Source organism: Hoplias malabaricus, chromosome 3 (genome assembly GCF_029633855.1).
Source record: "Hoplias malabaricus isolate fHopMal1 chromosome 3, fHopMal1.hap1, whole genome shotgun sequence".
NCBI lineage: Eukaryota > Metazoa > Chordata > Actinopteri > Characiformes > Erythrinidae > Hoplias > Hoplias malabaricus.
Window position 1 is genome coordinate 2,554,642 of NC_089802.1, and position 54,787 is coordinate 2,609,428.

The 54,787-nt window shown below is 44.8% G+C and overlaps 2 protein-coding genes across 3 annotated transcripts; one reads left to right on the plus strand and one right to left on the minus strand.

The window, feature by feature from the left end:
• Window positions 1-592: 592 nt before the first annotated feature.
• LOC136690663 (leucine-rich repeat, immunoglobulin-like domain and transmembrane domain-containing protein 2) lies at window positions 593-5,670 on the plus strand. Its single transcript, XM_066662604.1, has 3 exons — window positions 593-723; window positions 1,541-2,319; window positions 4,883-5,670. The coding sequence occupies exons 1-3, from the start codon at window positions 593-595 to the stop codon at window positions 5,668-5,670; spliced, it is 1,698 nt and encodes a 565-aa protein (XP_066518701.1).
• Window positions 5,671-11,845: 6,175 nt separating this feature from the next.
• On the minus strand, window positions 11,846-49,244 carry LOC136692907 (cadherin-related family member 1). Of its 2 annotated transcripts, none has more exons than XM_066666636.1 (17): window positions 49,117-49,244; window positions 44,483-44,578; window positions 41,106-41,251; window positions 40,936-40,986; window positions 39,117-39,206; window positions 38,811-38,897; window positions 37,520-37,636; window positions 35,413-35,556; window positions 34,182-34,260; window positions 33,431-33,531; window positions 31,343-31,546; window positions 29,584-29,736; window positions 28,709-28,873; window positions 27,777-27,844; window positions 23,508-23,736; window positions 22,210-22,464; window positions 11,846-12,495 (listed from the first exon to the last, which is right to left on the minus strand). In XM_066666636.1, exons 1-17 carry the CDS (start codon window positions 49,175-49,177, stop codon window positions 11,896-11,898), a joined length of 2,646 nt encoding a protein of 881 aa, XP_066522733.1. In that variant the 5' UTR covers window positions 49,178-49,244; the 3' UTR covers window positions 11,846-11,895. The 2 variants fall into 2 exon arrangements, with proteins under 2 accessions (XP_066522733.1, XP_066522734.1); XM_066666637.1 differs by having other exon boundaries at window positions 49,123-49,177.
• Window positions 49,245-54,787: the final 5,543 nt, after the last annotated feature.

A 54,787-nucleotide genomic window follows, 5' to 3' on the forward strand; every position in this document is an offset into this window, starting at 1 on the left:
TTTATTAAATGAAAAAGGACAAGGAAGTTATTCTGCAGAAATAGTTATACTGGGTTTAACTGCTTTGTTTTCTGGAGTGATTCTGACCACAGGTCTGCTATCGCTACCACAGACCCAGCTCCCCGTGCCCCAAAGAACTGTGAATCTTGGAAGGCATCAAAATGCCCAAAGGCACAGCCACATTGGTCCCCGTCTGGAGTTTCCTCACCAGAAAATTACTGTTCCCTCCCATGTTTCAGAGTTCCCTAGGATCTGTGGTATCGCTAACAGATCACCAGTTTCCAAAGACAGTTTGTAAAGTGTTGCATAACTATTTGATGCAAAACCATTTCCCTCCCTCACCATTCGATCAGATCAGGTATGTTTCTAATATTGAAGTATATGTAATATTACTAAATGTAATCATTTGCTGCTATTATTAACTTTTATTTAATTCATAACCCAAGCCATACGACTCAAAACCATCAGTTTTATTATGTACAGATCTGAGAGTGTTTTCTCTAATTATCCCTTGCCTCCTCAGGAGTTGCGTCAGGTTGGATTAAGTACAATAAGCTTAACTCCACCAGCTCCAGTAAACTAGCCGCTCCTCATGCAGTCCTTGAAAACCACAATGGCCACGTTCTGCTTAGCTCTCGCCTTGCTGTTAGCACTGAGCGGTGTTCCTTCTGCCTTGTGTTTCTGCGCGACGGGATGCTCGTGTACAGAGGACACGTTTGGGAGGTAAGTTTTCTGGGAATCTCGAGGAAAGAGCTAATGGCTTTGCGGAGTCAGTGGGTTAAAGTGTGTGTGTGTTCACCAGAGGAGGATCTGCAGGTAATTTGAACACTGCTCTGCCGTCATTCACAAAAAACATCTTCTTATGCTTCTTACTTCTTTTTGATCGCACACAGAGAAAGATGTCACACAAACTCTGCTTGACTCTTCACTTCCTAAAATTCCTGAAATCTGTTGAGGAGAGAGTACAGATACAGGTGGAGTCTACTTACAGCTGGTGTTTTTGCAGAACGTGTTCAGTAACTGGGCACCCAAACACCTCCAGTGCTGAACGACTTTTGTTAAATCATTTTTGTTGTTTTTTTGTTGTTAAATCAATTTGTTTTGTGGCTGTGAAGAACAGAAACTGAGACCTGTTCAAGAGCAAAAGCATCACAGAGGAATGTAACTCTTTAATTAATTAAGAATACAAATGCAGTGAAGCTTTTAGTACAGCAGCCCTATTCTGCTCTTTGTGCCCAATCTAAAGCTGAAACTTTACCAAACATGATTCCAATGGCATTGTGCATCTTTTTAAAGTACATTGTTAGCGTTAAAAATATTTCCCTGTTTATTGTGTATTAAAACTGGAATAGATTATACCCCTAATGAAACCTGTCAATCAAAGATTGTTATACTTCATTCAGTAAGTGTCACTGGTGTGGCCCCCTCCACAAATCTGTGTTTTTTAGGTGGGGCAAATGCACCAGAGTTGTATTAAATACATTATGTTGGTCTATAGCGATGCTCCTCTAAGGAAATGCTCTTCTCCTTCACTGTCTAGGTCTTTATTATGTATGGAAACCGCCTTGGGATCGATACCCGAGAACATTCCAGGAGACTTCCTGAAGATAAGGATCGAGAACTCTCGCCTGACTGAAATACCCCAAAGGGCTTTCTCTGCGGTCAGGGCCTTGGAGTCGCTGTGGCTGAACTTTAACGACATAGCCCTGATGAACATTAAGAGCCTGGAGGGTCTCTCCAATCTGACCGAACTGCGACTGCAGGGCAACAAGCTGAGATCGGTTCCCTGGACAGCCTTTCAGGATACTCCCAACCTCCTGATCCTGGACCTGAAGCACAACCGTCTCGACGTACTGCCGGAACACGCCCTGCGCCACCTGCCTGCTCTGACCTACTTAGACTTATCCTTCAATCAGCTTACAGTCATATCCCGGGAAGTCTTCCTCAACTGGCCACGTTACCGCCCACAGACGCAGGGCAGAAGGGATGAGAATGAGGCCAATGTTGTGTTAGCGCTACACGACAACCACTGGCTCTGTGACTGCCGCCTCAAAGGCTTTGTGGAGTTTGTCAAGTCCGTCAGCCCTCCCCTCATTCTGATGAACCCTTATCTGACTTGTTCAGGCCCTGGTTCCAGAGCTGGGAAGTTCTTCCATGAACTGGAGCTAAAAACCTGCCTAAAGCCAGAAACCTCAGCTTCAGAAACCAACCTCTCACTTCCTCTGGGAGCAAATACAACACTGAGGTGCTTTGTCAAGGCAAGGCCCGATCCAGTCGTTCAGTGGAGCTACAGCCTAAAGTCCATCAGAGGATTTACAGGTACAGACCCTGGCCCCCTTCTGTACTAACAGGATTCACTGCAGAAAAACACAATGAGCTTAAAGACAGAGGCTCGTCCGTGGCCCACATGCATTACTGAGAAAATATCTGAGTGAAACTGGGTTGAGGGAAAGCGCATCTTAAAGATGAGCCTAATGAAAAACTAGCTTTCAAATTCAATATCTTTCTAAATTATTAGCAAGATAAAACCTATGTTTTAAAAACATTAGCAGCTGCTTTGTGTAGGTCTAGATTAGTGCAGACGGCTGCTTTGTATCACATACATTTATCTGTTTAAGGATTTAAACACATCCATTAGACTGCATTAGAATTCTACTCAAAATAGTATAATATCTAAGGAAGAAACAAGTTACATTTTCTCTACTCTGTTCACAGAACAGTACATTTTTCCCTCTTAGATTGAGCTGAAATATTTTCAATTTGAGAAGAAAAGCACATAAACACTGCTCTTAAACATCAGCGCCACTGCTTTTCCCTTTACAATGTTGTCACAGGCAGAAAGTTTGAGGTGTCAGCTCTGGTATTTTGCTGAATCCACTCCACCATATGAACAAAGCCTTATACTGATGCAAAACAGCTACCTGAGCTGATGTAGACCTACACAAAGCAGCTGCCTGTGCTAACACAGACCTACACAATGTTCAAGTTCAAGTTTATTTATCACACACGACAACATACACAGTATAACATGGAGCGAAATGCTTACAGAATTCTGTTGCCAAGGAATAAAACACAAGGGAAAAAAATATCCCAGACATATATTGGTCCACTGACATAAAAAGCATGGCACACCACTGACTGTAGCCCACTGCTGGTTCACCATCTGACCCCTCAGATTACTGTCCTGTACCGGATAGAACTCATTTATAATCTCCTCAAACAGATTTTACACTCACAGAGACTTTTATTCTGGAAAACACACTAATACAAATATTACCAACAACTCTGAGAGATATAATAATGAGTATGAGCCTGATATAAAATTATTAAATGATAAAAATGTTGACACTCTGCTGATTTAAATTATTTACTGATCTTATTTATAAACAATAACAAAAATAACCTAATGAAGGAAAAAAATGTAAATTGGACTGTGAATGGAAAAGTGCTAAAATGTGGCATTTTGTCTAAAATTATGTTTAATCAGCAGTGGTCCACCCAGAAAATGCTATGTAAAACACTAGTGAACCTCCAAATTTGTCCTCAGTGGAACAACAGTGGACTAACACAGACCTGTACTAACATAGACCTACACAAAGCAGCTACCTGCGCTAATGTAGACCTAGAGCAGCTGCCTGCGCTAACACAGACCTACACAAAGCAGTTACCTGCGCTAATGTAGGCCTAGAGCAGCTGCCTGTACTAACACAGACGTACACAAAGCAGCTACCTGCGCTAATGTAGACCTAGAGCAGCTGCCTGCACTAACACAGGCCTACACAAAGCAGCTACCTGCGCTAATGTTGACCTAGAGCAGCTGCCTGTGTTATCACAGACCTACACAAAGCAGCTACCTGCGGTAATGTAGACCTAGAGCAGCTGCCTGCGCTACCACAGACCTACACAAAGCAGATACCTGCGCTAATGTAGACCTAGAGCAGCTGCCTGCACTATCACAGACCTACACAAAGCAGCTACCTGTGCTAATGTAGACATAGAGCAGCTGCCTGCACTAACACAGACCTACACAAAGCAGCTATCTGCGCTAATGTAGACCTAGAGCAGCTGCCTGCACTAACACAGACTTACACAAAGCAGCTACTTGCGCTAATGTAGACCTAGAGCAGCTGCCTGCACTAACACAGACCTACACAAAGCAGCTACCTGCGCTAATGTAGACCTAGAGCAGCTGCCTGCACTAACACAGGCCTACACAAAGCAGCTACCTGCGCTAATGTAGACCTAGAGCAGCTGCCTGCACTAACACAGACCTACACAAAGCAGCTACCTGCGCTAAAATAGACCTAGAGCAGCTGCCTGCACTAACACAGACCTACACAAAGCAGCTACCTGCGCTAATGTAGACCTAGAGCAGCTGCCTGCACTAACACAGACCTACACAAAGCAGCTACCTGCGCTAAAATAGACCTAGAGCAGCTGCCTGCACTAACACAGACCTACACAAAGCAGCTACCTGCGCTAATGTAGACCTAGAGCAGCTGCCTGCACTAACACAGGCCTACACAAAGCAGCTACCTGCGCTAATGTAGACCTAGAGCAGCTGCCTGTGCTATCACAGACCTACACAAAGCAGCTACCTGCGCTAATGTAGACCTAGAGCAGCTGCCTGCGCTATCACAGACCTACACAAAGCAGCTACCGGCGCTAATGTAGACCTAGAGCAGCTGCCTGCACTAACACAGACCTACACAAAGCAGCTACCTACGCTAATGTAGACCTAGAGCAGCTGCCTGCACTATCACAGACCTACACAAAGCAGCTACCTACGCTAATGTAGACCTAGAGCAGAGCTGATCGTTCTATAGCAGCATGTGCTCAGTTTTAAAACGCTGCATCATTTTTCTCTCTATTTCTCTTGCAGTATCTCAGTCTCAGGTGGGTGAGGACACAATCAGTTCTGCTCTGATAATCCCCTCAGTTCACCTTGCTGACCGGGGTCTCTACACCTGCACTGCAAACAACTTCATTGGCAACTCCTCTGTGGTCATCCAGCTGAACGTCCAGCCTGGAGACGCCCCTTTCCCCATGTCCCCTGCCTTCCCTATGGCCTCGGCTGATGAGAACGTGTACATTGACATAAGGATTTCCAAGCAGACAGTATACGGCATCACTCTGGAGTGGTACGCTGCCACAGAGAATCCTGCTGAGACATGGTTCACCGTTCACTTCGGACGCTACGATTCTCCCAAGAAAGAGATGCTCTACGTGGGCCCAGGGATCAACAGCTACACGGTGAACGATCTGCTTCCGGTCACCAAGTACGAGGTGTGTGTTTCTCTGAAGAACCAGCCACCTCGGCCCGAGCAGTGCATCGTCTTTGTGACGGGAAGTGCCACAAATGAGCTGGAACAGCGCGAGAGACTCATCCACATCATCGTGATCGTCTGTGCCATGGTGCTGGCTGTCCCTGCAGGAATGTACGCCTGCACCACGGACGTGCGGTTTGGCTGCTTCGACCGTTGCTCTGAACTGTGTAAAAGACGCAGAAAAGAAGAAAGAGTTCTAAAGCACGGTGACAGACAGGGAACATTCGATAGTCTGCAGGCCGCCAGCGACGAAGGACTCTGCAGAGACTCTGGAGAGGAGAAGAAAACGAGGAGACGATCTGAAGATAAAACACAGAAAGGCAACAGTGCTGCACTTTACTGACCAGACGAATTACTGAACACGGACAATGAATTGTTGTTGTTGTTGTTGTTTTTATCTCTAGAGCAACTTTGGGTTTCACTGAAACTGAATAGTTCTCTATAACTCTCAGAAACCTTGTCCCTAGGGAGGTCTGCTGCAAGTCACATTGGGAACATTACTGTATTTTATTTTAATTAAGTTTTTTAAGTTGAATTTTATTTAATATTCCTATTGTTAGACAACGAATAGTCACATATATGCACCTTATCCCTATGGAAGTCCATTTGTTAAACCTTAAGGCCATTGTGGTATCTTTGAAGCTACATTTACATTTGTACTTCGTTGTTGTTTGTACCTCAATCATCTGTATTTTAAATATTATTATAATTAAAGACTAAAACATGCTGCAGAGGACTGCTTCGTGACCAGGGCTGGGAAAAAACAGATTTATAAGAAGAGAAACATTAAAGAAAGGCTTTGTGGTTTGGTGTGAGTTTATTTTAGAGAAGACTCTAAATTCAGATCTCTTTACAGCGGTGGTGATAAGAAACAGTTACTGGTTCTGTTTGTCCTATGTTCACCTCCTTCACAGTTATACCCAGTAAACATTTAGCCGTTAATTCAACGTTGAAATAACGTAATGACTGCCGTCTAATCAACGTTCTCTTAAGGTTGAAAATGAAAGACGTCCAAACACAGACATTGAAAAGACGACTATTAGACGTATTTTGGACGTCCATTGACGTTATTAATTGGTCCCAAAATAAATTACTTGTATAAAACGCGTTTTGGACGTCCACTGACGTTATCGATTGGTCACCACTTAACTAACTTATTAAGATGGATTTTGGACGTCCATTGACGTTTAAAACATGTCCTTGATGGACAGACTACGTTTAGACCTATTTTGAACGTTCAGGGACGTTCCTTGTTTACTGGGATCCGAAATACTTTAGGCCAAAATCACCTCAAACCTGCTGTAAAACAAAGTCTGAGACAGCAGGGATCTTAATCACGTTTTCAGGATACAGTTGTTAGAGTTATTAAAGGGAAGACTCGTGTAGGGTGATTGTGATGATGTACAGTACCTGTGACACATCACCAAGAGAAGTACTTACTCACCTGCAGATGGGTCATGTGAGAGAGAAAAGAGTACTATCTCTTGATGCTGAGTTTTACTTAACTGGTTGAATCCATTCTCCACAGAGGGAAGGGAGAATTAACATCTAGAAGAGGGAAAATATATTAACTAATAAATTTTGATATTATTAATAAATATAAAACATGCCATGGCCGTAATTGAATCTTGGTAAAGTTGTTAGTTCATTGTTATTTTTATTGTTTATGAAACTTGTGTATCCAAGATACAATAACTTTTACCTCTTAAGGGAATGGTATATTCTAGGGGGCGGGGCTACTTATATATATACCCCACAAGGGTAAAAGAGGAACACTCTGCTAGACCGTAGCGAGAGAAACATATTCTAAGTGTATATAATAAGACTCAATTGACTTTGTTGTCATTATCCTTTTTTGTGTCTGCCTATAGAGAGTTTTTATTTTGTTAATTCCTGTACTCAAGGAGCGCGCGTGTATATATTGTAAATAGTGATGTAAAGTCTGGTGTGTAAATAAAGGTGGAAGGGAACCAAAAATCGAACCCCTCTTTGTTATTTCGAGTCGACCTTACATCATCTCAGGCCTCTCGCCCGACTCTACCCTTAGAGAACACCTCCCACCATTCCACTTTGCGATGGTGAAGGGGTGAGCTTTATCACAGTGATTTATAGACACCGCAGACAGGTTTTATTTAAATTCTTCCAGTTTCGATTTTTTTTATTTTTCTGTTCACAAACCTTTTTTATAACGATAACCATGAATGACTCTGATGATACAAACGGAACCGGCTACAGTTTCCTAAAAACATTATGTTTAAAGTCAGGAAGCAAAAAGAAAACAATGACTTGGTTTACTCCAGCGTTTCTCAAATTGTGTGTCGTGTAGGTGTTGCAGGTGGGGCGCAAGGAAATGGAAGAAATTAGTAATTTTATTCCTATAAAGTTTACTCAATAGAAAAGCACCCACTCACAATGGATTCATTAATAGCCCTTAAACTAAAAGAACATTAAATAGAGACCTGAAAAATGAAGCTTGCATGGGACCAGAACTTGCTGTTTTTTCGCAAACTTTTATTTTGAAAATGCACCACTGAGATTACTGCGTTTTTCTCTAAATCTGAGCAATTTACATCAGACCGCTCTAAACGACTAGGATTTGAATTTGCAGAAATTTGCCAAAATTTCTCATCTATTTTTAAACTTCAATTTAAGCTACAGTGGCCTGTGCAGTAGTGTTACCACAGTCTGGCTTCATCATGGTCTCCTTATTTTACCCTTTTGTGAAACTGCAAACTTGTCATAAATAAATCAGGTTCTGTTATCTCTTGTATTAAAAAGTCCAATACCACTGCTGTGTCTGATCCACTCAAACCAGTGCAATACACATTAACAGGGTGAAAGGACACAAACAAAGTCTGCAGAGCAACAGATACAAACACTACAGTCTGTAAATGTAGAACTGTACAGTGAGTGGAGCTGAGAAAATGGACACTGTGTAGAAATTAGGTCATTGTATATGAAGTAATGAATTCTGGCGAGGCTCAGGGATCATGTATTAAACTGTAGATTTAGGCCCTTTAAAATACTGCATAAACTACAATATTAACTCTCACTCAATACAACTATTCGTTAGTGATTTGTAAAGTTTTATTCAAAATAATACAAAGACAATAAAAAGACACAAACAGTGACATATATATATTTTCCGGTCAATTTCGGAGGAACATGGATACATTGAACCAAGCAAGAAATATTATATTGACTCAGTCAATTTAAAACATATACCATGCAGAAAACAAAAAGACAACCTGCTCAAACACTAAACACCACAAATAAACCTGGTTGGATTATCCGAGTTGTTCCAATATTCCCATTTCTTATTTATAATTAAATTTAAAAATTGAGTGAATTTTGAGTGATTTTATAACATCATTCATTTCTGTAAGATTTTGGGTTGATATTAGAACTGGACCCAAGAGATCAACAGTATCCTGTTCTGAAAAAAAAAAAAAAAGATCTCCAAAGCGAGTACATATACGACTAAAATGAGCAGCGCAGATATTTCCAACATTGTTGCATTCTGACTGGTTATGATTCATAGATATTTTACAATCACTGTATGAGCTTCTGTCCACCGGTGGCGCTATTTCACTAAATACTCAAAAACTCTTATACAGTCAAAGAAGTCTCACCAAAACTGTGCTGTAAACTGTTGTGGGAGAAAGTTACACAGGAGACAATCTTGCAGCTCCTGACCTTAGGGTTAGGGTTAAGTGCTATGCTTAGGGGGAGGGTATAGGACATTTAGCCTGATTACCCTTCAGAAATTCATGGGTACATCTGCTAAGAGCTAACTATATTGTATGCACATTTTATGCATACCGGGAGTGGACTTTTATGCCGCTTTTCCACTGCATCTGGTACCTTCTCGCCTCTGCTTTCTTGTTTTTCCATTAGGTAAATCTGGTACCTTCATTAGTTCCTGCTCGCGCCTGGTTCCAATTGAGCTAAACGTGACGGCTAAACGTCTACACCAGGGGTGTCAAACCAAATCCACGGAGGGCCGTGTGGGTGCAGGTGTTCTTTTCAACCACGCAAAAGCCCCACACTACTGAAAGTCAAGATCTATTGATTATATCCAATGATTAAAAACAGGTGGAATGAGGTGTGGCTTCTGCATAGTTGGAAAGAAAACCTGCACCCACACGGCCCTCCGTGGATTTGGTTTGACACCCCTGGTCTACACGGTGAGTCCCGACTGACTGTCAATGTGATTTATCCAGTTTATATTTCTCTTAAACATTATCTAATGCATAATACACTGTACAGATTAGCGTACTGAAACAGCTAGGGGTGAAATGGCCAAAGCAAAACTCTTCCAATCCTCCTCCTCTTGATCATGCAGTAAGTAAAACAAGATTTAAAGCTGCAACCTGTCATTTTTACCACCAAAACAGCACAGCCAATGTTCATGAAAGTGAATATTTATTATTTTAATGTGTTTTCTAACAGGTGAAACTCATGGGAGGAAGAATCAGACTGCACTGTAGTCCCAGAAGGTGCCAGTTTATGCACCATAGAGTGGGTCCCACACATGGGGGCAGACAGGTTGAACGTAGATTTAGTACACAATCTCTGACGCCTCCAAGCCACTAGATGTCCGTATGACGTCTGTTTCGTAACATGAAGGTGAGTCACTGGAGAAAATAACTGATTACATCTTTAAAGCTAGTCTACGCTGTATTGGAGGCATGCTACAGCTACTTGTTTTGAGCAAAATTAAGTAGATATTAATTAAACATGCATCCATCCACTGTACAGTGCCTGTCAAAAGTTTGGATACACGAATAAAGGGATATTCCTGCATTTTTAAAGCACTTACTTTAATGTTGAATAATAGTGAATTCTTCAAATAAATGAAATAACACCGACATAATCACACATTGACCAAACATGTCCCGACGTGTCTGCAATTAGCTAGTGTAGCTACAGATAGCTACACTATGGCCAAACGTTTGTCTGGTGTAAGGTGCAGTCATTGTAAACACATACAACAACACTGTAGAATGGCATTCTCTGGAGTGAAAAAGCTCCATCCAATACTTTTGGGATGAGTTGGAACGGTGTGTCTGATCAGGAACTAGTGCTCCTACACCTGCACCTTTAGCAGGCTTTAATACTGCAACCAAATTCTCACAGAAATGTTTGAAAAGTGTCTGTTCAAATCTGTTAATAAATAAACCCACAACATTTCTGCCCATGTTTTCTAGGTCACTGGTTATAGTCAGCGGTTTCTTTTCTCTACTCAGTATACAGTAAACATGAGTGACTACAGCCCTGGGCTGTACACCTTCACCCGAAGATGGCAGCACAGACTTAAGCTACTTGATATTGAGAGCACTCTTCTTAAGCTGCCTAAGTAAGTTTTGAAATGCTGCACTGGAAGCTGATTGAAAGCACTGAAGCACACACTGTACAGGAGGAAACAATACAGACACTGTTTTCAATCCACATCAAGATTCATAATGTCTTTGTCCTTGCTTCTCCATAATAATTACATCCTTTCTTCCACTGTAGGGTCTTCTAAAATGTTTCCAGCCTGTGTTATTCTATAAATGTATATTGTGTGTAGCATGTCATGCATAACTCATGAAGCTTTATAACGCCTTCATATTTCAACCCAAAGAGTCACACTCAAAAAGACCCAGCTGTTGTCAAGCAATTCTGAGATGCTTTTGTAAAAGAGGACATGTGCCCCACCTGGATCCTTCCAATGAAATGGGGCACTCCTAAGCAGCTGCGCATGAACCTTAGGAACGATATTATTTGGCGTGACAGAGCTCAATCCACTATCACTGGGAAGACTCTGACTGGTCCTACTGCATCTACACTAAAGCTCACTGGTCTCAGATGTCAGCATCTACACCGGAAAAACAACTATACACTTTTCTTCACTAAATGTACAGTGTTTATCCTCCTTCAAAAGGTACAACCGTACCTTTTTTTGACAAAAAAAAAAATTGTCATTTTAATTTTTTTGCAGTCAAACCATGGACCGTGAAACTACGCGCTTAACCAGGTCAGTATCTACGCTTAAACCTCAACATCTCTTCAAAATCAGTGATTTGCGAATTCAGGACCCACGCTAAACGCAGCGTCTTGAGAAGTCAGTAGAGTACAAATGTTTCTGAATTCTGTAATTATGCTAGGGTTAGGTTCTTTTGAAGTAAGAACTGATGCTAAACCCTTTGGCTTCAGAAGTCAGTAGCAATGTTAAACCCAGAGGCTCCAAGAAGTTAGAGCTGATGCTAAAACACAGTGGCTACAGTAATCAGGACCGATGTTATACCCAGAAGTTTCAGAAGTCAGCACCTATGCTAAACCCAGTGGCTTTAGAAACTCGTCATCTATTCTAAACTCACTGACTTCAGAATTCAAGACTGACTCTAAACCCAGTAGCTTCAGAAGTCAGGACTTACACTATACCTATTGGCTTCAGAAGTCAGGATCTACGCTAAACCCAGTGGCTACAGAAGTCAGGACCGATGTTAAAGCCAGTGGCTACAGAATTCAGTAGATATGCTAAGCCCAGTGGCTGTAGAGGTTAGCGGGCCAAAGCCCACTGATCTCAGTAGTAGTAATATCCCTGGTTGGCCTCGATGATCTTCTGCTCCAGTTTCTTCTTGAGCTCGGAGACCAGGGCTGAGCTAACATTTCCCTCTTTGCTGTGACTGGGTCGGTCTTCTGGTTCTTTGCTAGCGAGGGACTTTTGGCTGGAGGTCCGGCTGCAACTCTTGGAGGTTAGGGAACCGGAGACAGTGGGTACTGCCTTGTACTGACGCTCGCTGACCCTGGGGTTGAGCAGCTGTGGAGCTGGGGGTAGGACCGGGGCGCTGGGAGGAGAAGGCTTGGGTCTGGAGATGTTGTTCTTGTTGCGATTAGCTCTGTTATTTTCTACGTCATCACCCCCGAACCTCTCGGGATCATCCTGGGTCCCAGTGAATGGCGTTTTGAAGTTCCATTGTTGTAGCTGCTGCTCCCGGCGCCGGCGGCGTATGACCCGGCGCTCTGGTGCAACCCTGTTGGTGTTGCGTAGGTACATCGCCGTGGAGATCATCACCGTCACTATCACCATCAGACTAATGACCCCCGCCACCACGCCCAGAGCTTTCAGAGGATTGTCCCTGCTCTGCATCAGAAACGCAGCCATGGGACCTGAGAGAGAGTTCTGTGAGACAAGAGCACAACATAAAACAACAACATTGTAAATATGGCCCATTAGAACCACAGCTAATAAATAAATAAATAAACAAACAAATGGCACATATGTGTCCCATCAATTAAAGCCCCTTTCACACATGAATTCCAGAGAAACTGTAGAGAAACCCTGGAGTATGAGGTCTGGGGATGGCTTGGAGTGCTTCCTTCACACATGTAGTGCACAGCGGGAGATTTTCTGTGTCAGACATGTACTCGCTGCTGGAATTGTTCCATGTGTTTGGGGCAGTGCCTGTGCAGCATGTGATTCTCTGGAACCCTGGCAGCCCTCTTCTCACACGTCTGACACTGAGTCTCTAGGCACTAGGAAAATAAAGTCAGGGTAAAGTCCGAGAGAAATGTTGTGGGTGTTTGTGTTCACACATACAGCTCCTCTGGATAAAGCCTAGAATATTTCTGTGTTACGGTCCTTGTGTGAAAGGGGCTTAAGAAGCACAACACTACTGTACACATCAATGTATTAGTTGTATAAATACATTTTAAAACAATTCAAAATGCAAACATTCTCCTGCTCTGTTGTCATTTTACGGCGACTGTGTGTCATATTAAAAATGCAAATTATCATTTTATTTGATAAAAAACCTAAAATGCAGTAGTGTGAAAAGTGAAGGGTTTATTGGGCGTTGCATTCGTTATGAGCTCCATCAGGAAACAGCTGCAGAAGATTGTGATGGATTTGTTCTGCTCTTGAGCATAGTATTGCATCCAACAGTATGAGTGAGTTTGTGTTTAAATGATTTAAAGATGGTTTTGATCTTAGTGATCAGGAACCTAACGTTAGTTCATTCATTGTCTGTAACCCTTATCCAGTTCAGGGTCGCGGTGGGTCCAGAGCCTACCTGGAATCATTGGGTGCAAGGCAGGAATACACCCTGGAGGGGGCGCCAGTCCTTCACAGGGCAACACACACACACACACACACACACACTCACACCTACGAACACTTTTGAGTCTCCAATCCACCTACGAACATGTGTTTTTGGAGCATGGGAGGAAACCGGAGCACACAGAGGAAACCCACACACACTACTCACAGACAGTCACCCGGATGAAACCCACACAGACACAGGGAGAACACACCACACTCCTCACAGACAGTCACCCGGAGGAAACCCACGCAGACACAGAGAGAACACACCACACTCCTCACAGACAGTCACCCGGAGGAAACCCACGCTATACCCCAATACTATACGCTATACAAAAGCCTTTTAAAACTATCACACCTAATAATCATGCTGTGTGCCCCTATCACAATAAACTGACCACAATGATCCTCCCTCCAGCCCCAACCTCTCTAAGTGCTTGAAAAATGCATGTTAAGTAACATTGACACAGTGAGGCTAAGGAAGGATCATAAGTGTTAGCCGTTAGCCATCACTCTACGTACTCTACTGGATTCTACTCTCTGTTTGGTCCTTGGTCACCCGCCCAGCCCCCACCCCATTGAAAAGTATCAGGTGTCGTCTCAAATCCCCGCCTCTAAGAGGAACAAAAGGCTTTGGAGACCACAACAACGGCGGCGGTAACGTTAAGCGGTGTTTACTCATGGTGTATCGGCGTGTTGTTGTTGTTTGGGACTGAACACAGCTCCATCATCAGTTCAGACAGATCAGTAGAGTTTGTTCCTTCCTTGTTGCAGCGTCCAGCTCTCGCTGGATTCTTTCGTCAGCCACCGATCCAAGGAGCGTTTGAACCTCTTCGAAAGACCACGGTGTCATTTTATGAGCTGCCCTGGATATTTTACAAAAAGGCTAATCTCTCTCTGGACAATTAGCGTTCTGCAAGGTTTACAGGTCACAGTTTAGCTCCTACTCGGCTCACTCAGAACCACGAGAGAGCAACGACTATAAAAGAACCCGGTTCCAGGACCAGGACAAAATTTACCTGATGGAAAAGCAGAAAAGTCATGTAGATACCAAGCAGGGAAAAACTGCCAGTAGTTGCCTGTGTCTCCAAACCATGCTTCTATACGTATTCAGTACTATCCAAAGTAATTATTTATAAACAGGTGATAGGTTAAAGTAAAAATGATGAGTAAACGAGGCCTTATTGCTCTCAATTTTTTATCAGAATGAAAAGGAATCTATGGTATGAATGGTATAAACTTATAAAAATATCTCATCTCATTTGCTTGATCCATTTCAGGGTCATGGTGCCAAAAGCACAAGCAAAGAAGCCCAGGCTCCCCAGGCATTCCCAGGCCAGCTGAGGAATACAATCCTCCATGAGTGGCACCAACTTGTGTTGGAATTTTAGGCTAACCATGAGTGAGTGAGTGAGTGAGTAGGTGAATGAGTGAATGAGTCCATGGCACCGACTTGTGGAGAATTTCAGGCTAACCATGAGTGAGTGAGTGAGTGAGTGAGTAGGTGAGTGAGTGAATGAGTCCATGGCCCCGACTTGTGGAGAGTTTCAGGCTAACCCTGAGTGAATGAGTGAGTGAGTAGGTGAATGAGTGAATGAGTCCATGGCACCGACTTGTGGAGAATTTCAGGCTAACCATGAGTGAGTGAGTGAGTGAGTGAGTAGGTGAGTGAGTGAATGAGTCCATGGCACCAGCTTGTGGAGAGTTTCAGGCTAACCATGAGTGAGTGAGTGAGTGAATGAGTAAATGAGTCCATGGCACTAACATTTGGAGAGTTTCAGGCTAATCATGAGTGAATGAGTGAGTGAGTGAGTGAGTAAATAACGATGTAAATGAGTGAAGGTGAGTATGAGAGTCACAAGTCAGTTCCATGAGATGCTCAGCATCTTACACGTGATGATCAGAGGAGACCACATTCACAGTGTTCACCAAAAGACGTGAGACTTCATTGTAGACATCAGATATAATATATTTCTTAAAATTAAAAAATAAATAAATAAATTTAAACTAAAAACAAAACATAGAAATGAATAAATGTATAAAGAACAACAATTAAAATGATTAAAAGACAAAACTATAGGCTACAGTACAAAATTAAATAAATATAAAACAAAACTGAAATAAAACTATTTAAAAATAAAATTAAATACAGTTTTATGGGAAAATTATATTGTATTTTAGTTATAAAACTGCTCAGATGTAAACTACACAAACGTAAAACATATATAAATGATTTCCTGATGTGAATTTATTTATTCACTGTGTTCCTGTACAGAAAACAAATTAAACATCCACTAAAACTGAGCCGACCCCCACCTCTCTCAGAAAAGTTCAGTGACCCTGGGGTGAGGTGGTTAAGAGTTACGCTTTGGGCCTTCGGATTATTTTTCGGAAGCTAGCCCCGGGATTGACCCGAGCTCGTCTCACTGCCGTCCAGTAAAGGATGGATGAAATGAAGACCGTTAGTGAAACAGCGAAGGTGACAACGCTCAAACAAATTCCAAAAATGGTCAACGGACGTGTCCTCAGGCCCAAGACGTACGTAATTACTCGCTCTTTGATCTGAAAGCACAATACAACACACACAAAACAAAGCGTAATGGGTGTATAATGTCCATGCACAACTCCGTAATTGTGTTTTAAAGGAGTGATTTATTATGATGTGATTTTAGGAGCTATTCACGACTCGTCAGGGTTGGAGACAACGAACACGATATTTCCAAAAGTTTGTTGAAACTGAGATATAATTCAATTGTGGCAGCTATTCTCTGGCTGAATGTGGTAGAGCTTTTCCTCACTCGGGGACTGGATATTACTCAAGTAAATGTTCCCCTTAGATTTACCAACATTTGGAGGTTTTAAAAATTGTTGGTTCTGGATTTCCCCCAAGAACTGATGGCCAGCTTAGAGGTGCTCTTCCTCACTTAAGTTGCAGAGAATCTCTAGATTCAAGAATAATCTTTATTTGAATCTTGTTTTTAATCTTTCTCGTAATCGTAACTATACACACAAAAGCCTTTTTAAAGTCCCAGGTCTCAGACATGCTTTCTAATCTTCTATAAAAATTATTTGATTGCACTCATTTCATTCTTATTCTTAATGAATGGCTTTTAGTAAATGGCCTTTTTCTTTGTGTAGTACTTGGGCCCGAGATCACCACGCCCATGGATGCCCAATGCTAAGTGTTGGCCAGTGGGGTATAGAGCCCCCTAGTTTTGGAACTGTGATTTCTGGTGGATACCTTTGAGAAGAGTTTTAGTGGTGTTTGTGATCTGGAACTAACCATCCAACATCAGTTCCTGACCTGACAGAGTGCCATCAAATCCTCACAGCACTGAGCCGACATCCAGTGTAAAGCCTTCCCAGAAGAAGGGAATTAAAGGGACATTATGCCCTTAATTTCAGCAGAAATGCAGAAATGTTGCTTGGGTGCTTGCAAACTTTTGGACATATGGCGGGTAAATTACGTCCAGTGGACATCATCATGGCTGTAGTTTAAGACTGAAATAAAAATCAACCTCTACCCTGAACAGGAGCACAATCACAACACAACAACATGACACAAAGAAAACTACAGGAGCACAGCAGCACACCTAATCACCTTACCAGCATGCTCAGTGGAGGATCATGGGTAATTTCAGAGAAGACCACCATCACCAACAGACTGAAGATCCAAAATCATTAATGTTCTCAGTGCAACCAAATCTTCGCTGCAATGTTCCAGTATCTAGCCTTCCCCAAAGAGAAGAGCCTGTTACTGCTGTAAAAACGACACATGGTCCCTGTTCATACCACTTCTCTTGGGCTTTTGGCCACATCCTGTGTCCTTTAAACCCAGACTAATTCATTCATCTTCTTTAAGCATTTCATCCTGATCGGGGTTGTGGTGGGTCCTGAATCACTGGGCACAAGGACCGCACTCTGGACAGAACACATCCACCCAGTAATTTACACAGTCACCCAGTCACACACACACACACACACACAGTCATTTACACACTCACCTAGTCACTCAGTCATTTACACAGTCACCCAGTCACTCACACACACCCAGTCACACCCAGTCATTTACACACTCACCCAGTCAGACACACACACACACACACAGTCATTTAAACACTCACCCAGTCACTCACACACACACAGTCATTTACACACTCACCCAGTCACTCACACACATAGTTATTTACACACTCACCCAGTCACTCACACACCCAGTCATTTATACACTCACCCAGTCAGACACACACACACACACAGTCATTTAAACACTCACCCAGTCATTCACACACACCCAGTCATTTACACACTCACCCAGTCACTCACACACACACAGTCATTTACACACTCACCCAGTCATTCACACACACAGTCATTTACACACTCACCCAGTCACTCACACACCCAGTCACTCACAGTCATTTACACACTCACCCAGTCAATCACACACACACACACAGTCATTTACACACTCACCCAGTCAATCACACACATCCAGTCACTCACAGTCATTTACACACTTACCCAGTCACTCAGTCATTTACAGACTCACCCAGTCACTCACAGTCATTTACACACTCACCCAGTCACTCACAGTCATTTACACACTTACCCAGTCACTCACAGTCATTTACACACTCACCCAGTCACTCACAGTCATTTACACACTCACCCAGTCACTCACAGTCATTTACACACTCACCCAGTCAATCACACACATCCAGTCACTCAGTCATTTACACACTCACCCAGTCAGTCACACACACACACAGTCATTTAGACACTCACCCAGTCAATCACACACATCCAGTCACTCACAGTCATTTACACACTCACCCAGTCACTCAGTCATTTACACACTCACCCAGTCACAGTCATTTACACACTTACCCAGTCGCTCAGTCATTTACACACTCACCCAGTCGCTCAATCATTTACACACTCACCCAGTCACTCTCACACACACACCCAGTCACTCACAGTCATTTACACACTCACCCAGTCACTCACACAAACACCCAGTCATTTACACACTCTTCCAGTCACTCACACACTCACCCAGTCACTCACAGTCATTTACACACTCACCCAGTCACTCACACACACAGTCATTTACACACTTACCCAGTCACTCACAGTCATTTACACACTCACCCAATTACTCACACACACCCAGTCATTTACACACTTACCCAGTCATTTACACACTCACCCAGTCGATCGCAATAATTTACACACTCACCCAGTCACACACACACCCAGTCGATCAGTCATTTACACACTCACCCAGTCACTCACAGTCATTTACACACTCACCCAGTCACTCACACACACACCCAGTCATTTACACACTCACCCAGTCACTCACACACACACACACCCAGTCATTTACACACTCACCCAGTCACTCACAGTCATTTACACACCCCCAGTCATTTACACACTCACCCAGTCACTCACATCTGTGGACAGTTTCACACACACACTCACTCCTGCTGTCTCTCAGGTTTTATTAGTTATAATTAGCAGTTGTACAAGGCCCAGGTGAAAAATGCTAATTCTTCATTCACTCCTCGCTCCTGAAAATGGAGGTGTCAGTCTTTTAGAGAATGATATTTATAAATAAGAAGGTGTTTGAATAAGTTTTTAAAAATTGAAAGACCCTCCACAGAATGTGAAAGATCTGGAAACCCATTTAGGAACTTTTATTTTGAAGCATGTCCTTCTTTTTTTAATGAACGTTGGGTTTTTCCCCGCAGTGTTTACTGAGTGGCACCGCAGTCTCTCAGAGGTGTTTCATGCAGAATCATTCAGCAACCGCTTTATCATTCGCTCTGACAACTCAAGCATTAAAGGCTCAGTTCAGTCCCCTGTGCTGCATTTCTAGTGTTCTTATAATGGACATATTCCCCCTCGTCTCCACAGTGAAACACAGTTCTGTTTCTGAGTGAAACGTCTGTGACCTGCTTTGGTCCAAACCCCACGAGCCCCACAGCAGTGTTCTCCCCCTGTGTAAACAGCCCCTGTTCAGAACGCCCGCTTTCAGCACCTGTTCCTTTAAATGATAATGAGCCGCTCGCTGTTCACCCCGACCCCGAGCGCACAGCAGTGAGGAGCGAGGAGCAGAAGCTCTGGATTTTAGCTGTTTTCGCTCGGTTCTCTTTCTTCTTCATTCTTGTTTTCTCTTATTACTCCGCGCTTGTTGAGTCTGTTTTGCTGAGTTTAACCTCATCTTTGCGCTCTCACATAAACGCGGGTCTAGCGCTGTGATTGGACAGACTCAGACGAAGGGGCGGGGCCTTTCTAAAGTCTCTGCACTTGACGTCAGAAGCAGAGCAGAATCTGAACACCTCATTTTTATCATGTGTTTTCTAACTTAGGCTGCACACAGTAAACTGACTGGGGGATCTTGTTTTAGAGTGTGTGTGTTGGTGAACTCTAGATTCACCCATTAATATTAACACTGAACACAGGAGGTGTTCATAATATGCCCTTTTCAACTCTTTCAGTTGTCTTTGCCTTCTTTAGTTTATAATGTACATTTATAGGAAATGTAGTTTTAAATGTTTTTCCCAATGACTCTTACAGCTTTAGTATACTGTGCTCACTCAGACGGAGTAATGAACCTTGTTGCGCTGTGTTCTGTCGGTTGGTAAAGTGCAGTGAGTAACACCACTAGGGTTCAGTTCCCTGCTTCAGCAAGAGCATTCGGATACACCATTACATCAAGCTGAAATTAAAATGGAGCTGGTTTATAGTGGGTAGTGTCACAGTCACACAGCTCCAGGGGCCTGGAGGTTGTGGGTTCGATTCCCGCTCCGGGTGACTGTCTGTGAGGAGTGTGGTGTGTTCTCCCTGTGTCTGTGTGGGTTTCCTCCAGGTGACTGTCTGTGAGGAGTGTGGTGTGTTCTCTCTGTGTCTGTGTGGGTTTCCTCTGGGTGACTGTCTATGAGGAGTGTGGTGTGTTCTCCCTGTGTCTGTGTGGGTTTCCTCCGGGTGACTGTCTGTGAGGAGTGTGGTGTGTTCTCTCTGTGTCTGCGTGGGTTTCCTCTGGGTGACTGTGTGTGAGGAGTGTGGTGTGTTCTCTCTGTGTCTGCGTGGGTTTCCTCCGGGTGACTGTGTGTGAGGAGTGTGGTGTGTTCTCTCTGTGTCTGTGTGGGTTTCCTCCGGGTGACTGTCTGTGAGGAGTGTGGTGTGTTCTCTCTGTGTCTGCGTGGGTTTCCTCTGGGTGACTGTCTGTGAGGAGTGTGGTGTGTTCTCTCTGTGTCTGCGTGGGTTTCCTCTGGGTGACTGTCTGTGAGGAGTGTGGTGTGTTCTTTCTGTGTCTGCGTGGGTTTCCTCCGGGTGACTGTCTGTGAGGAGTGTGGTGTGTTCTTTCTGTGTCTGCGTGGGTTTCCTCCGGGTGACTGTCTGTGAGGAGTGTGGTGTGTTCTCCCTGTGTCTGCGTGCGTTTCCTCCGGGTGCTTCGGTTTCCTCCCACAGTCCAAAAACACACGTTGGTAGGTGGATAGGTGACTCAAAAGTGTCCGTAGGTGTGAGTGAATGTGTGTGTGTGTGTTGCCCTGTGAAGGACTGGCGCCCCCTCCAGGGTGTACTCCCGCCTTGTGTCCAATGATTCCAGGTAGGCTCTGGACCCACCGCGGCCCTGAACTGGATAAGGGTTACAGGCAATGAATGAATGAATGGTTTATTGTCTGGCTTCATGTTGTGATTCATATTAAGCAGAATTCATTTTGCTGAATAAAAAAAAAAAAAAAATAAAAAAATAAAAAAAAAAACTTGATTTGTCTTGGTCGTTACATAAAAGTGAATTTTCTTTCCTGTAAAACGTTTTTGACATGTGATGACATACAAACACGTCTCCTGATGTGGAAAACGTACATTTTGCTGAGTCTACTGCCACCTCAACTAATCAGCAACAACTGCACTAGCTTGCGGTTACTACACAGAGCGATTCCGCAGTCGACCCCTCGCCACAAAGTCAGTAACACAGGCAAGATATGTGTTTGGATCCCTACCAATAATCACACCACCTTTACTTAAAACACCACTGCTATAAGACAGAGGCTCCAAGTTTTACATTGTGAAGAGAGAGGGATAATGGTCAATACGCTGGTATAGGTGATTTAACATGAAACGGGTTTCACTCAAACACTGTGACTGATCTACACAGCGGTCCCTGAGTGCGGACGGCTGGACCACTCTGGACTGAAGAGGAGAGGGTGGTGAGGGCTGATGTCCTGTTCACATTACTCACTCGGGTATATGCTGTAAGAGGGAAAGAACGTGTGTTGTGATGTCCATTCCTTCTTGACTTTAAGAATCCCTGGACAAGACTCCTAAAAGGTCCTTAGATTATATCTAGAACAGGACTGATGTGTATGGCGTCAAAATAGGGCCAAACCATTTAAGAACCAAACAGCAGAATCCATAACAGAGAATTTAAATTAAGAAAAGGAGGAGACTGTTGATAAAAAGAATATTTCCGTATTTACTCATTTATTTTGTATTTTTACTGTGTTTTTTCTCAATTACACTTCTCTGAGTCTTGCTTTCAGTTCCAAACCCTACTTGTTTTTGAGTTCCTCGGTCTCACTTTCTCTTTGAAAAGCTTCTCACTTCTGAGCTTTTGGCCCAACTTTGATGCTATAACTCTGGATCCAAACATAAACAACATAAAGAGCCAAATGCAGTGAAAGGAGATGTTCCTTGTCTTTCCTGAGGGGCCGCCACTGAGCATGTTCCAAGGGTCCACACTGTGACAACAACAACACTGTGACAGACTTTTTCACTTACTGCTTCTGTGATGTCGATCTTGACCACGGCGGTGGTGGTGAAGGACGGAGAGCCGCGGTCTCGGGCCTGGACCACCACAGACCACTTGCAGTCCTTCTGCCTGGTGATGTTCTGCACGATCTCCATGGACTTGATGAACGGTTTGAGCTTGATCTCTCCGGTGCTTGTGTTGATGTCGAACACATTCTCAGGGTCCGCCTTCATGATGGAGTACTCAATGACGTTATTGGGTTCTTCAGCATCATCATCCACCGCCTGAAGAAGAAAAATGATAAAGAAGTGCACCCATGGGGAAATTCAGACTCTACATTTAACCTATCCATGGCAGTGAATACACACACACACACACACACACACACACACACACAACCAGGGTGGTGGGCAACCAACCTACCACTCGGAGAGTAGTTACAGTTTAGCTGACTGGCTCAGAGCACTTCAGCCGTGGATGTTTAGGGAGGAGACCGCACTGTTCCTTCATACCCTTCCCCCATTTTTTCCATCTAGTCCTAGACATCCAATCTAAAGCCCACCACACTCACCATTTGGCCACACCTGCCCCCTTTACTTGCATTTTTTTTAAACCCAAAACACGTTTCAGAGTTCTGCAGAGATATTTTTGCACACCTCTGAAGTTCCACTGCCCAAAAGCCCAATGCTGGGAGCTTTACACACCTCTAGCCAAGGCCTAATAAATTAAAGCAGTAGGTGTTTGATAAGTGTAGTGCCCTAAGAGACTGAGAGATTTAAAATATATGATAAGGTTCAGGTTCCAGGTCACACTGAAGTGAGAAATTTATCAACAACCCAGCAGGTCATGTGCTATTCTTCACTCTGTACAAACGCCTGGACCCTGGAGATGCCACAGCCACCCGTAATCAGGAATCATATCTGCCCTCACCCTTGGGGTGGGTAGGATGGCCGTCCCTCTCCCCATCACTCAGCATGATGCTGGCCATAACAGAACCATGCCCGGATTTCCAAACACATCTTTAGTGTTAAGATCATCTTAACAGGGAGAGAGAGTGTTCAATGTGATGCTCATCCTACCACTTAAGAATCTCCCTTGCTGTAAGATGCTTTTGGGAAACGTAGCCCTGGGAATTAGGGCCCTCCTGCAAGTGTGTTGAGCTCTAAATGCAATTTAATGTAAAAGAAGCAGCGGAGCTTTGTGTGTGTCAGAGGAAAGTGTAAGGACTGAAGCTGGAGCGAATACTGGGTGATCACCGCCCAAACCAAAACAAACAATAAATAAATGACTGACTGACTGAATGAATTAATGAAATTAAGTCACACACCTGTACTTTCACAGGAGCTCCGATGATCATGGTCCTCTCCTGGAAATTCTCGTTGAACTCCGGAGGATGATCGTTCAGATCCAAAACGGTGACGAAGACCTCAGCCAAGCTGTACTTGCCCTCGGTGTCTTCAGCCTTCACGTAGAAGTTGTACTTGGACTTGACCTCGGCGTCCAGAGTGGCCCACGGCTGGGTGTAGATGATTCCTGAATGCGGGTGGATGAGGAACCTGGGACACCCACAGTCCAAATAAGTTTTACCTTCAGTACATATGTCTCTCGTCTAATGAGCAATTTCTTTACTTATTTTAATGCTGACTGTTCATCTGTACAGAGTTCATACAATCTCCATAGAAAAGCAATGACTTACAAAATGCAATGCTCTGGAGCAGCTGCAGCCCCCAGCATTGGGAATTGGAGCTTGTTTTGGAGTGATGGAGCTCCATCCATTGAGTACTACTGGGATGATTTGGAGTGGGTGTTGTGATCCAGAACTAATCACCCAACACCAGCACCAGACCTTTATCAGAACTGTGGCTCTGCTTTAATTAACATAATCACGTCCTTGTCATGAGTTGTTACCATGGAGACTGAGGCTGTCCCATAATGCTCTTATTGATACATGCAGTCATTCTGACAGATTGCAGTACACTACAGGAAGCTTAGGGGGCGATGTACAGTATGTTATGATAAATAATCCAATGTTGAAGTGTGTTTATTAGCTCTAACGTTGGTACGTCCAAGGGTGGAATTGGGCAGGTTGTACTGGGTGCCACAACATAACTGCTGCACCATTTTAAAGTCGATTTGAAGAGCCTCACTGTGGTTTAAAGAAGGTTGGAGCATTAACGCACTGTTTTTTAACACTATATTAAACACAGAACTGATTTCAGAACTGAGCCGGCACTTCCACTAACAAACATTTCCCATTTCACCGCAACAACCAAAGAGACTGAGGGGGTCCTGGTGTAAACCTCTGCTTATTGGCTGAATGGACTGTTGCTAAATAAAGGTGGATTTAACAGACTCTTAATTTCACACTCACTTTAAAACAGAGGAAAGTGACTTCTCTCAACTTCCCACTGAAAATAATGCTATTGCATTTCTGAGATCTGAGACACAACCCTGTCTCCTGTTGATTCTTACTTTCAGAAACACTTTCCAACACCTTCCAGCTCATTTCCACACCTGGCCATGTGTGAATTAAGTGGTTTTTCCAATTCACCACTTAATTCACCACTATTGCTGTTTCAGATATTGTTTTGTGATGTGTTTATCGCAATAGAGCACCACTGCTGCTCCATTAAACTTTCACAGCAAGTGTTCCAACATCTTTTGTAAAACATTCCTATAAGAGTAGAGGCTGTTACTGCAGAACGAGTGTGGGTGGAGGCAAACGACCTTTCAACACAGATTAATTCAGAAAAAAAGCTTTAGATGACCACGAGTCCACTCTTGGTCACAGGGTGTATTATTCAAAAAGCTACAAGCCATTCTGCTAACCACTGGATCCATTTTAAAGGCTAAACACCAGCTCTATGAAAGTGTCAAACAAATAAATACAGTGTAATTTGAGTTCCTAACTTGTGACTTGTGACACCAACGAAAGGTGTTCAAGAGCTTCTGTAACATGGAGGTAAACAGGTTAAGGACACTCACTTCGCCTGTTTTAGTTGGCGTTAGTTCACGTTAGCTTGACTCGCTAAACTCGGTGGCTCAGATTATACTCGGCTACGTAGCTGCATTACGGAGGTTTATAGTGTCGGATGAATTCGAGTTCGACTTCGATCACATTTACAAGAATAACGGTACCTCTACATTTGAGTTTAGCTTATTGCTAGGCTATTGTCATGAATAATGTTGGTTATTTAGCTAGATACTGTCATAACAGTCAGTCATAACGGTGTTTTACCACGGCACGGTTCAGCTGTTGTCCACCAGTGACGTCACGGTTGCGTTCAAGAATTTCCGTAGCGAGCTTGAGTTTTTCCCTCAATTTAATAAAATTGTCAGTTTTAAAGCAAATTAAGCAGCTATTTTCATTTTAATTCATACTTATATATGTCAGTAACTACAATAATGTGGAATATTCATGGAGGTCCATTAAGTGGTGCTTACCCTTTAAGTACCATGTGCCATTAAAACAACTCTTCACTCATTGTTAAGTGTAGAGAAATAAACAAAGTTTTAAGCAAAGTTAAGCAGTTTATTGGTGTCTAATAGCTCTAAAATTACTCTCTGCACTGCAAAGGTGGGTCCCATCGCATAATGATTGACAGTGGCATCGCCATGGCAACATAAAACACACAGTGTCAGTAGCAGAGTGCTAGTGCTAACATGAATCCCACAGAAAAACCCTTGATGCTAGCCCGGTTAGCCTGGGTTTGGACGCCCCTGCAGGGCTTTAAAAGCTGACTGCGCTGAAGGTAGGGTCTTTATCAAGTGGAGGGATGTAAATGTATCGATAACCCTGACATACACCAGATTTCGCCCGCCCATATTCTGCCCCACACGTAGGCGCAAAGGTCATAAGACAAGTGTGAAAATGAGTGGACAGTGGCTTTAAAGCTCTGACTTGTTTCTGGGCCTCACTGACGAACAGCGATGAGGTCTGAGCCTCAGTCTTGTGTTGTAGCGTCAGCGCTCAGCTGCTGAGAACTAACACACTGCTCTAAAGTTGAGAGTTTTCACACGTTTGCGGCACACCTTCTGCGCCAGCGCCAAGGTGAGAGCGAGAAAGAGCGAGAACGAGGCATACATTAACAGCTTTTTTACTTTCCCCGAGCTCCAGCTCTCGTCAGCAGAGCCGTCTTCCTCCTTCCAGCTGTCACATCACATGCTAATTGGGCTCTGACTCACACAAGGAGCCTGGAGAGGCTATTTTTACTGCTCCAATCCAATTACACGATTAGCTGGCATCTTTGTCTTTGCTCCGGTCTCTAAGCAGCTACAGACTCTTCTCGGTTTAAAGAGGCCAGCCTGGCCCCGCCCACCGAGACACAGCCCATCAGCCTCTTAGCCAACCGTGTTTCAGCTCCAAACATCAACAAGTACACAGTGGTCTGGGACTGTGATGGCAGGCCATTCCCCTCTTGGTGGCCTCCTGTGTGGTCAATTACTGGTCAGTTAGTGTTTTTGGGTTTTTTTTGTTTTGTTTTGTTTTTTAAATAAAATATATATTGGAACAATGGCTTCATTCATTCAGTCATTCATGCATTCATTCATTCATTTACAGCATTGTTAAAAAGTCAAGATTATTTGTCTTCCTTCCTTTGTGAGGTTTTTGTTTTGAAGATAAAAGGTTTGTTCTGACAAGAATGGCCAGTCATAACATTGTTTTTATACTCATTGTCCATTTGAAACATAAAAGAGCGCTCTGTATTAGGATGCTACCCTCAGGACATTATTATATACATGTGCTGCCTGCATGACATTATTTACAGGACACAGACCAGCGGATGCTGCCCATGGGACACTGCAAAATGGACGCCGCTCACACGACGCTACTCATAAGATGCTGCCTAAAAGAAGCTATCCACAGGACTCTGCCCACAGGTCACTACTCACAGGATGCTACTCAGAACTCACATACTGCTGCCCAAGTACGCATCCCACAGGACACTGCACTCAGGACGCTGCCTAAAAGACACTACTCACAGATCACTGCCCACAGTATGCAGCCCTAAAGGCACTACCCACAGGACACTTTCTGTGAGCATCTGTGTGCTATGCTTAGCCACAATTCATACAGTGTTTCAGTGCTAAGACCTGGGCATGGATCAAAGCTGAATAAACCAGCTTTATAACTGCAGTCTGAAGAGTAGGGTTCAGGTCCTAGCTCTGGTAACCGCACCAAAGTACACAGTGTACACAAGTACACAAACTCCTAATAATTCCTACATCTACAACATGATTTGGACTGTGTAACACTCTATTATCAGCCACTGTGTCCACTGTTAACTTTCCCTACTGGCCACACAATACATTCAGCCAAATGCTCCATTAAAATGAACAGGTTTTGTGGCAGTAATCTGATGTTTATTGATCACTCTGTCCAGAGTGTGGACTGTTACATAAAGGTCAGATGCCCTCGTCACTGGGCGATCTGTTGTCATTCCTAAACTGCAAGGCTTTGCAGATAATAACGTTGCGTAATTGCTTATTGGTTTGGCGGGATTCAGTCAGGGAAACTCCTACCGGTCAATCATTTAATGTTATGAAGCTGTTATTATCCATTTTTGAATAAAGGAGTTATTTTAGCTGCACTCACAGGTCAGCTCCGGAGCCATAGATGGAGTACTTCACATCTCCCCAGAGCCCTGAGTCCGGATCTGTGGCCTGAAAAACAAACAGCAACACAACCCCGTAAATAAAAGCCTAGTGGTGTGTGGTAATGCCATTCAGAGTCTAATGAAATCTGGCATAAATTTGGAAAGTGCTGGTAAAATTTGTAAGTTTTTCTGACAATTTAACTAGACTCAAAACATTAAAATGGCCTCCTTATTTCCATCTGTTGCTCTGCATACTTTGTTACCCCCCTTTCCCCCTGTTCCTCAGCGCTCAGGACCCCCACAGAGCAGGTGTGATGTGGTGGTGGATCATTCTCAGCGCTGCAGTGACACTGACGTGGTGGTGGTGTGTTAGTGTGTGTTGTGCTGGTGTAGAGTGGATCAGACACAGCAGTGTTGCTGGAGTTTTAAACCCTGTGTCCACTCTCTGTCCACTCTGTGAGACACTCCTCCCTCGTTGGTCCACCTTGTAGATGTAAAGTCAGAGACAGTAGCTCATCTGTCGCTGCACAGACGCTGTCGGCTGGATGTTTTTAGTCGGTGAACTATTCTCCTGAGCACTGAAGAATGGGGGGAAAGGGGCTAACAAAGTATGCAGAGCAACATATAGGTTACAGTGTGTAATTGTAGATTTGCAAAGTGCTCCTGTGTGGCCAGTGGAGCTGAGAGAATGGACACTGAGTGTAGAAACAAGGTCATTTTAATTTAATCTCCCAGAACATTTTACACCAAACCACTCCAAATATTTTTTTTTATATTTTAAGAGTTAAATTACACAGAAATGTTGCAGTGCCCCCTCAAGGTGGCTGTGGGAAATTGGCTCAGTCCAATCTTGCATTCAATGTTAACATCTACAGGACTCAATTACAGCTAAACACCTAATGGTCCCAGTACTGAACCATGTGGCACTCACAGTGACAGCGACGACGTTGGAGCCTCCAGGCGAGTTCTCAGGGATCCGGGCGATGTAGTAATCAGTGGAAAACTTTGGGATGTTATCGTTTGTGTCTAGGAGATGGATTATGATGTCTGCTGTGGCACTGAAACGCTCCGGTGTATCAATTTCAATGGCTAACAACTGGAAAATATGGAAAACAACATAGAAGATGCATTAATATCTGGTCTAGATCTTTTTCTTTTCCAGGACAGTTGCTATAAATAATGGATAAAGATTTTTATTCATTTCAATTTCAAAGTTACATTTTCAAGTGAAAAAAACAAAAACACACCAGTGTAATATCCTTCTTCTACAAGTTCTCCCCTCTCTAAACAGCCCTGTTCAGATCAGCCTGTTCCTTTAAATGATAATGAGCCGCTCGCTGTTCACCCCGACCCCGAGCGCACAGCAGTGAGGAGCGAGGAGCAGAAACTCTGGTTTTCGATCTGTTGTCTTTCTTCACTGTTCTTATTCAGTGCTCTTGTTTCTCTGCGCTCGTTGTGTCTGTTTTGTTGCTTTTAACCTTGTCTTTGTGTTCTCGGGTCTAGCACTGTGATTGGACAGACTCTGAGGAGGGGGCGGGGCAATTCTAAAGTCTCTGAACTTTGCGCTTGTCAGAAGCGACGCAGAATCAGAACGACTTGTTTTATCCCATGTTTTCTGACTCAGGCAGCACACAGAAAACTGACTGTGGCCTTTTTTCACAGTGTGTGTGTGTGTTAATGTGTACATGCAGTGACAAGTAAATTTTTTCATATGTCTCCTTTAATTGGTTTCATAGCACTGTGCAGAACTACTGTGTTTACTAGGGATTTAGTGTCTGCCAGTGTCAGCCTCTTTTTCCTCCTTACCTTGAATGATAAAAAAGTGTATTTCTCATAGTCAATGGCAGTGGAGTTCTCAACAATGATGGTGACCTGAGCTTCATTCAGAACTGTCTGAGGAACCACACGAAGAACCCGGCCAGGTCCCACCAGCCTCAGACGAAACTTGGCGTTTGCTCCCTGAAGAAAAGACCAAAACAAACATTAAGCCCTTTCCTCGCTGTCCTGTGGGGTTGGGGTCAGAGATCATCATTCTGAACAACAGAACAGGAATATAATGAGCATATGGACTGAGTTTATCATTCCTCTGATTAAACACAACAGGGGTCAGCTCTGAATAAGCCATCTCCTTCACTCAGAATCAAACACAGCATATCCAACAGGACAGAAAGCCTTGTGCACCTTTTCTACAGATACTAGACATGGAGCACACATAGAGCTCTGATTCTGCTCTGATTTATTTCGCACCATGTGAACATGCTCACGCAGGGACTCCTCTATCCAAAGATGTACAGCAGGAACAAAAGCATGTTGTGTCTTTTGATTGCCATCTCACTGACGGTATGTGATTACTGTGGAATGAACCCAAAGGGAGCTGCATGTAATAACTAAAGCATATTTTAAATGTAAGAATGATTAATTACAGTATCCATATTTAGTTGGCATGCTGAACTAAGTATTACCAATCTCATTACATGTATATCACACAGAATAACTAACAACTAAGCTTAAAGCAATGGAGTCTAAAGGGAAAAGCAGCTATACAGCACTGCTATAAGGGTAAGAGCTTTAGGGAATATGTAAATGAAAAATAAAAACCGGATGCTGTATAAATAAAGAGGCTAAAGCTATTTAAACCTCTTAATGCAAACTGTAATATATAAGCCTATGTATATGTAGCTTATTGTGTAGAGGAAAATCTAATGGGAACACACCTCCCCATGTACAATGGAATCTTCCATCATCAGGATAAAAACACATGAACAATTTCTCGCCCAGATCTGGAACTGCAGGATGACAGCTGACGTGGGGTCAGATATAATCTTACGCAATGATGAACGGCACTTTGTAAACGGAATTTGGCCAGCGTTGTGTAAGTACAGATTAAATGCATGGCAAAAATCATATTATATAAGACACACACATACAGTATATCCGCTCTGTTTGCCCTTTAGCAGCTGTGAAAATGTGTCCCTGTCTTTAAATGGTCCAGTCGTGTGACTCTTCGTTCCACCAGCTGCTGAGGATTGGTCAGTTTCACTCAGGAAGCTCTGATTTTGATGCTATTAAGCTTTATGTAAAATACAAGTTTTTATTTTGTTTGTTTTATCAACAGTCATTTCTATAATAACTGAAAGCTCCTGAATGGTCAGCACTTAACACTATTCTGGTCAGAGCCCCTCGAGGATGGACGGAGGGGGCTCGTTACATCTGCTCGAACAGACGGGAGCCCAAGAGGAAGAGGAAACTTCTGCACAGGATGTGGAGCTCAGACCTGAGCCTAGAGCTGTACAGTGAAGTGGGGCTGAGGCTGTAGAACTCCTCTCACACGGTCTGGCTCATTACCTGATAGTATCGTCTTAATGTAAATTATTATTATTATTATTATTCATTTATTAAAAATGTAATATTATTTTGATCTCTGGAACTGTAAAGATGCTTTGCAACAACATCAATTATAAAAAGTGCTACTCAAATCAATCTGGATCAGATTTGATATAAATCAGAGTGTTCGTAGCGAGCCAAACCGAGTGGGAGCAGGTCCACGAGGTCCAGAAGCGCTCACCTGGTCGGAGTCATTGACCGTGATCTTGAGTCCTCGCAGTATCTCCCCCTCGGGTGGGTGCTCGTACATGGTCAGCTCAAACTTGTTCTGAGGCCCGTTCTCGCCGTAAAACGTTGGCGGGTGGTTGTTGAGGTCGACTACTCGGATGGTCACCAGTGTGGTGGCGAAGTCCAGAAGTTCGTTTTCTGGACCAACCTCCGAGGCCTTGTTTGGAGACAGTGAAGAGGATAAAGAATCTGAACAATAATCATCTGCATTTATCTGTACCCTGTAAAACCTGAAAATCTGATGTGTGGAGTGACACATCATGTCATATGCCTTTATGGATTAATATATCTTTCTCTTATCCACACACACAGAGCTCTCAGAGAAGCTCATTTAACTGGCCACAAAAGGACCTGGGAGAGCTCTACACTGTACTGAGAGACGTCCATCAACAAGCTATTAGTGAGTTCTCTTTATGAGACTTCTTGCAAAGTCCAGACCACACCTGATGTAAGCAGGGCAAGGAAGATGAACTCAGAAGAAGCTCTGGGCAGGTTCCTCTAGTAAAGATTGAAGTCTGACCCACTCTTGCCAAACAGAGACCAAGTCATTGATGGAGAAGGAGGAGTTAATCACGAATGAACAGATTTCATCACGAATAAATCTCAGTCATCAATTTCATCTACCATCATCAGATAAAATCGACTGGGAAAGTGACCCAAGCTCAACACACATTACAAAATGTTCTTCCACAGTAGGCATGCAGTTACACATTTTCACCAGGGAGGTCTCCAAATCCCTAAAAGTTACACAATGCAGTTTTAATAGACTCGTTCATTTTTCTTCAATCATTCTTCATTCATTATCTGTAACCCTTATCCAGTTCAGGGTCACGGTGGGTCCAGAGCCTACCTAGAATCATTGGGCACAAGGCGGGAATACACCCTGGAGGGGGCGCCAGTCCTTCACAGGGCAACACAGACACACACACACATTCACTCACACACTCACACGTACGGACACTTTTGAGTCGCGAATCGACCTACCAACATGTGTTTTTGGACTGTGGGAGGAAACTGGAGCACCCGGAGGGAACCCACGCAGACACAGGGAGAACACACCACACTCCTCACAAACAGTCACCCGGAGGGAAGCCACGCAAACACAGGGAGAACACACCACACTCCTCACAGACAGTCACCCGGAGGAAACCCACGCAGACACAGGGAGAACACACCACACTCCTCACAGACAGTCACCCGGAGGAAACCCACGCAGACACAGGGAGAACACACCACACTCCTCACAGACAGTCACCCGGAGGAAACCCACGCAGACACAGGGAGAACACACCACACTCCTCACAGACAGTCACCCGGAGGAAACCCACGCAGACACAGAGAGAACACACCACACTCCTCACAGACAGTCACCCGGAGGAAACCCACGCAGACACAGAGAGAACACACCACACTCCTCACAAACAGTCACCCGGAGGGAAGCCACGCAAACACAGGGAGAACACACCACACTCCTCACAGACAGTCACCCGGAGAAAACCCACGCAGACACAGAGAGAACACACCACACTCCTCACAGACAGTCACCCGGAGGAAACCCACGCAGACACAGAGAGAACACACCACACTCCTCACAGACAGTCACCCGGAGGAAACCCACGCAGACACAGGGAGAACACACCACACTCCTCACAGACAGTCACCCGGAGGAAACCCACGCAGACACAGAGAGAACACACCACACTCCTCACAGACAGTCACCCGGAGGAAACCCACGCAGACACAGAGAGAACACACCACACTCCTCACAGACAGTCACCCGGAGGAAACCCACGCAGACACAGGGAGAACACACCACACTCCTCACAGACAGTCACCCGGAGGAAACCCACGCAGACACAGGGAGAACACACCACACTCCTCACAGACAGTCACCCGGAGCGGGAATCGAACCCACAACCTCCAGGCCCCTGGAGCAGGCCCCCTTCAATCATTCTTCTTCATTTTATTCTGATACCAACTGAATCTGTCTGAGATCCTGTACTAAACCTGTTTTAAACATAGCTGCCTCTGTGCATTGTACCTTGATTTCGAGCTCGTATAACTCGTTCCTCAGCTGGACGGGATGCGTGTTCAGGGTGATACAGCCACTCGAGCTGTTGATGCTGAAGGAGCCATCGCTGCCTAAAGAGTAAACACAAACAACACGAATATATTCTCTCTGTGCGCTCGGCCCCATGAACAGATTGTTTAGGAGACACTGGGATACCACATTAAAATATCTGCATTTAATTCATTTTACTGCATTGTGTAATAAATGGTTGCATCCTCGTTACTGGAGGTGGACGAAGAACAACACCCAGGTATTTTAACCGTTCTTGGTGTTTCAGTGCTTGAATATTAAACCATAACTTGTGCGACATCTGTGTGTTAATAGTTGCTATGTTCTTTGTTGCCGAGCTTGCCCCATACTAGACCTGGCTTTGAAGATCTTTCAGCTCTGTGTGTAGCCCCTAATTCTCAGTGATCACAGTAACGTCTCAGGAGAAGGAACGTTTTCAACTTTCAGTGGATGTTAATGTAGGATTTTATTCCAAAACATTTTGGATCATAACTATAGGCCCATTCATAATGACACTTTCAGATGATGTACAAGGAAACTACTACCTTCAGATTATGTCCCAGAATGAGAAATTTGAGACATCTACATCATCACTAAACCCCAGTATCAGTCGATTCCTATATTAGTGATTTAGTGCAGTTTTATTGTCAAGTGTTTGTTTACAATGTGCTTCTACAACGTAAACAGAGAATACAGCCGTTAAACTGCTTACCGTTGACTATAGAGTAGTGAATAGGGTTGGGGTTCCCTTCATCTCCATCTTTGGCATAAACAGTGAAGATCTCTGATCCCTGAACACAGAAAATGCCTATTAAAAAAACAGAGTCTTCCATACAGCCGTCTGCTTATGGACTATGTCTTTGACAGATGCTCAGAAATAACAATAAGACTATAGTACTATTATTGTCCTTTTATTACTACAAAATGTCTTGAAAATATATATTTAAACAAGGGCACAGTGTCACTGAGTAGTGTCACTATCGAGCAGTTCCTAAACATGAGTATGTATGTGTGTGTGTGTGTGTGTGTGTGTGTGTGCGTTACAAGTCAAATCCATGAGGTGCTACACATCTGAAAAGCTTCTTCTGCCATTGACTTGTTTGGTGTTTGGTTACCGGATGATTGAAGTTTGAAGAAACAAAACGTATTTCCAATTTAACAGTGCATTAATATGGACCCCTGTGATAGGGCAACTTCAAGCTGGTGTTCAGCAAAAACCAAGTTGTTGCGTTATTTGGAGTGAGCCCTAGTACCATCTCCAAATTGAAGGCCAAGTTCCATATAACGGCGGATGTCAGAGTCAGGCCACGAAGTGGGAGTTGTCAAGAAGGCGACACTCCAAGAAGAGCGTTTCCTCATCCTGTCAGCACTAAGGTCCCATAGACTAAGTAATATATCGTTATTCAAAGATTAACAAAGATGGCACTTAAAAGAAAACAGATGGCATAAGCGTTTTATAAGAGGCTTTTTGTACGTGTGGAAAATTCTGATTTAAACCTTTGTCACCCTCTATGTACATGACTCTGTTTATAAACTCTCCCATTTACACAGAATATATAACTGCAACACATCTGCAGCTTAATGAATGATGAAAAAATGGATATTCACTGATACAGTCCTGATTTAATGCATTAGCAGGACAGGGGCCATTCCAGCCTGAAATTACAAAATAGGATTTTGACCAAAGTAGTTCCCATTAGTTGAATTGGATAATGATGAATTTGGTGATAATGTGTTTCTACGGTTTCAGCATCACAAGAACAATCAACATGTAAGGTGTTGTGAAGCTCAGGTATCTGTTAAAGTATCAAAACCTAGGGTCAGGCATTATTCCCCCTGTCTTATAATCATACAGTGCAGGGCATTGCATACAGTTTAGACACTTCCTGGTTTGTTTTACGTGTAAATACAGAGGAATAGATACATATTGGTGTGATACGTACAGGAACAGAGACTTCGTAAACGTATCCGAAATACGGCGTTCCTACAAAAGTAGGAGGAGAATCCTGGGCATCCAGGACATTGATGGTTATAGTGGCCGATGACGTCATCACCTGATGTTTTCCATTGTATTTACCACCACCATCCTGAGCACAGACCACAGAATCACACTCGTTCAGTCATAAATAACGTCTCTATATAAGCTACATGTAGCAGTTCACAAAAAACACACTCAGATCAGACTCAGTGGAGACTAAATATTTTTGGGTCTGGGTGACATTTAGACAAACTCAGTTTTCATTACATATACATCATATTTCTTTAAAAAAAAATGTAAACAGTGATTTTGGCGGCACGGTGACGCAGCAGGTAGTGTCACAGTCAAACAGCTCCAGGGACCTGGAGGTTGTGGGTTCGATTCCTACTCCGGGTGACTGTCTGTGAGGAGTGTGGTGTGTTCACCCTGTGTCTGTGTGGGTTTCCTCCGGGTGACTGTCTGTGAGGAGTGTGGTGTGTTCTCCCTGTGTCTGCGTGGGTTTCCTCCAGGTGACTATCTGTGAGGAGTGTGGTGTGTTCTCTCTGTGTCTGCGTGGGTTTCCTCCGGGTGACTGTCTGTGAGGAGTGTGGTGTGTTCTCCCTGTGTCTGTGTGGGTTTCCTCCGGGTGACTGTCTGTGAGGAGTGTGGTGTGTTCTCCCTGTGTCTGCGTGGGTTTCCTCCGGGTGACTGTCTGTGAGGAGTGTGGTGTGTTCTCCCTGTGTCTGCGTGGGTTTCCTCCGGGTGACTGTCTGTGAGGAGTGTGGTGTGTTCTCCCTGTGTCTGTGTGGGTTTCCTCCAGGTGACTGTCTGTGAGGAGTGTGGTGTGTTCTCTCTGTGTCGGCGTGGGTTTCCTCCGGGTGACTGTCTGAGGAGTGTGGTGTGTTCTCCCTGTGTCTGCGTGGGTTTCCTCCGGGTGACTGTCTGTGAGGAGTTGGTGTGTTCTCCCTGTGTCTGTGTGGGTTTCCTACGGGTGCTCCGGTTTCCTCCCACGGTCCAAAAACACACGTTGGTAGGTGGATTGGCGACTCAAAAGTGTCCATAGGTGTGAACGTGTGAGTGAATGTGTGTGTGTCTGTGTTGCCCTGTGAAGGACTGGCGCCCCCTCCAGGGTGTATTCCCGCCTTGCGCCCAATGATTCCAGGTAGGCTCTGGACCCACCGCGACAGATAATGAATGAATGAATGAATAAACAGTGATTTTCAGTGAACCTCAAAGGTCAGAGAGATCATCCGTCATTTATAACGTTTCCACACAAAATAGCATTAAATACAAGTGATTCATTTTCACCCTTATTTCCTCCTCTCCAAACCTGGCTGTGTTTTTCTCCTAGTCTCCTTCAGTGGTGTCGAGGGGCTCTGGGGGCGAGCAGTTTACTGCTCTGACAAACACTGGATTGTTCTTAGTTTCATTTCCAAATATTCATCATTTATGTTTGTTTCCTTTTCTCAGTGTGGGCTTCTTCTCTCCAGCTCCACATCCTTTCAGACCCACAGTGCTGAGTGAGAGCGGAGCTTTATGACCTCACCTCTCTCAGAAATGTATTGCGTGGTTGTTAGGAGCTCCACTTATTTTGTATTTAATCAGAAATAAAAAATATTTACTGGAAAATAATCAACGAAGGGTGTTCTCAGATTTTTGCACATTTCCGCACATAAACACTTCGTCTTTAACAGCTTTGTGATGTTTTCAAACTGTGCCCTCTTCACTACGCAGTGCACCATTTTGTGTCCAAAAACATTCGCCCGGTCCCGACTCTAGCCCTGAGCCATCATCTGAGTGCGGTGTGTTTATTCTGCACCCCAGCAGACCCAGAACACCCAAATACACCTCATTATTTGATGATTCTTGTACAATCAGAGGCACATTTAGAGGTGACATTTAGATACCCATGTCCCGCTACAATCACTAGAATTGTTTCCTATTATAGTGCACTACAGTGTGATCCAGATTATCTGCAATAGTGAATAGGACACGGATTTGGACACAGCTTAGGACAGAGGGAAGGGCAACGCTTGACAGCTGTGAAGAGGTAAAATCAGGACTGAATAATTATTCTTGAGTGCTGTGCTTACCTTAGCCACCACAGTGACGAAGTGTGTTCTGGAGGTTTCATAGTCGAGGTATTCTCCAGGTTTGATCCGAAGAACTCCACTGTGGCCATCTATGGTGAACCTGGTGTTGGGAGTAGTCTGGAGGAAAACCCGATCAATAAAATATTACATTTGGTAAAACATAACTAATTCCTCCTGTAGACCTTTCTCCAAATCGGCACCGTCAACTACCTCTTCCTGCTGTAAATCTGTGGACAGAGGAGTCCCGGCGTGGGCATGTTCATGCTGTGCATAGTGAAATGAATCAGAGCAAATCACAAAGCTCTCTGTGTACTCCATGGGACCTCTGACTATAGAAATGATGCACAAAGCTATCTGTCCTGTTGGAGGTGCTGTGTTTGTCTCTGCGTGAGTGTGAGAGCTGATTCATTGTGAAGGTTGACGCACACAGAGCTGAGCCCTGTTTAATTAGAGGAACAATAAACACAGTTATTTTTCTGATGGCCTTCGCTTTTTTTTAAATTACACCAGTTTCTGACACCAACAAATGTAAACATCCAGGAATGTCCAGCTTTGTTCGACTGTGGTCAGGACACATCAAACACACACCACATCAAAGACCCATCACACTGTTAACAAAGGAAAGAAGAAACAGCCGTCGCTCAGGGGTTAGCTAGCACCAAATGTGAATGGCAGTAACAAAGGAGAGGACTGAGCAGGGATAAGCTCTCAATACCTCACTGAAATGTAATTGAAATTTAATCCAGAAAAGTAGCAGCACATTTCCTGATGAGCTTCAACAATGGCATTAGGCTGGGAGTGTGTGTGTGTGTGTGTGTAAGAGAGAGAGTGAGGTGTGTGAGAGAGAGAGAGAGAGAGAACAACAACAAGAAGAGGAGGGAGGGCTAAGCAAGTGAGAGCTAGTTACGTCATTTAATACATATTTCAGCATAAATAAAATGTACCTTAAGTAAAATCCTAAGTAAACTCTAGTAAAATGAATAAAATCTACCTTCTGAACACAACAGAAGTGGCTCTGTGTTTACATCACTGAATAAAAATGCTCATACGTCACTAAATGTGATAAAATTATTAATTCTCTGTTAAAAAACAAAACGTATTAAAGTTCCCAGATGAACCGTATGTGTTAATGCATTAACCCTGACAGCACTCATTTATACACCTGGCCACTCTCATGTGGGGGGACCCACTCTGTGGAGCATAAACTAGTTGATTCAGGGATGACAAAGCAGTTGGATCTGAACTACCGTTTATTGAAAGGGAAAAACAATCTTTGATTCTTATCGCCCACCTGTAAGAAGTATGTGATGCTTCCCCCGGAGCCCAGGTCTTTATCCACAGCCTCCACCTTAAAAATGCTGCTTCCTGCTTCAGTATCCTTCAACACAAGCACAAACACAGCTTTATCAAGGTGTCACACTGATAATTACACCACGCTGCATCTGTTCACTGAGAGGAAACATGTACATTATCATCTGAGGCATATGCTTTATTAGCAGCGCATATAAAATCAGCTCTAAAATAGTCTGGATAATAATCAGCACTGTTCAGCAGCAGGCAGATAACAGAGAGGAGTCCGCGGGTGAGTCTGACCGACCTCAGGGACGCTGACGATAAAGGGCAGGTTTAAAAACACAGGCTTTTCATCGTTGGCGTCAGTCACAAACACGCGGCCTTTCTCCACAACCTGAGAGAACAGAGGGGAACATAAGACTCCGTCTCAAACATCTGCTTACAATCTGCATAATATCTTCAGATCTCGATGACTAATGCTATACACCAATGATCCATAACATTAAAACCAAAGCAGTGCCAAAGCAGCTTTTTCCTGTGATTGAACTGAAATGGATGGTTGTTTATGCCCTGATTCTCTCGTTTGTGTCAGAATTAGAGAAACACTAAATCTTTTTTTTGATTTGCGGGTTTGATTCCCGCTCCGGGTGACTGTCTGTGAGGAGTGTGGTGTGTTCTCCCTGTGTCTGGGTGGGTTTCCTCCGGGTGGCTGTCTGTGAGGAGCGTGGTGTGTTCTCCTTGTGTCTGCGTGGGTTTCCTCCGGGTGACTGTCTGTGAGGAGTGTGGTGTGTTCTCCTTGTGTCTGCGTGGGTTTCCTCCGGGTGACTGTCTGTGAGGAGTGTGGTGTGTTCTCTCTGTGTCTGCGTGGGTTTCCTCCGGGTGACTGTCTGTGAGGAGTGTGGTGTGTTCTCTCTGTGTCTGCGTGGGTTTCCTCCGGGTGACTGTCTGTGAGGAGTGTGGTGTGTTCTCCCTGTGTCTGCGTGGGTTTCCTCCGGGTGACTGTCTGTGAGGAGTGTGGTGTGTTCTCTCTGTGTCTGCGTGGGTTTCCTCCGGGTGACTGTCTGTGAGGAGTGTGGTGTGTTCTCCCTGTGTCTGCGTGGGTTTCCTCCGGGTGACTGTCTGTGAGGAGTGTGGTGTGTTCTCTCTGTGTCTGCGTGGGTTTCCTCCGGGTGCTCCGGTTTCCTCCCACAGTCCAAAAACACACGTTGGTAGATGGATTGCTGACTCAAAAGTGTCCATAGGTGTGTGTGTGTGTGTGTGTGTGTTGCCCTGTGAAGGACTGGTGCCCCCTCCAGGGTGTATTCCCGCCTTGCGCCCAATGATTCCAGGTAGGCTCTGGACCCACCATGACCCTGAACTGGATAAGCGGTTACAGATAATTTTCTAGTTATAAACAGCAGGCTGTGAGGTGGAAAAAGTTGAGAGCCCTTGCCTTAACCCATCCTTGAACAGTGTGTTCAGTGTGGCGCAGTGCATTGTCCTGCTCTAAGAGGCCACTGCCATTAGGGAATACCACAGCTATGAAGGGAGTTCTTGGTCTGCAGTGTTTAAGGAGGTGCTATGTGTCAAAGTAATGTCTTTGTGAGCACCAGGACCCAGGGTTTTCTAGTAGAACATCCCCCAGAGCATCACACCACCTCAAACGCACTCATTATCTTCCCATAGTGTAACTGCTGCCACCTCTTCCCAGGTAAGCGCCACACACACATTCGACCATCCACATGAGGGTTTGTCAGACCCGGTCACCTTCTTCCACTGCCCTGTGGTCCAGGTTTGATGCTCATATGCCCAGTGTAGGCGATTTCTGCAGTGGGCAGGGGTCAGGAGGGACTCTCTGTATGAAGCTGCACTTCCAAGTGGCTCAGATCCTTACACTCACCTATTGGTTCTGCTTTCAGTATCAACTTAAAGAACGGATTGATTTCCTGCTGCCTGATATATCCCCTCTCAACAGGGGGCGCTGTAACCAGATTATCAGTGCTATTCACTTCACCTGTCAGTGGTTTTAATGGTGTGGATGAATGGTGCACATACTGTTAAATGTTAATGCCTTCGTAATGTCATTTAAAACATTTTATCTAAAAAAGCTACATATATTAAAAACAAACACCCAGCAGTCGTACCTTATTCCTGCCGTCAGTGATGCTCACGACAACCGTGATTTCCTCTTCCACCTTAAGAATAAGGAATCAACTTTATCAGAAAAAGACACATATACCTCACACAGAGATGTTCTAGCTATGTCTGGGTTAGTGTAATTAAGGACTGGAGCTGTGTGGGAGCTGGGCATCACCTCTCGGTCCAGCGCTGTGATCAGAGTGACCCTGCCGGACTTGGAGTCCACTCTGAAATACTCCTTAGACCCTTTCTCGAAGCTCAGGCCGTAGCGGACACTGTCCCCCTCTGGGTCTGTGCCGTTCAGGGTGTACACCAGGGATCCTGAGGAGAGAGAACAACCGAGACATCATCACCGACCCCTGAAGTCTTACCAAGGGTCATATCTCTGGACTTACAGTGGACATCTAGTTTATAAGGCTAGGTGAATGCACTGGTATAACATGGTGTTCCTGTCTGAGCTGGGAATCGAACTCGGTCTGCTGTGTAGACACAGGGTGTAGTGGTTAAACTCTTCCTCTATGAAACGATACGACCCTTCAAGAGCCTGATGCGTGATCAGAACATCAGTCTCTGCACCAGTCTGCAGTGATATCAGAGGAGCTACTAGACTACTGGAGTTCAATTTAAAGCATCATTCGGCTTCAAAAGAGTTCAACAGTCATATATTATCACCCCTCCTCGCTGTTTGATACTTTAAGGAGTATCTGGTACCTTTTGCCGAATCTGGTGCAAAGAAACCGAGTACTACTGCAGGAACAGAAATTAGACTGACGCGCAAAACAACCAATCACAAGTTTGCTATTTTGGCATTCCATGTAGAAGGATGCAGGTAACCAATCAGAATGCAGCTGGCAGAATCCTGACAGTAGGTAGAGCATATGTGATTGAGATTACCTTAAAATGTTGCAGTAGCCTCAAGTGCTAGAATGTAAATGCTTCACCATTTAAGGTGGAACTGTACATTTATAGCGAACTCCCGAGACCAGCTGCTCCTCGTGTTGTTTTCTGTTTGTTCTGAAGTAAATGGCCATAATCCACTGAAACTACATTAAACTCAGATAATACACTGGAGGTCATAGAAACAATAACTGAAATCACGACCCCTTGGTAAGACAGAGGGGTAGAGTTAAGTGGTAGGGCCAAGAAGTGAAATGGGATTCACAAGTCTTCTAGTGTATGTTTAGCATAACTCTAGTCTTGCAGCATTTAAGTTAAATATAACCGGCATATCCTTAAACTTTAAGCCTAAAGATGAATCTCTCCACCAATAAACAACTGTCCTTGTTGTCAAGCCACTGCTGAGATAAAGAAAGTTATTGAGGAATTGAAGAAACTGAGCCTGATGACACTCCAGCTCATCCTGTCACTCTGGTCATCGTTGGGGTTGTGTCCGAATCAGGTTTCTTCATCATCCTCCTCCTCCTCTTTCACTGAGGCGGCTAATGGCTGAGTGAAAGTTAAAGGGAACGTCTACGATTGTGGACAATCATAGTTCTCTCTGGTTGTTTACATTCAGAAGCTAAAGGTTTTTTAAGGTGGAACTGTGTGTTTGAGGGAATAAACTGAATGTTGATTGTTTGCGGCTGAAGTGTAACTCGTCTGTTAGTGTTTATTCACTGTTTGAATTACCACAGAAACACATTTCTAACTCTTGTTTAGTTTTGTAGCACTGCCGCTAATGCAGTTAGCCGTCTCCCGAGTTTGGTGACATTTCCTCTTTAAGTCAAAAATAAGTCAATGTTACAAATCTATGGAGCAGGAGTAGAGTGATATCCTCATGTTGCTTTGTGCTTTTCAACATTTAGAGTCTCTCCATTGTCAAAAATACTCCAGATGCTTCAGCCATTAGCAGAACGAGCGAGCGAGAAAGAGAGAGAGAGAGAGAGGGAACAAGAGTGAGAGAGAAAGAGAGAACGAGAGAGAGATAGAGAAAGAGCGAAAGAGAGGGAGAGAGCGAGAGAGAGAGCGAGACAGAGTGAGAGAGAAAGAGAGAACGAGAGAGAGATAGAGAAAGAGCGAAAGAGAGGGAGAGAGCGAGAGAGAGAGCGAGACAGAGTGAGAGAGAAAGCGAGAGCGAGAGAGAGAAAGAGAGAGAGAGCGAGAGAGAGAGCGAGACAGAGTGAGAGAGAAAGCGAGAGCGAGAGAGAGAAAGAGAGAGAGAGAGAGAGAGAGAGAGAGAGAGCACAAGAGAGAGCGCGAGAGAGAGAGCGAGAGCAAGAGAGAGAGAGAGAGGGCCTAGAATACCGGACCGAGACAGTTATAAAAAATAGAGCAGCAAAATAGAGCATCATCTAAATTTTATAAAAAAAAAAAGTGTTTTTTTTTTTTTATTACAATCTTAAACTATGCCTTTAACAGAGCTACATTTCCCCGACAACAGCCCACTGTCCACAGGAAACTGAGAGCAAAGCTGTGTTAACTGCTGAATGAGCCCAGTGTGTGTTACACCAATCAACACCCTCAACACTTCTTCATCCGTCAGATCCTCACAGACAAATCACCTGAGGAGAAGTAGCGAGTGAGCTGTAAAACCTGATTCTTACTTCTAACAACCTCGGATACACACTGATCTGAGGACCACCGCTCCACTCTCTGGAATTTAACACAGGAACCACTCATTAAAGGAGCAATCCGTCACTTTTACCAGAATACAACAGCAAACACGTTTAATGAAAGTTAATCATGTATTGTTTTTAAATGAAATGCAACTCTAGAGATGAAGAACTGAATTGTGTTGTTGTCCCTGAGTGAACTAGTTCATGTTCCATAGAGCAGGTCCCCCACATGGGGGTTGCCATGTTTAAAAGAAGTTTAGTACAGATTTTCTGATACACCCCGGCCAATAGGTGGCAGTATATTCTCTTTCATAAAATTGAATGGCTCTAGAACGTGGCTGCTCCTTTACCGTGGGAAGATGTGAAGAGCTGAAGAGTCCCTGGGGTGGCATTAACACCCCCCAACCCCCAAAACTACACCCTCCAGCCATAACATTATGAACACCTCCTTATTTCTCCACTCTCCATTCTCTCAGCTCTACTGACCATAGGAGCATTTAATGGTTCAACAATTACAGACTGTACTCCATCTGTTGCATACTCTGTTACCCCTCTTTCCCCCTGTTCCTCAGAGCTCAGCTCAGAGCTGACGTGGTGGTGGTGTGTTAGTGTGTGTTGTGGTGGTGTAGAGTGGATCAGACACAACAGTGCTGCTGGAGCGAGAGGCTTTAGAATGGCCTTTGTCTGAGTTTGTCCAATCACAGCGCTGGACCCGTGTTTATGTGAGAACGCAAAGACGAGTTTGAATGCAGCAAAACAGACACAACGAGTGCGGAGAAATAAGAGCACTGAGTAAAAACGGAGAAGAAAGAGAACAGAGTGAAAACGGCTAAAAACCAGAGCTTCTGCTCCTCGCTCCTCACTGCTGTGCGCTCGGGGTCGGGGTGAACAGCGAGCGGCTCATTATCATTTAAAGGAACAGGGCTGTTTACACAGGGGGAGAACACTGCTGGGTTCCACTGTGGAGAAAGGGTAGGGGGTTACTTTAATCACTCACCCACGGGTGTATCCTCAGAGACGCTGAACAGAGCCATGTTTCCACTGTCGCTGCTGGGTCCATTGTCATAGAAATAAGGGGCAAAATCAGACTGTCCTGAAAAAAAGGTAAAAGATCAGAGTTAGATTCCTGTTAAAGGGCCTCACTGTAGAAACACAATACGGCCAAATATTTGTGGACACTGCAGCCAGCATTTAATAGGTTCACTCTCCATCTTTTCTGCATTAACACGTCTTGCTCTGCTGAGGATTTGATGGCATTCAGCCACATATATATCTGTCAGCTCCAGTGGTGATGTTGCACAATTAGCTCTGGATCACACACACCACTCCTGGAGATACTGGATGGAGGTCCTTCACTCAGAGCACAGTCTAATGCTGTGGTGGCTTTATACACCGCCAGCCATTGCTTATCACTTTAAGGTCATGTGGAGCTCCAGATTGTGTAATATACAAGCTATATATTGTGTCCACAAACATTTGAATATAGTGTAACACTCTCGTGTGTGTGTGTGTGTGTGTGTGTATCTAAGCATAAAGCGGAGCACTGTACTAAAGAAGAGCTGAAAAGAAAGAAAGGCTGAGCTGGAAGCGGTGGAGCTGAACCTGACGCTGAAGAGAGTTCTGAACAAACTGGGTTTAAATCGATCAGCGCAAAGCAACACTGACTCACAGAAATACAGCAGAACTTTAAAATAAAACCCATAAGCAAATAAAGAGCCAGGAAGCCATTAATAAACAAATAGGAGACATTTTCTGTGCCACTCACTTGCTGCCGGAGCAAAAAAAGAAGTCAGAAAAAAAAAAAGAAAACAAAACATCAGAATTAAAAACAATAGAAATACTAACCAAAAAGAGGCATTTATAAAGTGGTACATGTGGCAAACACACACACACACAGATGAGATACTGTTGAAGGATGATATTCTCTGTGTGAGGTTTTAGAAAAAATACAAATTTTAAATCTGGATGAGGTTATAATTAAAATTCACTGTGAAAACACACACGACCTGAGGATTTTATTCACTGGTTTAGTGTTAAATCAAAAGAACACTTATTAACAATATATTTCTAGGTGTTTTAGTATGAGACACAGAATTAATCCAGTAATGAACAGCCGAGGGACTCAGGAGGCCATGGCCCTGTGGTCTGTGTGGGTCCCAATGCCTGGGTGCAGGGACAGGGACACTGTACTGAATACACAGCGCTGTCTTCAGATGAGACGTGAAAAGCCAAGGTCCTGAGGTCAGTGAAGACCCCGGGGGCAGTTCCTTGAGCAGCGATGGGGTGAGACCCTAATGTCCAGCTCTTTGTCCTCCTGACCGTCCCCGTCCTTGTCTCCTCTCGTCCTAACAGCTGGTGTGTGGTGAGGGGTCTGGGGACTCACTAATGTCCCAAACAATATAAAGCACTTTGGGCTTTTAGAAACATGCTGTGGAAGTGTAACTTTCACTCTTTCATTTATTCATTCATTCATTTAGATTCTATACACAGCTCTTACACAGTGAAGTAGAAGCTGAGCTAAGGTTTTAAGGCGGCGCATGCTGGATCACTGCTGAGTCTGAAAGAAAGTGGTCCAGGGAACGTTTCAAACACGTGTGTGTTAAGTTGGTCAGTGCTGGGTCTGAAAGGAAGAGGTCAGGAAATGTTTAAAGGCACAGTGTGTGAAGTCAGTCACGCTGGGTCTGAAAGGAAGAGGTGTAGAGAAGGCTTTGAGGAGGACCGTGTGAAGCCGGACAGCGCTGGGTCTGAAAGAAAGAGGTCTAGGGAAGGCTGAGGAGGACTGTGTGAAGCCGGACAGTGCTGGGTCTGAAAGAAAGAGGTCTAGGGAAGGCTTTGAGGAGGACTGTGTGAAGCCGAACAGCGCTGGGTCTGAAAGAAAGGGGTCTAGGGAAGGCTGAGGAGGACTGTGTGAAGCCAGACAGCGCTGGGTCTGAAAGAAAGAGGTCTAGGGAAGGCTTTGAGGAGGACTGTGTGAAGCCGGACAGCACTGGGTCTGAAAGAAAGAGGTCTAGGGAAGGCTTTGAGGAGGACTGTGTGAAGCCGGACAGCGCTGGGTCTGAAAGAAAGAGGTCTAGGGAAGGCTTTGAGGAGGACTGTGTGAAGCCAAACAGCGCTGGGTCTGAAAGAAAGAGGTCTAGGGAAGGCTGAGGAGGACTGTGTGAAGCCAGACAGCGCTGGGTCTGAAAGAAAGAGGTCTAGGGAAGGCTTTGAGGAGGACTGTGTGAAGCCAGACAGCACTGGGTCTGAAAGAAAGAGATCTAGGGAAGGCTGAGGAGGACTGTGTGAAGCCAGACAGCGCTGGGTCTGAAAGAAAGAGGTCTAGGGAAGGCTGAGGAGGACTGTGTGAAGCCGGACAGCGCTGGGTCTGAAAGAAAGAGGTCTAGGGAAGGCTGAGGAGGACTGTGTGAAGCCAGACAGCGCTGGGTCTGAAAGAAAGAGGTCTAGGGAAGGCTTTGAGGAGGACTGTGTGAAGCCGGACAGCACTGGGTCTGAAAGAAAGAGGTCTAGGGAAGGCTTTGAGGAGGACTGTGTGAAGCCAGACAGCACTGGGTCTGAAAGAAAGAGGTCTAGGGAAGGCTTTGAGGAGGACTGTGTGAAGCCGGACAGCACTGGGTCTGAAAGAAAGAGATCTAGGGAAGGCTGAGGAGGACTGTGTGAAGCCAGACAGCGCTGGGTCTGAAAGAAAGAGATCTAGGGAAGGCTGAGGAGGACTGTGTGAAGCCGGACAGCACTGGGTCTGAAAGAAAGAGGTCTAGGGAAGGCTGAGGAGGACTGTGTGAAGCCGGACAGCACTGGGTCTGAAAGAAAGAGGTCTAGGAAAGGCTTTGAGGAGGACTGTGTGAAGCCAGACAGCACTGGGTCTGAAAGAAAGAGGTCTAGGGAAGGCTTTGAGGAGGACTGTGTGAAGCCGGACAGCACTGGGTCTGAAAGAAAGAGATCTAGGGAAGGCTGAGGAGGACTGTGTGAAGCCGGACAGCACTGGGTCTGAAAGAAAGAGGTCTAGGAAAGGCTTTGAGGAGGACTGTGTGAAGCCAGACAGCACTGGGTCTGAAAGAAAGAGGTCTAGGGAAGGCTGGGGAGGACTGTGTGAAGCCGGACAGCGCTGGGTCTGAAAGAAAGAGGTCTAGGGAAGGCTTTGAGGAGGACTGTGTGAAGCCAGACAGCACTGGGTCTGAAAGAAAGAGGTCTAGGGAAGGCTTTGAGGAGGACTGTGTGAAGCCGGACAGCGCTGGGTCTGAAAGAAAGAGGTCTAGGGAAGGCTGAGGAGGACTGTGTGAAGCCGGACAGCACTGGGTCTGAAAGAAAGAGGTCTAGGGAAGGCTTTGAGGAGGACTGTGTGAAGCCGGACAGCACTGGGTCTGAAAGAAAGAGGTCTAGGGAAGGCTGAGGAGGACTGTGTGAAGCCGGACAGCGCTGGGTCTGAAAGAAAGAGGTCTAGGGAAGGCTGAGGAGGACTGTGTGAAGCCGGACAGCACTGGGTCTGAAAGAAAGAGGTCTAGGGAAGGTTGAGGAGGACTGTGTGAAGCCAGACAGCGCTGGGTCTGAAAGAAAGAGATCTAGGGAAGGCTGAGGAGGACTGTGTGAAGCCGGACAGCACTGGGTCTGAAAGAAAGAGGTCTAGGGAAGGCTGAGGAGGACTGTGTGAAGCCGGACAGCACTGGGTCTGAAAGAAAGAGGTCTAGGAAAGGCTTTGAGGAGGACTGTGTGAAGCCAGACAGCACTGGGTCTGAAAGAAAGAGGTCTAGGGAAGGCTTTGAGGAGGACTGTGTGAAGCCGGACAGCACTGGGTCTGAAAGAAAGAGATCTAGGGAAGGCTGAGGAGGACTGTGTGAAGCCAGACAGCACTGGGTCTGAAAGAAAGAGGTCTAGGGAAGGCTTTGAGGAGGACTGTGTGAAGCCGGACAGCACTGGGTCTGAAAGAAAGAGGTCTAGGGAAGGTTGAGGAGGACTGTGTGAAGCCAGACAGCGCTGGGTCTGAAAGAAAGAGGTCTAGGGAAGGCTGAGGAGGACTGTGTGAAGCCGGACAGCACTGGGTCTGAAAGAAAGAGGTCTAGGGAAGGCTTTAAAGAGGACTGTGTGAAGCTGGACAGCGCTGGGTCTGAAAGAAAGAGGTCTAGGGAAGGCTGAGGAGGACTGTGTGAAGCCGGACAGCACTGGGTCTGAAGGACACTCTCAGAAAATGGTGGGAACAAGATCAGCCATTTCAGAAAGTGGTGGGGACATGTCTCCAATGTCCCCACTGCAAATTATGCCTACGTCTAAGACTATGTCTACAATGAGAAACAATGAGATTTGATGCTATACTTCACTAGTTTTTGTCGAGACAAAGCTGTTTACTTCTGTAGCTGTTAATTATTGATGGTACACAATGAGGACTTCACTCGCCAAGATGTTACCTTTAATTATGGAATCATAAAATCAATAATTCTGTCTCAAATGCCTGAGATATAAGAGACAAAACCATTACAGACGAGTCCAGCTGGCCCCGAAGGCACTGTACCCTGTAGTTAACTGACCTCAGGGATTGTGTCCAGTACTTAAAGGATTATCAGGGCAATAACAGCCCAGTATCTAACTCAGCTCTCCCCTTCCTCTAACAGCGCTCAGAAAGACCGAGAGGAGCTCACTCACCGGGGCGAACGAGGTTCAGGAGCAGCAGCAGAGAGAGCCGGAGTGTGTGAGGACCCTTCATCCCGTGGGCAGCGTGTGTGAGTGTGTGTGGGTGAGAGAGAGACTCATACGGAGAGCGAGGTGAAGTTGGCGTCCTTCTGGAGACGTCTTCCAGCCGAGATGAGCTGAGCTGCTTCTCACACACACACTAATCCAGTGACGTATCTCACACACACTTCTCCACAACCCAACTGTGACTCAAAACTCCACCCAACACTCACACACACAATGTGACGCATCTCATTACTCTCTAATTATACCTCCTTATAATGAGTGCACTCTGCTGCTTCACTGCGTGTTCACATTAATGTGAGGATCTGGAGCCCACCAACACACACACTGTGAAACAAGATCCCCACAGTCAGTACACAGTATGCTTTCTGTACGCTGCCTGAGTCAAAAAACACGGGATAAAACGAACCGTTCTGATTCTGCTCCGCTTCTGACGTCAAGTGCAGAGACTTTAGAATGGCCCCGCCCCCTCGTCTGAGTCTGTCCAATCACAGCGCTGCACCTGTGTTTATGTGAGAGCGCAAAGACGAGGTTAAACTCAGTGAAACAGACACAACGAGCGCGGAGAAATAAGAGCACTGAGTAAAAACTGAGAAGAAAGAGAACAGAGTGAAAACGGCTAAAAACCAGAGCTTCTGCTCCTCGCTCCTCACTGCTGTGCGCTCGGGGTCGGGGTGAACAGCGAGCGGCTCATTATCATTTAAAGGAACAGGTGCTGAAAGCTGGCGTTCTGAACAGGGGCTGTTTACACAGGGGGAGAACACTGCTGTGGGGCTTTGATCACAGACATGGTCAAAGACTCGATATGAAGAAGTTTTCTGACAGCATTCAGTCAGATTCATCAGTGAGGGTCAGGGGCTGGTGTTCGTGATTAGTTCATGGTTCACACTCACCACTCCAACTCATCCCAGAGAAAGCTCCATTATTCTAGAGAACACAGTTCTACTGTTCCACAGTCCAGTGTCTGGGGGTTACATTTACAAACAGAGCGGCAGGTGGGGTCCCTGCCTCACGGATCTGGGGGCACACCTCAGGACACTGTCTGTGAGGAGTGGGGTGTGTTCTCCAAGTGTCTCACAGGTGTGTGCGTGTGTGTCTCTCTCTACCATCACAGACATTTACACCACACGCTGCATCCGCAAAGCAACCAGCATTGTGGATGACCGCACACACCCCTCACACACACTCTTCACCCTCCTACTGTCTGGAAACAGGTGCCATAGCGTCCGGGCCCTCACATCCACACTGTGCAACAGCTTCTTTACACAAGCTCTCAGACTCCTGAACTATCAGAGCCTGGCGTGAACAAATGCAGACATCAGAGACGGGTCCGGCTGAACACACCCTCACACACACAAAATCTCACCTCTTTCAACTGTCTACACATCTGCTGCTGACGTCTATCCAACTGGATATCATTAGTATGTTGCTGCTAAACGTAAAAAAGTACAATGTTTACATTTAAATCAAAAATGGAAAAACTGCTCCTAAAACAATGTTTACATTCACACAAATATTACACCTTCCTGCTCCAAAAGGATATATTTGCATCTCACTGTTAACTGCACTGCACTATATTGTGTATGTGTCACGTACTGATTGTAAATCACCCTGTGCACGTGCACTTTGTGTTGTATTGTGTAGTTTGTTGTTCTTTGTAGCACCTTGGTCCTGGAGGAACCTTGTTTAGTTTCACTGTGTACTGTACACCACTTGGTTAAAATGACAATAAAAAACACTTGAACTTGAGTGTGAGTGACTGGGTGAGTGTGTGACTGTCCACATGTGTGAGTGACTGGGTAAATGTGTGAGTGACTGGGTGAGTTTGTGAGTGACTGGGTAAGTGTGTGTGACTGTCCACAAGTATGAGTGACTGGGTGAGTGTGTGACTGTCCACAGGTGTGAGTGACTGGGTGAGTGTGTGACTGTCCACAGGTGTGAATGACTGGGTGAGTGTGTGACTGTCCACGGGTGTGAATGACTGGGTGAGTGTGTGACTGTCCACGGGTGTGAGTGACTGGGTGAGTGTGTGACTGTCCACGGGTGTGAGTGACTGGGTGAGTGTGTGACTGTCCACGGGTGTGAGTGACTGGGTGAGTGTGTGACTGTCCACGGGTGTGAGTGACTGGGTGAGTGTGTGACTGTCCACGGGTGTGAGTGACTGGGTGAGTGTGTGACTGTCCACGGGTGTGATTGACTGGGTGAGTGTGTGACTGTCCACGGGTGTGAGTGACTGGGTGAGTGTGTGACTGTCCACAGGTGTGAGTGACTGGGTGAGTGTGTGAGTGACTGGGTGAGTGTGTGAGTGACTGGGTAAATGTGTGAGTGACTGGGTAAGTGCGTGTGACTGTCCACAAGTGTGAGTGACTGGGTGAGTGTGTGTGACTGGGTGAGTGTGTGAGTGACTGGGTGAGTGTGTGACTGTCCACAGGTGTGAGTGACTGGGTGAATGTGTGAGTAATTGGGTGAGTGTCCACAAGTGTGAATTCATGAGTGAGTGAGTGAGTCAATGGGTGAGTGTGTGACTGTCCACAGGTGTGAGTGACAGGGTGAGTGTGTGACTGTCCACAGGTGTGAGTGACAGGGTGAGTGTGTGACTGCCCACAGGTGTGAGTGACAGGGTGAGTGTGTGACTGTCCACAGGTGTGAGTGACTGGGTGAGTGTGTGACTGTCCACAGGTGTGAGTGACTGGGTGAGTGTGTGACTGTCCACAGGTGTGAGTGATAGGGTGAGTGTGTGACTGTCCACAGGTGTGAATGAATGAGTGAGTGAATGGGTGAGTGAGTGTCAGGGTATGGTCGTGATTCGGGTCAATAGCAGGTGTTTAATGTGGGGTTCATGAACCGATCACAGGCTCCTTAACCACCTCCCGCCGTTAGCACTGACGCTAAACGGACTGCAGCTTAACCCCGACATCACGTGTGAATCATCTGCAACAATTTATTTATGAATTACAGCACGAGTGTAGCTCTAAGGTCAGAGACCATGTGGCGTCAGTGTGTGTGCGTGTGTGTGTGTGTGTGTGTGTGTACGTGTTACATTTTGAATCAAGCTGTCACGATTTTCACAGTTGTAAAAATAACAAGTGACGCACAGTGATGATGCGCGCACACAGAAAACAATCCACCAATCACACACTCTCACCACTTCCTGAAATACACTCGGTTACCAAGAAAGACTCTTTTCGTAAAACAACAACAGAACAAAAGACCACGGCCTCTGAGGGGAACAGCACAGTAAACTACTATTGAAAAACAATTCCATCTGATTTGCCACCTGTACGTTTTAGCTTTATGAGGAGATAACAGTGTAATTGCTGTTTAATATCATGGGTTATACATACATACATACAGCTGCTCTATTCCAGGATGGTTAATGTAATAGACATGAAAATTGTCTCTCTACTGTTTTGGTACTTTTTCATGATTTGAGAACTAACAAGGTTCATAATCTCTCTCTCTCACACACACACACACACAGTTAACCCTATAGAACTCAAGCCTGAAAGTCTGGCTGAGCAAATGGTGTGAAAAAGTGTTTCAGAAAAAACGTTTCAGATCATCAAACTAATTTAAATATTAGTCAAAGACAACACAAGTGAACACAAAATGCAGTTTTTAAATGAAGGTTATTATTAAAGGAGAAAAAATATCCCAACCTACATGGCCCTGTGTGAAAAAGTGTTTGCCCCTAAACCTAATAACTGCTTGGGTCACCCTTAACAGCAACAACTGCAATCAAGCGAATGAGGAAACTTAATGAGTCTTTCACAGCGCTGTGGAGGAACTTTGGCTCACTCGTCTTGACAGGATTGTTGTAACTCAGCCACATTGGAGGGTTTTCAAGCATTTTCAACCGAGGCTTTTCAGTCGTTCAGAGGTGGATTTGCTGGTGTGTTTTGGATCATTGTCTTGCTGCAGAACCCAAGTTGGTTTCAGCTTGAGGTCACGAACAGACGGCCAGACGTTCTCCTTCAGGATTCATTTGGTAGACAGCGTAACTCATGGTTCCATTTATCACAGCAAGTCTCTCAGGTCCTGAAGCAGCAAAACAGCCCCAGACCATTTCACTACCACCACCACCATGTTTTACTGTAGGTATGATGCTCATTTTCTGAAATGTGGTGTTACTTTTACGGCAGATGTAGTGGGACTCATGCCTTCCAAAATGTTCAACTTATGTCTCCTCAGTCCACAGAGTATTTTCCCAAAAGTTCACGATCTGCCAACAATTTTGGTGGGAAGGTACCTCACTGTTCCACGTTTTCACCGTTTGTGGATAATGGCTCTCGCTGTGGTTCGCTGGAGTCCCACAACTTTAGAAATGGCTTTATAATATTTTCCACACTGATAGAGCTCAAGTCCTTTCTTTCTCATTTGTTCCTGAATTTATTTTGGATCTTGGCATGATGTCTATCTTTTAAGGATCTTTTGGTCCATTGGGTTTGTCAGGGAGGTCCTATTTAAGTGAATTCTTGATTGAGAACAGGTGTGTAGCAGTAATCAGGCCTGGGTGGGGCTAGAGAAACTGAACTCAGGTGATAAACCACAGTTATGTTTTAACTGGGGGAGGGCACACTTTTTCACAGGTTAATAATAAAAACAAAACTGCATTTTCATTCATTCATTTATTATCTGTAACCCTTATGGAGTTCAGGGTCGCGGTGGGTCCGGAGCATACCTGGAATCATTGGGCGCAAGGTGGGAACACACCCTGGAGGGGGCGCCAGTCCTTCACAGGGCAAAACTGCATTTTGTCTTTGACTAATATTTATTATTGTAATTATTAATATTTGTTTTGAAAATTTAAATACGAAATCATGAAGGGGCAAACACTTCTTCACAGCACTGTAGATGGTGCTCATATCGCAGAGTTTCTAATGACCACTGAAAGCAGTAGTGCCCCCTACCCTAACCCCCTGTAACTGCAGGCAGGGTGTGGTGTGGGGGGTTTCTCCTCACATTTTGCGTCTGACCGATAGCTTTAGAGACAGTGTGTGTGAGTGATTTAATGGTGACTGTGACCTCATTTAAATGGGGGGAGGTCGGATGATGGTGGGGGGGGTACTGTGTTTGGAGATTTTTAAGAGCTGAAGGCACCTGTGGCTGTGCAGATGTCGACATCTGCTGGAACTGTCCTGTTTTTGGGGCTTAAACTCAACGCAGCACACAGATGGTGCACAAGAGGATTGTGGGAATTAATCTTCCTGTCATCTGCCACTGCACAGGGCGTGGCCTGAGAGAGAGAGAGAGAGAGAGAGAGAGAGAGAGCAAGCACAAAGTGAATGTTCGAACGAGAGAAAGTGTGTGAGTGGAAATGTGTGAATGAATGTGAGTGTGTTTGTTTGAGAGTGAGACAGGTAAGAGTTAGAGAGCGTGTGTGAGAGTGAGAGAGACAGAGAGAGAACAAAGTGAATGTTCGAACGAGAGAAAGTGTGTGAGTGGAAATGTGTGAATGGGAGAGAGGAGTGTGAGAGTGTGTGTTTGTTTGAGAGTGAGACAGGTAAGAGTTAGAGAGCATGTGTGAGAGTGAGACAGAGAAAGAGAGAGAGAGAACAAAGTGAATGTTTGAACGAGAGAAAGTGTGAGATTGTAAATGTGTGAATGAGTGTGAGTGTAC

Excerpts from the sequence above, each read along its gene's own strand:
- LOC136690663 (XM_066662604.1), top strand. The coding sequence starts at position 593 with ATGCAGTCCTTGAAAACCACAATGGCCACGTTCTGCTTAGCTCTCGCC. Across the intron at positions 724-1,540 it reads ACAGAGGACACGTTTGGGAG|GTCTTTATTATGTATGGAAA; the intron begins GTAAGTTTTCTG and ends TTCACTGTCTAG. Across the intron at positions 2,320-4,882 it reads GTCCATCAGAGGATTTACAG|TATCTCAGTCTCAGGTGGGT; the intron begins GTACAGACCCTG and ends TTTCTCTTGCAG.
- LOC136692907 (XM_066666636.1), bottom strand. The coding sequence starts at position 49,177 with ATGAAGGGTCCTCACACACTCCGGCTCTCTCTGCTGCTGCTCCTGAAC. Across the intron at positions 44,579-49,116 it reads CCTGAACCTCGTTCGCCCCG|GACAGTCTGATTTTGCCCCT; the intron begins GTGAGTGAGCTC and ends CCTTTTTTTCAG. Across the intron at positions 40,987-41,105 it reads TCACAGCGCTGGACCGAGAG|GTGGAAGAGGAAATCACGGT; the intron begins GTGATGCCCAGC and ends CTTATTCTTAAG.